Here is a 72,089-nt window from a genome sequence, read left to right on the forward strand (position 1 = left end):
CAATTAAGAATAGATCAGAATAGGCCGTGAGAATACTTTTTCGTAGATGTTAAATTTAGTCATACAAGCTTGCCAATACAGACATTACAAAAAAAACACAACCAATAAGGATAAGGGAAAAGGTTACATTTACATACTAGGCAATATATACACGAAAAGGTTAACATAGAGAACATGAAAACGAGTTGGGTTACAAAATACCAGCGACACCCCTATTATTAATAAATTATTAAAAAAACCTCCCCCTTTTTAATTGAGTCTGACCGATTAAGCGTTAATCCTTATACCTAGTTAATTAGAACCTTGCACAATTTCTGCAATGTTGCTTTGGTTGATAGAGAAAAGTTTTTAGACAATATTTGAACTTTTTTATTCGTCTTAATTTCAGGTCAATGACCTTCCCGATACCTCTTTTTATGGCCTCATCAGAAAGTCCTGTCTGGTCTTTTCGTATCTTACAGAAGGTGCTAAACACTTTTATTTCAACAGGTAATAACTGTACCCGTTTTCTCTCCTTTCCTCCAATAAACCTGCTGTTATCCATGCCTACACTAGATAGGTCTACATGAAAAATGACAACCTCTAAATTATGGTTTTTGGAGGCTGCCATGATGAATCATTGATAAATAAAGGCAACAGTAGTATACCGCTGTTCGAAATTCATAAATCGATTGAGAAAAAAACAAATCTGGGTTACAAACTAAAACCAAAACACATCAAATATAAGAGGAGAACAACGACACCACAGAAACACAACACTAAAATGCAACACACACAGATACGAACTATACTATAACGATGGCCATTTTCCTGACTTGGTACAGGACATTTCAAGAAAATATGGTGGATTGAACCTGGTTTTGTAGCTAGCCAAATCTCCGCTTTTATGGCAATGTTAAACATTACAACATTAAAAGGACAACATTACATGACAGGACTACAAGAAAAATAAATGGGAGAACATACAGGACAGAGAAACACACAAATAATAGCTATCAAAATGTACCAGGCTTATAATTTATTATGACTGACGTGCGTTTCTTCTACACTAGACTCATCGGTGACGCTCAGATAAACAAGTTCGAAAGCCAAAACAAGTACAAAGTTAAAGCGCATTGAGGAACATACCCGGATGACCTTGATGGACTAGTTTGTTTGGTTATTCTGAAGAATCCTGCCAGTCACCAGCTTACTTCAAAATTTGCTCTTCTTAAACTTTAAGCGACTGTTTTCCGTAAATTACTTCTTATATATAGTCATAATACCAAACAATTATAGAATTTTGAAAGATAGACAACTCTAAACGATAAATTCAGGTGATTTATATTTTAAAACCAACAAATCGCACACGAAAAACGACGATTTAACACCTTCATCACGGATAACGAATATAAAATCGAGTTGAAAACGGGTCACGAAAAATAACCCATCAGCCCCTCCTGTAAGGTAAAATGATTTAAATGATATTATTAGAGCTTGCTGCAAACTTTATTTTTTCTTTATTTTTTGTAAAAGAGAACAGACATAATTTATTAAAAGCTGTTGCTTTTTGTGTAAAAATCTGATGTATTTGGCTGGTTGTAGAGCCAATAGTTAACAGGTCATTTACTGGTCCTTTGAGATGTATTATAGAAAATGAAGAGGATATGTTAGATTTAAATCCGGTTTGGGAACAATTTAAAGTTTTTTGGGAGATTTAAACTTAGATACTTCTGATTTACGAAAAATATCGTATAAAAACTACAAATAAATAAACTTTTCGATTTGCTGTTGAAGACGAAGAACAACATTCTTACTACTGGAGCGCTTATAAATTATTTTATTAAACTTTCAGTTGATTATAGAGGGATAGTTGAGTGACTGTCTTCCTTGAGGAATGCTCAATAAAAAAAAACGGATTGGATAGATTTAGATTTGAGAGAACTACGCAAATCAGTTGCCACTACTAATATAATTTTGGAATGTGACAGCAAATTAAGATAGACTTCAAAGGGAAAACCCAAATGCTAATTTAATTGCACTTGAAGGTATAATTGTGTTTACCGACAACAAAACAGTTCAGTGGTTGAATAATGTAGTAAGTGAAACAAATCTAAATATTTTAAACCCCAAGGGTGACTGGGGTATAGAAGTATGGTCACCATTGGTCTTCCTCCGACCGGCAGTGAAACCCGTGCTAAAGTGGGGCGTCCGTTTGGCTGTGCGGGATGTACAAATTTGCAGCCACGTCCGGTCAGAATGGGGACGTTAAATTCGATGCCTCGTGTAAAGAGAGTGCCACGCTCTTTGCACGTTAAGAACCCTTACAACAACTCTTTGAGGGGTCCGTAGGTGACCTGTTGCAAGGCTAAATTTCTGTTCCTATCCAATATACCCTCATTTCCCGTGGCAGTCTAAATTTCTCCGACCTTAATCCCTTAATCTATTACAGATCCTACCTATTGTATTTATTGTGAACTTGTTCTCGTCCTGAATATGCATGAAATATTTGCCACTGGACGTTAAGCAACCAACAATCAATCAATCAATCTAAATATTTTATAATCGCAAGACACCGTACACCAGAGATTATTAAAGCAGTTGAAAGAATGGAAGATCGAAATAGCAAATCAATATTCGTAATTGCTTAAGTAAAAATCCCCCCAAGGGTGACTGGGGAATGGAAGTATGGTTACTTGGTCTTCTTCCGACCGGCAGTAAAACGCTTGTCAAGTGAGGCGTCTGTTTGGCTGTGCGGGATGTATTACGATTGCAGCCACGTCCGGTCAGAATAAGGACGTTAAATCCGATGTCTCGTGTAAAGAGCGTGCCACAACATAAGTTGTCTATTAGAACACATCGGTATATTGAAAGTTCTTCCTGTGGAAGATGCGCTTGCGTTCCTAAAAAATTTTTTGGGCTAAAAAACATAAAATAATTGTGAAATGCACTATTGTAACGGTTCCTGACTTGGAGCATGTATATTTTATAGTTAAAAAAAGTTAAGAACCCTTCGAACAAGTATTAGAGGGGTCCGTAGGAGGCCTTTTGCAAGGCAAATTTTTTGTCCATATCCAATTTACCCTTATTTTTCTGTTGCAGTCCAAATTTCCCCGACCATTATCTCGGATGTCCTCTACTATTACAAGGCCTACCTATGGCATTTATTGTTAACTTGTTCTCGTCCTGAACATGCATGAAATACTAGACGTTAAGCAACAAACAATCAATCAATCAATCATAGTCAAAATCATGATAATAATAAAGAAACGTATAATGTTTTTAGCAAACCTTCAGAAACATATACTCTAGAGTTTGAAAGCTGTATAATATATAGCTGTAGCATATATTAACACCTAGTATCCAAGTAAAATTTTATCTGTAAAAATTGATACCTGGCATCTTAGTCAAATTGTATCTGTGAAAAATGATTTGCTGGTTCAAGTCTAATTTTTATGTCCATATAAAAATAGGGGCAATTTGTATATATGGCCACAAAAAGATGATATAACTGTTGTTGAAAATATTTTTTTTTCTGATTAGATGGAAGGAGGAGCCCATCGAGATAAAAGCTCTGGGAACAAGGTCAAAACCGCCAATTGTTACGGATTGATGTTCGCAGAAGATACAAGTAAACTGAAAGCTATGACTTACAAGAATCCAAAACCCAGGGGCGGGTGCAGGTAAGGGCGTAATGGGCGTACGCTTCCTCCCCCCACTTTTCAAAAAAAAAACAAAAAAAAACTATCGTAATCTGTTTATATTGTATTGAATATGGCAATTTATCATATTCATTAACTAAAGACAACATACTCTGATTTCTTTTTATACTGATTCCCTCATCCGATGGGTGACTTAAGACACTTTTTTATACAACCAAAACGGTAAGTAACTCTTATACATGAAATGGTTGTTTTATGTGAGACTTCCCCAATGGCCATTCTACATCTACCCGGGGGATACTCACTATATACTAGTATATGATACCGAGTATGTTTCGACAAACGGGGTTGCATTTTCAGCCAAGTGTCTGAAATGGGGTTATGTTCTTTTCGCCTTGCATTGGAAGGGGTCAGATATTATAAATACAATGTTACACTATTGTTTCAGATAAGGGTGAATGTTTGGTCGCATTAAAACGTTTAAACCCGCTGCAATTGCTTGCACATGTCCTAAGTCAGGAATCTGATGTTCGGTAGTTGTCGTTTGTTGGTGTGGTTCATAAGTGTTTCTCGTTTACATAGATTGATTGATTGATTGTTGGTTGCTTAACGTCCAGTGGCAAATATTTCATGCATATTCAGGACGAGAACAAGTTCACAATAAATACAATAGGTAGGTTCTGTAATAGATTAAGGGATTAAGGTCGGAGAAATTTAGACTGCCACGGGAAATGAGGGTACACTGGATAGGGACAGAAATTAAGCCTTGCAACAGGTCACCTACGGACCCCTTAAAGAGTTGTTGCAAGGGTTCTTAACGTGCAAAGAGCGTGGCACTCTCTTTACACGAGGCATCGGATTTAACGTCCCCATTCTGACCGGACGTGGCTACAAATTTGTACATCCCGCACAGCCAAACGGACGCCCCACTTTAGCAAGGGTTTTACTGCCGGTCGGAGGAAGACCAATGGTGACCATACTTCTATTCCCCAGTCACCCTTGGGGGTTCGTTTACATAGATTAGACACCCCCAAGGGTGACTGGGGAATAGAAGTATGGTCACCATTGGTCTTCCTCTGACCGGCAGTAAAACCCTTGCTAAAGTGGGGCGTCCGTTTGGCTGTGCGGGATGTACAAATTTGCAGCAATGGGGACGTTAAATCCGATGCCTCGCGTAAAGAGAGTGCCACGCTCTTTGCACGTTAAGAACCCTTGCAACAACTCTTTGAGGGGTCCGTAGGTGACCTGTTGCAAGACTAAATTTCTGTCCCTATCCAAAATACCCTCATTTCCCGTGGCATTCTAAATTTCTCCGACCTTAATCCCGGACGCCCCTCTTACAGTACCTACCTATTGTATTTATTGTTAATTTGTTCTCGTCCTGAATATGCATGCAATATTTGCCACCGGACGTTAAGCAACCAACAATCAATCAATAAATCAGTCAATCATAGATTAGAACGTTAGTTTTCACGTTTGAATGGTATTTAGTAATTTTTGGGGATCTTTATAGCTTGCTGTTCGGTGTGAGCCAAGGCTCCGTGTTGAAGACCGTACTTTGACCTATAATGGTTTACTTTTATAAATTGTGACTTGGATGGAGAGTTGTCTCATTGGCACTCATACCATATCTTTTTATATCTTCTAAATTGAAAACAACTTTCATACCTTTGATTGTGTTGGATAAAAACTTTTTTTATACGTGTGCATGCAAAACGAATTTCTTGGTAAAGGGGTCTAAATACAGTCTGTATTTTGTCTAGTCAATCTTTTGCTAAATTCCACATCTTGTTTATCACCGGGTATCTTATTATTACACAATAGGTTTGAATCGCTAGTGAAAGTATTCATAAGTTGTCTATTAGAACACATCGGTATATTGAAAGTTCTTCCTGTGGAAGATGCGCATGCGTTCCTAAAAAATTTTTTGGGCTAAAAAACATAAAATAATTGTGAAATGCACTATTGTAACGGTTCCTGACTTGGAGCATGTATATTTTAAAGTTAAAGTGTCAGGGTTTGATATTTTTATGCCAAATTCTCTTCATTAATTTTCTATGGTATATTAAAATGATTGGATGGATCTTAACAGCAGTAGACCAATAACGAGAAATTCCAAATTCTAGGGTATAAGGCGTTACTTTACATTTCAATAGTCCTAGGCCATGATTTTATGAATGGGAGGCGTAATTCCGGTTGCCCTAGTATAGGGTCCATGGGGAAGGTCAGAAGCTCCTGGATTTCTGAATGTAACTTATATGTTTAAAATACAAAATACGGATTTTTTTATAATGGAGTCCACCGTTTATTCATGAACGATGGAACAGGGCCCCTTGTGTAGACTTCCCTAGGTTACACACGGTAAATTATATTCATGTGATTTTCAATAAATGTATTTCAGGTCTTACAAAAAAACCTATGAAATTATATTTCAGGATAGTTGATTAAAACCAAAATGTTGGGTTTTCCAATTGGTTAGAAAAATCCTTTTCAAATAGAAGAGTCAAGGCCCGTTAAACACTTCAACCCAATGACAATTTTTGCTCTAACTGCTTTATTTTTTTTTAAGATATAACGACAAAAACCTTGATTCGACCCCCATGTTCTTTTTTAGCATTTCAAGAACATCAGAAATTACATCATTTATCAAAATGAACGTTATACCTAAATATAATATTTGCTAATATTTATGTTCACTTATACTTGTATAATATTCATTTTGGTCTTTACTCCTTATAAGTATTCATATACTCTTGTACGTTGTAGTTTCAATCCCCTTTGTCGGATTACGGGAGTAACTACATGCTTTTGATTGTTTCAATGATTGCACGAATGGTAGACTACTCATTTGCATTCTTCTATCCAATTAAAAATCAATGTAAAGATGTAAAAAACCAATACCATTAACGTTATAAGACATAATACGATTATATGATGGTGCCATTTTGGTGTTATATTTAACATTGCCATTAAAGCGGGAGGTTTGGGTAGCCACAAAACCAGGTTCAACACACCATTTTTTCTTAAAGTTTCTTGTACCAAATCAGGAACCTGGCTATTATCTTAAAGTTCGTTTCTGCGTGTGTTGCAATGTAGTGTTTCTGTTGTGTCGTTGTTCTCCTGTTATATATGATGTGTTTCTCTCAGTTATAGTTTGTTTCCCGGATTTGTTTTTTCTCAATCGATTTTTTTAATTTCGAACAGCAGTATACTACTGTTGCCTTACTTTAAGTACAAAAAATGAACGAAAACAAATAAGTAACGCATCAACAAACGTCAACCACTGAATTACAGGGTCCTGACTTGGGACAGCAATATACATTTACAGAATGTGCCGGGGTTAAACATATTAGCGGGATCCCAACCCTTGCCTTAACCTGGGACAGCGGTGTAACAGTACAGCATAAGAACGAACTAACAAAACTAGTTGAAAAAGGCTTCACTCATCAGATAAATGCAAATAGAAAAACATCTAACAAAAACAAATAGTAGACGTGGCCGGGTACTTGTATATCCAAACAAGAAAAAGATAACAAATACTGATCTGAGAGTACTTGCAGTTACTGACAGCTTATTCAAAGCCACTAACAAATAATAAAAATATTATGCATCTAAGACTAAATTATCAATCAGTACACATTTAACATCAAATGGATTTTGTGTAAAGACGTCATATATAGTCAAAGAAAAAATGACCTTGTGCAATGCCAAGATACAGGTATCGACAGATTGTATATCCATGAACGTGTATACGGATACTGTGTCGCTCACCTGTATTTACTGATGCTTTGGAAATCATGTTAAATAAGGTTAATCATAATTAATAGTATAAGATATAAGTTATTATAATAATATCTAAGATAATAATAACAAACTGCAAAATTTCCTTAAAATTACTAACTAAGGGACAGCAACCCAACAACGGATTGTCGGATTCGTCTGAAAATTTTAGGGTAGATACATCTAAATCTGATGAACATTTTTGCCAACTGTCAGATTTGTTCTAAATGCTTTAGTTTTAGAGATATAAGCCAAAACCTGCACAACTCCTATGTTCTATTTTTAACCATGTCGGCCATAATGGTCGGAAGGCGGGGTCATCGGACACATTTTTTAAACTAGATACCTTAATAATCATTGTCGCCACGTTGGGTTAAATTTGGCCAAGTGGTTTCAGAGAAGATTTTTGTAAAAGCTAACGACGACGGACGCCAAGTGATGAGAAAAGCCAGGTGAGCTAAAAAAACATTATTCGATGATGTAATTAGTGTTCATTGGTTACCTTTTGGAATAAGTTTATTTTAAGGGATCGATTAGTTTCCAAGATCGTTTTTTAATTTCCGAGCACGGTAAACAACATTACCGTAAAAAAGAGGATTTGCTATACCGTTTGAAATAAGTTTTTTACAGGTACAACCAAACTTCAAAAACCAAATCCTTATATCTATGGAAGAAGTTTATCTTCATTGGACTATATTAGTTTCATATAAACATGATAAATACAAAATAAATCTTCAGTTATGAAGGCGTTCAATTTATATCGGTTCATCACCTGTGATAATGTACCTAACTTATAGAATGTCTGTGAAATACAGTAATTGCTACATAAGTATTTTAATTTAAATCGTATCCGTGTGTCCGTCAGACTGTTCATGCAGAATCAGGTTACAGTTTAAGTAAAGTTGAATTAAGTCACATCAACTTGAAACTTAGTACACATGTGCCTTTTCATGTTATCCTTCTAAATTGTATGCCAAATTACGACTTTTGACCCACATTTTATGGTCCACTGATAATAGACGATGATAGTGTGAGCAGGGCAGCAGAATACTGTGGACACATTTCTTATTAAGGTTATTTTTTGCTTCTAACAAAAGACTTATGAATCTGAAGCTCATTTAAGAAAATGTTTGATCACATAATAAGTACATTTTATTAGAATGTTTTATTAGAAAATAATCTGGGAAAGTATTGTCATTTGATTTAAGGAGTAAAACATGTAAGACCTGTAAGTACCACCAATCCAGAAAAGAGACTGTTCCAGTACATGACTGTCAATTGAATTTACATGAATCAAGTAAAGCCATGGAGGCTGATATGGCTGTTGCAATGACTCACAGGTTGAAAGATGATGAATGTAAAATCAAAGGTTAATGATAACGCGTTATGTTATATTATGATGTCAAAAGGCGACACTAAGGTATTGCCTTTCTGGTGTTGATAAAAAAATCAAGAACTGGCAAGAAAGAACATTGCAGATAAATTGGAAACAAATGCAGAATTATAACATCTGATTGGGCGATGAATTTTTTGCCAAAAAGATATAGTGAAGATCAATTGGACTGGTTTGCTAAATGAGGGATCAATTGGCATGTTTCAGTCTCCCTCGTAAAATTAAAAAAACAAACTGCTAACCTTAACGCATCTTCAGTACCAAAACATCCGAAGATGATCACACAACAGCTGTACTGACTGATGCCATACAGGACCTGAAGACCAAAGTACCTGATTTGCAAAATGTTCACATGTTTAGTGACATAGCTTGTTGTTATAAGAGTTCTATGATTATCAACTCTTCAAAATGATGCTGGACCACAACTTGCCACTTACAACTTTAGTGAGTCTAAAAATGGGAAAGATAATTTTAATTCTAAAAGTATCATAACTACACAAGTGAAGTTTGGGGAAATATTCATTTCTTAACCAGTTATAATTGGGATATAAACTAGTTATTATAAAAAATAATAAACAACTTTGTCTAAAAACAGAGGGTAGTAGCTTAAACATAATAGCCTCAAAATCATCATATTGAGTTTTTTAGTTTCAGAACGACATATAACATCATGTAAAGACATAAATTCAATATAATCAAGATTTTTCAATTAAGAGACAAGACCACTCACAGTAAGGGATACCATTTTGATATTTCTAAACTGCAAGACATTTTAATTTTCAAACTCTTGAATCACTGAATTATCAACACTGACATCAGACACAGACTCATGGTTTGCACATTTCCCTCCCTCGCACTCCTATCAGCTCCATAAGCCCCAACTTTTAACAATCAACGTCCGCAATAGTTTGAAAAGATCGTCCGGGGATGTATGGGCATTTTCACGTCCTCATTTTTTCGTACCAGTTGAAAATGCTAAAAACGCAACGGCGTCCAATCTTCGCCAACATATACGTCTTTAAAAGTGCGGTTTTCAAATTTTACGATCACATGCCTGTTTTTCCCTGGGGTTTTCGTACCAGTTCGGTGGGCGCCACCGATCTGTCCAGTCAAAACAAACTTTATAGTGATAGCTAAAGTCTGTAAAGTATCCTATGTCTTCATCGCCTTCCACTTCCGGTCATCATACATGCAACCGGTTGATTTCGTGTCGTGAATCAACAAGGTTTCATCCGGACGGCCAGAGAGAGCATCCGAAACGGGCATCATAGGTGTCATTACATTCAACGCGGGTTTTTCCGTATCCTTATGTTGATTACTTTCCGTAATTAATCGTTCATTGAGAGCCTCCATTGTTTCATTAACTGTCATATTACCGTCCTTCATATCGTTACACTTGTTCATGATGAACGTACACATGTCCGAAAACCAATTTTCCGCCATTGCCATGTTACGTTGGACTCCTAGTTTACATACTGTTGAAATACACAATATTCACATTGGCTTGTCCAAAACATATCCTGTCATATAGGTATTCGTCCTTCCAGCTTTAAAACAAACCACATTGATTAAGTTCAATCACAATAGTATCCCATTAATTGAGATGGATTTCGTTCTTTATTTTTTTTTTGTGATCTTTGAAGGTAATCTCCTTTTCAATACAGAAAATTAATAAGTAATGAATTTTTCTAGTTTTACGGGACTTGAATCTTGTAATTTTATGCACATTTTAATTTCTTAAAGTATACCATCTGGCATGATTTTACGTTACTGTGCAACTTGTATTATATGTAGAATTAATGTATCTTACTCACCAGGTATTCAGTCTGACATGGATGAAGATGAGAATTTTTTTTATAGTTGGGCATTCACTTTTGGCAAAACCTACTTTCTGCAGAAAAGTTACAAATATTCTTGAGCAATATAAATCATAAATATTTAAATGTTGGGATTCTTTTGCCGATTTGAAGGGTCCGTAGGTGTTCTGTTGCGACGCGAAATTTCTGTCCCTAAACCAATATACCCCATTTTCCAGTTGCAGTCCTAATTTCTCCGACCATCATCCCGGATGGCCTCTATTATTACAAGACCTGTTGCAGTAGTCCTGAACATGCATGAAACATTTGCAACTGGACGTTAAGCAACTAACAATCAATCCATTCTAATATATTAGCAACGATGTGTGACCAAAACAGTCGTAAACCAGGTATATATGTCAAAAAAGGGGTACAACAGTCAATATTGTATAATAGTTACCAGTTCATACAATTTAACTCTCTTTCGTCTTGCAATAGTATTAAAACATTTGACTTTTCTACACTTTACACAAGTATTCCACATTCCAAACTTAAAGACAAATTGAAAGAGTTGGTATTGCTTTGTTTCATAAAAAAGAATGGCCAACGTAGATACAAGTATCTTGTCTTAGGGAGAGATAAATCCTACTTTGTAAAGGAACACTCTGATTCAAACAAAAAATTCTCTGAAACTGACATTATCAAGATGCTTGATTTCTTTATTGACAACATATTTGTTACGTTCGGAGGACGTGTTTTTCAACAGACTCGGCATTCCAATTGAAACCAATTGTGCCCCTCTTCTTGCCGACTTGTTTCTTTATTATTATGAGGCTAACTTCATACAGGAACTTCTTAGGAAGAAAGATAAGAAGTTAGCAATATCCTTTTACTTTACTTTCCTCTATATAGATGATGTTTTCCACTAAATAATTCAAAATTGGTGACTTATGTTGAACGCATCTATCCCATAGAACTAGAGATAAAGGATACAACAGATACAGTTAAGTCGGCCTCATATCTTGACTTACATCTAGAAATTGACAATGAGGGTCGGTTGAAAACAAAACTTTACGACAAAAGAGATGATTTCAGCTTTCTAATTGTAAACTTTCCATTTCTTAGTAGCAACATTCCAGCAGCACCTGCATACGGGGTATATATCTCCCAATTGATACGATATTCCCGTGCTTGTATTTCCTATCATGATTTTGTTGATAGAGGGTTGCTGCTCACAAGGAAGCTATTAAACCAAGAGTTCCAAATGGTGATTTTGAAATCATCCCTTCGTAAATTTTACGGATGCCATCACGAGTTGGTTGATCGTTATGGAATAACCGTTTCACAGATGATATCGGATATGTTCCTTACGTCGTACAATCCCTTTCCCTTTCATGAATGTGACCTACCGAATTAGACTATTTACCGGATTTGTTATAACATGAACAACACGATGGGTGCCACATGTGGAGCAGGATCTGCTTACCCTTCCAGAGCACCTGAGATCACCCCTAGTTTTTGGTGGGGTTCGTGTTGCTTATTCTTAAGTTTTCTATGTTGTGTCATGTGTACTATTGTTTGTCTTTTTCGTTTTTGGCCATGGCGTTGTCAGTTTATTTTCGATTTATGAGTTTGACTGTCCCTCTGGTATCTTTCGTTCCTCTTTTATTACGCCAGACGCGCGTTTTGTCTACACAAGATCTGACTCATCAGTGACTCTCATATCAAAATTATAAAGTTGAAGAGCATTGATCACCCAAAATTCCAAAAAGTTATGCCAAATACGACTAAGGTAATCTATGCCTGGGATAAAAAAAGTATTTCAAATAATTCAAACTTTTGCAAACAGTAAATTTATATAAATGACCATAGAATTGATATACATCTGTACATCACTAAAAAACATGTCAACATAGACTAAGCACATAAGCAAAAAACAAAGACAAGAATACAAACTTTTACCATAGCACAACACTATGACGGGATGTACCGAGCCATGCAAAATGGATACTTCAAAAAATAGGCTAAACAGTAAAAATTATAATTCTAAAATGACGTGCTTGTTTCGCTTTGTAAACAACACCGTGATAAAATCTCGATATACACGTATCTATACTAAGCACAGACTGAAAGATATACATAGTTATGGATGCTACAATATAACTCCCACGTAGATAGGAACCTATTTGCCAATGCTATGCAGATTTTATTGTTTTTAAAATTGCAATAGAAAACAAAGACTACATGTTTTAAATTTTTATTTGGATGCAGTACAACAAGAATTAATGGATTTATAAGATCTTGGAGAAATCTAAAATATCAAAATGAAATAAAATTCCGAGAAAGGCCATAAATGCTTTTGGCACATTTCAGTCATTTCAAAATATGACGTCATACAAATGAAAACGCTAAAGCTGAAAATTTGTCCGTTACGTGAACAATCGGAATTCGTATAATATTGTATTAAAATTACAGTTTCAGGTAGTGGGATATTTGTTTTCTATGTTGTATCGTATGTACTATAATTTGTTTGTTTGTCTTTTTCTTTTTAAGCCTTGGTGTTGTCAGTTTATTTTCGATCTATGAGTTTGGATTTTTCTCTGGTAATTTTTAGAGAATCATGTATTATGTCTAAAATGATGAAATATTGACGTCAGTGCGTATTTGTCGATCTTCAAGAATTACCAAATAGCACACACGTATAAATGTGTATTAGAATTGTCAAAACTGTATGCTAAATAGCAACTGTTGTATCAAAAGATTTTTTTGCAGTTTATTGGATATTAATTGAATGGTGTTTTTTTTATTAATAACATTTGTCTTTATTAATCATAATAAATTGATAACACTTATCTTTTGAAAAACAATTAACAGAGGAGTTTTTGTCATTTTGAGTACCAGTTTGGTGACTTACTTTGCTACACATATTATTAACTGTTTTAAGTTGGTCTCTATTCAGCACAAGTTAGTGTCTATTTGCTATTTGGGTTTTTTTTCAAACCAAAATCGAAACCATGACAAAGTATCTCTAGCTAATCAACTCATTTAATTCATATTGAATCATTCGAAGTTACTTTGCTGAACATTATTGTTATTCAAAGTTTGCATCTTACATCCCTCACAATTTAAGAGAATTCTAAATAAATAAGTGAAAGTCATCTTGTTATTATATCAATATTTTAACAATTTTGACAGTTTGTCTTTGCAGAAAAATAATTTCTTTTATATCTAGCTATGTTTAGGATCAGTCATTTAAAGTTCAGTTGAAATTGGATCTAGCTATGTTTAGGATCAGACATTTAAAGTTCAGTTGAAATTGGTTCAAAAGTTTCAGAGACTTCAGACAAAAGGATGCCAGATCATGTCATACCCTTGTAAGCCAAGAGAACATACATTTTCAAGTTAAGAAATTAACAGCGAAAAACATAGAAACACTTAAGGATCTTAACTGTCCTCCTCGCAATCACTTTCTTCAATGTTAGTATCAGTATCTTTTTCGTCCATTGGTAGTTCCTCAACTGAGGCAAGGTATTTCAACATTTGCTACATTTTTGGAAAGTCATGTGTGAGAACATTTTTTGTTAATTTCATTCATGTGAATACATCACTAATATACTCCTTCAATAAAGTGTTGAATTTACAAGTTCCAAGTGCATCCCCTTTCGTTATAACAATGTTGTTGCTCCAGGTGTTGCTGACGTATTAATTTGCAACTTAATTTTGAAATATTGAATTTATTCCAATTTATGACAGATAGCATTTCTTTCTTCTGTACATTTCATTTCTTCAGCACATATATCTCAAAAGACATTTGACTTAATGAACTCCTGTTTTGTTGTTGAAGAGAACTTGTTCGTGACCAGATTAAATAAAATCTGTACACTTCAGACCGCTAGGATTTCTGTTTACAGGTTTGTCAACACTAGCATGACTAGACATGCGAGTTGGTATAATCCTGTCAACGACACATACTTCTTGAAACAATTGCAATGATACTGTCTTCTGTTGTGATGTTCTATATGATGGCAAAATGTTTCGATCCAAATTATCGCCAATAATTTGCAATTTTTACTCATCCTCTCCTTGTTTCCAAGCTTCTCTCAGGTTTTTTTTACATCCATAAAGGCACGCCTCCCACGATGCTAGTTTTAAGACATTGACTTGGTTGTCATAGAAAGACAGATCTTTGCTAATCTGCTTATGTCCTAAATGAAGAAATTGCATCTATTAGTTGAAATGGTATGGTGGTGTTGGAAGTTTGCGTTCATATAAACTGGGGGTCTAACCTAGACTGTAGGGAAGGCTCTTGTCTAGAATAAGTTGACTCCTGTTAGTCGAGTTAGGATGTATGTCTGGTTGAGCCACTGCCCTAACTGGAGTCTGGTAATGGTCAGTGACTGGTAGAGCCATATCCCTTACTGGAGCCTGAGTCTGGTTATAGTGAGTGGCTGGTAGAGCCGCTGTCCTTACTGGACCCTGAATGCTGGCTGTACTACAGGTTGTGCCAGAGTATTCACTGGAGTGGCCAGAGGTCTTGCTCGGACTTTAGATGCCCAATGCCTCTGGGAATCCATAGCCAGTAAGACCTCATAGTCAGGAAAGCCTGGTGATACTACAAACAAACATGAAGTTGTGAGCTGGTAAACAAGTATTCGGAGTCTCCCGTAAATCTGTTCTCTGCGATGCATGCATTTCTTTGGTTCACATGTGGCATGAACGTGTCCACATGTCTGTGCAGGGTTTTTAAAGACTCGCATCTCTACATGCTGACAGGGTACAAAAATATGGAGCCACCTCTAAGGCCAGATGTCACATTAATGTGGGCCTCCATGCGACTTTTCTCTGCCACGTGGGCTTCCTCAGTAGGGGGACATCTTAAACATATGCAAGTCAAGCCTCTTTAAGTCATACGAATTTGGGAAGACATCGGAAAAACAAGGACAAATAAAGGTCTCCGGTCAAACACAGGGACTCGCCTGTAGTAAAAACTCCTATTTATCATATGGTCCCCCTCCCCCCCCCACCCCCCCCCCCCCCCCCCCCCCCAAACAAAAAGAAGATTACTACCATCCTAGTAAACGACCCAATTATAACCTGGTTATTTTATTTTAATAACACATGACCTTTGTAGCAAATGAGTTAACTTCTGTAAACCTTATCTATACGAAAGATCACAATCTCAGGGTGAGCGAAATAAGAATGCTGGCAAACTCGATATCAAATCATAACTAATATCATCAAATGAAATTGCCGAGGTCTTAAAATAAATCTTCTCGAGTTAACGCTTCTAGTTAAGTCTTTTTTACCTATTGCATTTTGTCTTCAAGAAACTCATCTAAAAGAAAGTGACAATACATCTTTAAAAGGATACAACATGTATAGCACATTTTCTAAGGTAGATGAACGTGCTGCAGGCGGATCATCTATTTTTGTGAAGGACAACGTCATTCATAGCACAGTCCAACTCACCACGGATCTACAAGCAGTTGCACTTCGTTTATCATTAGATAAAACAATTACATTATGTTCTATATATATTCCACCCAATTCAATTATAGATAAAGCAAAACTCAAAAACCTCGCTGATCAATTACCCTCACCATTTATACTTATGGGCGACTTCAATGCCCACAATCACTTGTGGGGAAGCAAGTCTCATAATGCCAAAGGTAAGATCATTGAGGATTTTGTCTCTCAAGAAGGATTATGCATTTTTAATGATGGATCTAATACTTATCTTCATCCTGGAAACGGGTCTTATTCTGCTATTGATATCACTATTTGCGATCCCTCTCTTCTTCTGGATTATTCATGGCGTGTTCACGATGATCTATGTGGAAGTGATCACTTTCCAATAGAACTTGAACATCTTTTTACTTCTGCTCAACAGAGAGTACCACGTTGGAAACTTGACAGGCGGATTGGCCCTTGTTTGAGAATCTCTGTAAAGCGGAACTTCAGTCAAAGATGTTTGAGACTGTACAAGATCCAATTTTAACTTTTACACAGTTTTAACGTCAATTGCTGACAGAACTATTCCTAAGACCTCGGCAAATCCAAAACATCCCAGCAAACCATGATTTGATGACGCTTGTGAATCTGAAAGGTTTAATCAACAACCAACGACGGAAAAATTGAGTAATTTCCGTATTTTTCGCGCTAAGGCACGTAAGATCAAAGGTAAAAATTCTAAAGCCACAGTAAAACATTTAAAAAATGGCAATGATTTATTAACATCTGAAAAGGATATTGCCAACAAGCTTGGTGAAACTTTTGCGAAATCTTCTTCTTCTAACAACTACAGGGAAGATTTTAAAAAAGTTAAAAAACAAAAAGAAAAAATAAAGTTGAACTTTAAATCAAAAAATGGTGACGATCGCCTTGTTTGGTTCCTGGAATCAAATGGGCTTTTAGCCATATCCAGTGTGGATTCCGACAAGGTCGCAGTACTCTTGATCATCTTGTTCGATTCGAATCATTTGTCCGTAATGGTGTGCGAAAAATGAACATGTGGTGTCGGTCTTTTTCGATCTTGAAAAGACCTATGATACTGCATGGAAGTATGGTATTTTAAAAGATCTGTTTGATATGGGGTTGAAAGGCAATATGCCAAATTTTATTTCGAATTTTCTGTCTAACAGACAATTTAATGTTAGAGTAAATTCAACCATGTCTGATCTGTATGATCAAGAGATGGGTGTCCCTCAGGGGAGTATTTTATCAGTTTATTTAGTCTTAAAATCAACAGCCTAGTTGAAGTTTTAAAAAGTAATATTGAAGGCTCATTGTACGTTGATGATTTTCTAATACATTACATAGGCAAAAATATGAATAACATAGAAAGACAATTACAATTATGTCTTGGAAGAATTGAAAAAAGGGCCTCGGAAAATGGTTTTAAATTTTCTACTTCAAAAACGGTCGGGATGCATTTTTGTAACAAAAGGAAATTGCATCTTGATCCAGAACTCACTTTATATGGAAACCCAATTAAAATGGTTGATGAAACCAAATTTCTAGGGTTGGTTTTTGATAAAAAATTAACCTTTCTCCCCCATATCAAAATGTTAAAATCAAGATGTTTAAAAGCATTAGATATTTTTAAAGTTGTCGGCAGCACCGACGGGGGTGCTGATCGCAACATTTTACTTAATTTATATAGATCTCTAGTTAGATCCAAACTAGATTATGGCTCTATAGTGTATGGCTCTGCACGGAAGTCCTACATACAGATTCACCAGGGTTTGCGTCTTTGTCTTGGCGCCTTTAAAACCTCACCAGTTGAGAGTCTGTATGTAGAGGCTGATGAGCATTCACTTTTTGACAGACGTTTGAAGCTGGGACTTCAATATGCTGTCAAACTAAAAGCCTATTCAGATAATCCTGCCTACAGCTGTGATTTTAATCCAATTTATGAAAATATTTTTGCAAAACATGAAAACAAAATTCCTCCGTTATGTATACGTTTAAAACCACATTTAGCTACTTTTGATTTAAAATCTGTTGCTCAAGTTCAAACTAACTTGCAAATGTCCTCCATGGGAACTTCCCAAACCAAAAATGATATTTGATCTCCGTAAACACAATGAAAATGAAATAAATCCTCTTTTAATTCAGCAACACTATGCTGAAATTAAGATTTTTCACCTGTCTATACTGATGGATCAAAAGATGGTGACAGAGATGCATCTGCTGCTGTCTTCAGGGACAGAGCTGCAACTCTCCGTTTGCCATCTGCTGCATCCATCTTTACTGCTGAAGCAGAAGCAATAATTTTGGCTTTGAAATTTATTGCTTCTTCAGATAAATCCAAATTTATTATATGTTCTGATTCGCTTTCATGCTTACAAGCTATACAAAATACTAAAATTAAAAACCCAACAATTCTCAAAATTTTATATGTAATGAGGAATTTAAAAATTCTTCTTAAAGAAATAATATATCTATGGGTGCCGAGTCATGTTGGAATCCATGGAAACGCAGCTGTAGACCTTGAGGCAAAGAATGCCCTGGGTGACACTTTATCTAACTGTGATATACCATATACCGATTTTAAATCTAATATTAGAGAATATGTTTTTAATATTTTGAAAAATGATTGGAGTAAGAGAGATGGTAACAAATTACATGAAATTAAACCTAATTTAGGTATACCTTTTAATAATTTAATGTGCAGAAAAGATCAGTGTGTTATTTCTAGATGCCGAATTGGTCATACTAGAGTGACACACGAGTATCTTTTAAAAAATGAAGATGAACCACAATGTGTACCTTGCAACTGCAAGTATACTATTAAACATGTTTTAATTAATTGTATTGACTTTGCTGATATTCGGAAGAAGCATTTCAATGTCAATAATATGTATGATTTATTTAATAATGTTCCATTTACAAATATTGTTTCATTCTTAAAAGAAATTGTAATATATTATAAAATATAAAAAATGTTGTTTTATTTAAAACGATTTTAATTTTTATCACGTTATCTTAGTGTTGATTTTTCTTTGTAAATAATCAATTTGCTTTAGTCTAGAATTTTAGTTTATTGAAAGACCTTTTGTGATTTTAAAAATATACCTTAAATTGTTATAACATTCGAATTAGCTCTCGCCGCGATATAGCCTTTCTGTGCTAATGCGGCGTAAAGCAAACAACAATCAATCAATCAACCTTATCTATATTTTTGCTTATTAAGGGTTAGCTATAGAAAAACTGACATAAAAAGAAATATAAAACAATGACCAAATGACAAAAGTACAAATGACTTTGCAAGGTTTAAAATTAATAAACTTTAAAAGTACATGTGACCTCTCTATGTCAAATATTTATCGATAATAAACACAAAATACTTTCTTGTTAAGGGCAATAGTTACATATGTAGAACATAGCATTTCAACAAACACATTTTTTTAATTTGTGTTATGTGAACACACAATTTAAATGGCTAAACTAAACAATGTTTTGACTTGTCAAAAAAAAGAAGTTAAGACTTTTAATTCATTTGGGGTGGGATTGACCATAGGGTTTCAGTTTGTCGTGATTTACAACTTTCCTTTTGCTGTGGCCATCCATTTGAATTTCTTATCTCATTACGGTACCACACCTGGTCTGAAACTTTATATTCATATTATTTTGTTGTAATTTCTCTTCACCTTTTAGCCCCCAAGGGTGACTGGGGAATAGAAGTATGGTCACCATTGGTCTTCCTCCGACCGGCAGTAAAACCCTTGCTAAAGTGGGGCGTCCGTTTGGCTGTGCGGGATGTACAAATTTGCAGCCACGTCCGGTCAGAATGGTGACGTTAAATCCGATGCCTCGTGTAAAGAGAGTGCCACGCTCTTTGCACGTTAAGAACCCTTGCAACAACTCTTTGAGGGGTCCGTAGGTGACCAGTTGCAAGGCTAAATTTCTGTCCCTATCCAATATACCCTCATTTCCCGTGGCAGTCTAAATTTCTCCGACCTTAATCCCGGATGCCCCTTTTAAATAACCTACCTATTGTATTTATTGTTAATGTATTTATTGTTAATTTGTTCTCGTCCTGAATATGCATGAAAAATTTGCCACTGGACGTTAAGCAACCAACAATCAATCAATCAATCTTCACCTTTTACAGTTCACTTCCAAATGTTTTCGTGAAACAGTGTACACGTGGCCCAAATTCTTTCTTTTATTTATAATGCATGATTGCCTTATTCACTTTCATTCGTGTCAATTGTGTTCCCTTTAATTTATGAATTGTACGAAAGTCTAACTTCCCTTTCCCAGCATAATTGTATTTAGGGTGAAGCATGTAGACACATTCGGACTCTGTATGCACCAGCTAACAACCTAAGTTCATGTCCCAGTTGGTCTGTTCTCCCCTAAGGAAGGGTTAGTAATTTTTGGGTAAAGAGTAAAAACCCTTTGGTACTGACTTGATATCTAAATCGTCAAAGGTGTATCACTACTGTTGAGATACACAACATATAGTGCATTGATCATAACATTATATATATCATATCCATAAACATTTCAAGAAATTTATCAATGAAATATATGCTCAGATATTCAAAAGTTACAAAGTGATGTAAAACTTGTCAAGAAAATTACATAACTTTTGCAAGGTGCAGGAATCCAACATCTGTTCTAAAAATATCAATGACGTCATTGTTCAAGTCATCTTTAAAGTTGGAGTTATCTTCCTTTGTCCAGAACTGTTGTTAAATCAATTATGCTTTAAATAATAATAAATTTTAAATTACTTAATCAAGGTCTTCCTCATTTAGCCAGGGAAAACTCATAAACTTTACTTTCAAATATGCAACAAATTGCTTCTGAAAAAATAAATGCATGCAATTGCCTTTATACAATGATTTGTATTTCCTATATGCATTAAATCAATTAAAAGTCAAGAGGACATATAGAATAACCATATATTGTCTGGAAATATAAATTTTATTAGTGGCTTAGAAACAGGTACTCAAACTTTGCAATTCATCACTGTACATCATGCAGCCAATGAAATTAAATGTATTTATGCCCTTTAGTATTGGAGGAATAAATGCACATTTTTTTTCTATTTATCATACTGTGCTAGTAGATCTTGCCTTGTTGATTATTTTTGTGGTTTAAAGTGTATATTTATCTATTATAAATTATAAAAGACAAACAGACACTGTTCTCGCTGAATTGAAGACCCATTGGTGGCCTTCGGCTGTTGTCTGCTCTGTGGTCGGGTTGTTGTCTCTTTGACACATTCCCCATTTCCATTCTCAATTTTAAATAATAGTACATATGACAAAACATAGAAAAACTAAAGACTAAGGATTACGAACCCCACCAAAAAATGGGGGATGATCTCAGGTGCTCCGAAAGGGTAAGCAGAACCTACTCCACATGTGGCACCCGTCGTGTTGCACATGTTATTACAAACCCGGTAAATAGTCCAATTCGGTAGGTCACATTCATAAAAAGTGAAGGGGAATATATCCGATATCATCTGTGAAACGGTTATTCCATAACTGTCAACCAACTCGTGATGGCGTCCTTAAAATTTACGAAGAGATGATTTCAACTTCACCATTGGTTTTATAGCTTCGTAAAGTTTTGTTTTCAACCGACCCTGCCCAACGTTAAATCATTTATACTTATGGGCGACTTCAATGCACACAACCCCTTGTGGGGAAGCAAGTCTCATAATATCAAAGGTAAGATCATTGAGGACTTTGGATTATTCATGGCGTGTTCATGATGATCTATGTGGAAGTGATCACTTTCCAATAGTACTTGAACATCTCTTTACTTCTGCCCAACAGAGAGTACCACGTTGGAAACTTGACAAGGCGGACTGGTCCTTGTTTGAGAATCTCTGTCAAGCGGAACTTCAGTCAAAGATGTTTGAGACTGTACAAGATCCAATTTTAACTTTTAATACAGTTTTAACGTCAATTGCTGACACGGATCCTATTAATTATCGGCCAATTGCTCTTACCAGTTGTGTCTGTAAAACACTAGAACGGATGGTCAATGATCGCCTTGTTTGGTTCCTGGAATCCAATGGGCTTTTAGCCAATATCCAGTGTGGATTCCGCCAAGGTCGCAGTACTCTTGACCATCTTGTTCGATTCGAATCATTTGTCCGTAATGGTTTTGCGAAAAATGAACATGTAGTGTCGGTCTTTTTCGATCTAGAAAAAGCCTATGATACTACATGGAAGTATGGTATTTTAAAAGATCTGTTTGATATGGGGTTGAAAGGCAATATGCCAAATTTTATTTCGAATTTTTTATCTAACAGACAATTTAATGTTAGAGTAAATTTAACCATGTCTGATCTGTATGATCAAGAGATGGGTGTCCCTCAGGGCAGTATTTTATCTGTTACATTATTTAGTCTTAAAATCAACAGCCTTGTTGAAGTTTTAAAAAGTAATATTGAAGGTTCATTGTATGTTGATGACTTTTTAATATGTTATAGAGGCAAAAATATGAATAACATAGAAAGACAATTACAGTTATGTCTTGGAAGAATTGAAAAATGGGCCTCGGAAAATGGGTTTAAATTTTCCATTTCAAAAACGGTCGGGATGCATTTTTGTAACAAAAGGAAATTGCATCTTGATCCAGAACTCACTTTGTACGGCAACCCAATTAAAATGGTTGATGAAACCAAATTTCTTGGGTTAATTTTCGATAAAAAGTTAACCTTTCTACCCCATATCAAAATGTTAAAATCGAAATGTTTAAAAGCATTAGATATTTTAAAAGTTGTCGGCAGCACCGACTGGGGTGCTGATCGCAACATTTTACTTAATTTATATAGATCTCTAGTTAGATCTAAACTAGATTATGGCTCTATAGTGTATGGCTCTGCAAGGAAGTCCTACATACAGATTCTCGATGCTGTGCATCATCAGGGTTTGCGTCTCTGTCTTGGCGCATTTAAAACCTCACCAGTTGAGAGTCTGTATGTAGAGGCTGATGAGCACTCACTCTCTAACAGACGTTTGAAGCTTGGACTTCAATATGCTGTCAAACTAAAAGCCTACTCAGATAATCCTGCCTACAGCTGTGTTTTTAATCCAATTTATGAAGATATTTTTGCAAAACATGAAAATAAAATTCCTCCGTTAGGTATACGTTTAAAACCACATTTAGCTTCTTTTGATTTAAAATCTGTTGCTCAAGTTGAAACTTGCAAATGTCCTCCATGGGAACTTCCCAAACCAAAAATGATATTTGATCTCCGTGAACACAATAAAAATAAAACAAATCCTCTTTTAATTCAGCAACACTATGCTGAAATCAAAGCCAATTATTCAGATTTTTCAACTGTCTATACTGATGGATCAAAAGATGGTGACAGAGTTGCATCTGCTGATGTCTTCAGGGACAGAGCTGCAACTCTCCGTTTGCCATCTGATGCATCGATCTTTACTGCTGAAGCAGAAGCAATAATTTTGGCTTTGAAATTTATTGCTTCTTCAGATAAATCCAAATTTATTATATGTTCTGATTCACTTTCATGCTTACAAGCTATACAAAATACTAAAATTAAAAACCCAACAATTCTCAAAATTTTATATGTAATGAGGAATTTAAAAATTCTTCTTAAAGAAATATTATTTCTATGGGTGCCGAGTCATGTTGGAATCCTTGGAAACACAGCTGTAGACCTTGAGGCAAAGAATGCCCTGGGTGACCCTTTATCTAACTGTGATATACCATATACCGATTTTAAATCTAATATTAGAGAATATGTTTTTAATATATTGAAAAATGAATGGAGTAAAAAAGATGGTAATAAATTACATGAAATTAAACCTAATTTATGTAAACCTTTCAATAATTTTATGTGCAGAAAAGATCAGTGTGTTATTTCTAGATGTCGTATTGGTCATACTAGAATAAAACACGAATATCTTTTAAAAAATGAAGTAGAACCACAATGTATACCTTGTAACTGCAAGTATACTATTAAACATGTTTTAATCAATTGTATTGACTTTGCTGATATTCGAAAGAAGCATTTCAATGTCAATAATATGTATGATTTATTTAATAATATTCCATTTACAAATATTGTTTCATTCTTAAAAGAAATTGGAATATATTATAAAATATAAAAATGTTGTTATATTTAAAACGATTTTAATTTTTATCACGTTATCTTAGTGTTGATTTTTATTTGTAAATAATCAATTTGCTTTAGTCTAGAATTTTTGTTTATTGAAAGACCTTTTGTCTGATTTTAAAAATATACCTTAAATTGTTATAATATTCGAATTAGCTCTCGCCGCGATATAGCCTTTCTGTGCTAATGCGGCGTAAAGCAAACAACAATCAATCAATCAGTTTTAGTTCGTAACCCGGATTTGTTTTTTTCTCAATCGCTTTATGAATTTCGAACATCGGTATACTACTGTTGCCTTTATTTAACAATATCTGTTTTATTCGTTATCTCTTGTTCGATGGGATAGATGCGTTTAACATAGTCACCAAATGTTGTATTATTTAGTGAGAGAATATCGTCTATATAGCGGAAAGTAAAGTTAAAGGACACTGCTAACTTCTTATCGTTCTTCCTTAGAAGTTCTGTGTGACGTAAGCCTCGTAATTATAAAGTAACAAGTCGCACGACGGAGATGCCCAGTAAGCCAGATACGCTTTAACACATAGAAAGAATTGGTGGACCACGTTTTGACATGTGTGAAGCAAAGGTCTGCCGAGGATGAGTTCCTATGTGACATTTTTCCATATGCGACTAGCTGAATTAAAGAACCTTTGTGAACATACTCAAATTCCCCACTTCCCCACATTGTCTCGCCAGATCTTAAATTCAAAAAAAATCATAACTCCTACAGATATCAAATTTTCTTATGGATATGCACATCAACTAACTATGTCCTTATCATCTTCAAATTTTGGACGGAGGGACTGTAGGATATTGAGGCAAATCAGTTTAAATTGGGAAAAACTAGAAAAAAATGTAATTCAATTTTCCTGTCCATATGCACATATGCATAGTATGTCCTTATTATCCTCCCCCCAAGGGTGACTGGGGAATAGAAGTATGGTCACCATTGGTCTTCCTCCGACCGGCAGTAAAACCCGTGCTAAAGTGGGGCGTCCGTTTGGCTGTGCGGGATGTACAAATTTGCAGCCACGTCCGGTCAGAATGGGGACGTTAAATCCGATGCCTCGTGTAAAGAGAGTGCCACGCTCTTTGCACGTTAAGAACCCTTGCAACAACTCTTTGAGGGGTCCGTAGGTGACCTGTTGCAAGGCTAAATTTCTGTCCCTATCCAGTTAACCCTCATTTCCCGTGGCAGTCTAAATTTCTACGACCTTAATCCCTTAATCTATTACAGAACCTACCTATTGTATTTATTGTGAACTTGTTCTCGTCCTGAATATGCATGAAATATTTGCCACTGGACGTTAAGCAACCAACAATCAATCAATCAATCCTTATTATCCTCATGAAATTCTGTTGTTTGGTGTAAGAGAAGTTGCGATGTCAAAAAATGCACAACCCTGTTGTGTCGTTAAAAGTAATTTCTTCTAGTATCGTTGACCCCATATACCGGACACTTATGCGGGGTTTTGCTCATTGTTGAAGGCCGTACGATGACCTTTAGTTGTTAATTTGTGTCGTTTAGACTCTTATGGAGAGTTGTCACATTGGCAATCATTCCACATTTTCTTTGTTATATTAACAATGATAATTTAACTTAACTGCTCGAACTTACTTGTACCAACTGCATATCTATCACTTTTGATGATTTTTCATTTGAATCATAATAAATTAAAACCGACGTGACGCGACACTTCTCACCTATATATAGGTTGTTTTCTTACTTTGGATTTTATGATGTCTTCCATTACTGGATTTTATGATGTCTTCCATTACATCTATTTTCTCTTTTTTTACCAACTGTATCCTTTTCTTGTGTTTTCTTCTTCATTTGAAACAGGCCAAACTGTTTTAATTGTTCATGATTCTTACGGGCATTATCCTTAATAATCTCAAGATAACTCTCCTTTAATGAGTGAAAAGTAGAAATACCAAACTGTTATTATATAACCCTTGATTGAAAAACAAAACATAAAACATGTAATTACTGGTTTTGTCATATTAAGCACAAAGATAGTTTTTTTATTCATATTTCTTTGATTCTTGAATTCAATGAACTGTTAACTGTTTCATATTACAAAATATTATCAGCATACACATAGAAAATTTGTACTTTATATTATGCATTTTCAAAATACATTTAAAGATTAGAGATCATAAGCATTGGGAGACTTGTTTTTATATTTCTAACAATTAACAATAAATTTACCTATAATATCAAATACATTACCAAAAAATAAGTAAAACTGGTTGACCATGTGTCCATAATTAAGGATATACTTTAAATAGGTGAAATAAAAAAAAATCTTGAATTCAAAATTGTACTATAAGTGGGAAACACTTTAGTTAAGGAACAAATAAGCTAAACATATTGATGGGTTATGGGGCTTTTTTTCAAGATGTTTGAATTCTTCAAAATTGGCGGGAAAATCTTGACTCTGACTTTTACCTTATAAATGCCTTCGTATTATTTGGACCTAAAATCGAAAGAAAAGAAATCTAGAATCTGCTAATACTTTTATGAACTGCTGAAGTCTTATATGAAAAGAAAAGTGGGTGTTATGAGGCAAAATATTTTACCTTGTATCAAAGAAAAAAAAACCAAGGAGTCTGAACATCGACACAAATGCCTTAACCCCAACTAAGTTCATCATTAATGTTGTATTCTAATATCTTCAATAACAAAACGTTACCTTTGTGTTGGTTTTTTTTTGTTGTTTCTTCACATTTGTCTCCATCCTCCTGAGAACTTTTACTATTAATAAAAATAAAAATGTAGCGAGGAAAATACTGGAATAGGACTCAATAGTATGCATTATCCAATTGAACAGCTGCGCCATCAGCGCATGATACGCCTGTCGAATAAAGTTCAACTCCTCAATGTCATATCAGAAACACATGCCCTACTAAATGGAGGTTATCTTAATAGATGTAAACTGAGTCAAAAAAGTTTCATGATATTTTTTTCTTCACAAATGACAGTCAAGGTCAAATGAACTCTGCAAAAAAGGCACATTCAATACTTGCAATCCGTATACACATTGCAATTATAATGTACACAAAATAAAGTTGACCTATTGCTGAGAAACCGATACCATTGCACGTTTTAATAGCTTTACATTGGTCATTTCGGGGCCTTTTAATAGCCGACTATGCGGTTGGGGTTTTGCTCATTGTTGATGGCCGTACGATGACCTTTAGTTGTTAATTTGTGTCGTTTAGACTCTTATGGAGAGTTGTCACATTGGCAATCATTCCACATTTTCTTTGTTATATTAACAATGATAATTTAACTTAACTGCTCGAACTTACCTGTACCAACTACATATCTATCACTTTTGATGATGTCAAATCCATAACACTGTAAACACCATATTTGGCTGTGTGGCCGAGTGAACAGCAACGTGCATCACCTCCAAGCTTTAATGATCTTCCTGAATCTTTAACCTCATCAAGTAGTTCTTGCTGGTTTTTTCCAGACTGAGTTAACTGCAGGAACTAAGTAGGCAGTTTGGATATTCACCTTATAATAATGCATTGTTATGTTCAATTGGGATTAAAACAATAATCCTCAAGGTGTATAAATTGTGATTGATTGAACCCGCCACTATCTGGCTTCTATAAAAATATATTGCCTGGATGTATCACTTCCTTGCTTATCTGCTGAGAACCACTTGCAGAATCATTAACCCTTCCATGTAAATGTCCATATCCTGTTATTAGTATTGTAGATTCAGAGGTATTGTCATCATTGATACCTACAAATTAAAAGGAATTTGAATTTATATTTATAACTATGAACTTGACAACAGTTTTGAACTACAATGTATTATATTTTTTAAGTGTTACAGTACCCTTGACCGTCCTTTCAAAATTGTCTTTTCCGCACTTTTAACTTACGTTTTGCTCATCCTAATTTTTATGAAACTCGTACACAATTTTTTAGAACCAAAACATACAGATAGAGTACATATATCAAATTGTAAAGGCAGTGAGTAATTAACTGTTCTAGAATTATACCACTTCAAAACTCGGAAAATTGTAACTTTTTTCGTTTCTGCATTCTAACTTAAGTTTGCCTCGTCCAAAGTTTATGAAACTCATACATTATGCTGAGATCGTATGCTTTGAGCTGACGACACATTCTTACATATTTTTTTGATAAGATTTAAAAACTACTTGTCTGAAAAAATGTCCAATCAAACTATCTTTGGTCAATTTAATCTTTACATTATTTTCTTTTAAGACTTCACTTGTTATCTTTTGTGATTAATGGCAATTTAAGTTTTCTAAAGCCAAAAAAAAAAAACAAAACTAGTATGCGAATAGGGCCTCTTGAACTTTTTTTTGTAAACCAGATACATGTTTTCTTTACACCAGACTCATTAATGACGCTCGAAATGAAGTAAAAAATGAAATGTATGCTTACTGTGTAATTCATAGACTATTTGGTTTTCCTTTCTCGTTGGTTTTTGTCGAGCCTGCGACTTTTGTTGCAGAAAGCTCGACATAGGGATAGTGATCCGGCGGCGGCGTTAGCTTACTTCTTAAAAGCTTTATATTTTAGAAGGTGGAAGACCTGGATGCTACATACTTTGTATATAGATGCTTCATGTTACATGTCCATTGTCCTTGACCTCATGTTCATGTTCATGGTTCAGTGACTACTTGAAAAAAAAAAGTTAATATTTTTTGTATATTCATTTCCATATTATGAGTAATAGGATAATTATATTTGGTATGTGCGTAGCTTGCAAGGTCCACATGCCCGTCAGACAGTTTTCCATTGACCTCGACCTCATTTCATGGATTAGTGAAAAAAGGTCAAGTTTTAGTGGTTAAGTCCATATCTCGAATACTATAAATAAACTCATCATAGATACCAGGGTTCAAATTTAATATTTACGCCAGACGCGCGTTTCGTCTACATAAGACTCATCAGTGACGCTCGAATAAAAAAATGTAAAAAATGCCAAAAAAAATACGAAGTTGAAGAGCATTGAGGACCAAAAATTCCTAAAAGTTTTGCCAAAACCAGCTAAGGTAATCTATTCCTGAGGTAGAAAAGTCTTAGTATTTCAAAAATTCAAAGTTAAGCAATAGGTCTAGTATATTCGGTGTATGGAACGACTGTTAAGTGTACATGTTCAACTAGCAGGTGCTATCTGACCTTGACCTCATTTCATGGTCAGTGGTCAAAGTTAAGTTTTTTAGTTTTGTTTTTTTTTTCTAATACTATATGCAATAGTTCGAATATTTTGGTGTCTGGGAATATTTTATGATGTACATATCAGTCACGCAGGTTCCATGTGACCTTGACCTCATTTTCACGGTTTATTACTCAGTATTAAGTTTTTGTGTTTTGTTCTGGTTCCTTAAGTAATAGGTCAACTATATTTGTTGTATGGAAGAATTGTAAGCTGTACATGTCTGCCTAGCTTGGTTCATCTGACATTGACCTAATTTTCATGGTTCATTGGTCAATGTTTAGTTTTCTTGATTTTGTCTGTTTCTTAGAAACTATAAGCAATTGGTCAACTATATTTAGTGTATTGATTGGTTGTAAGGTGTTCATGTATTTCTTGTTTGGTTTATATGATCTTGACCTCATTTTCTTGGATCATGTTAAGTTTATGCGATAGTTGTAGTTGAGCTTTATATTTATGACTATCAACAAGGTATGGGGTAATGCAAATGTGTAATTGTAATGCATGGTAATGCATTACATTTTTCCAAGTAATTGCATGTTATGTGTAATGCAGCAAATTTTGCATTACATGTAATGGTAATTTTATGCATTACTTGAGAAAAAAAGTTACATTACATTGCATTACATGGCACTACTTTTCTACATATTATACATGTTATATATCTTTAACAGATTGTGAGAGGTTTAGCTAAGGCAGAATTTAACATTTCTGGACTAACTTTAAAAGAACATAATCATTTGGATATTGATTTTTGTTATTTGAAAAGCATTACTGTAAATGTGTTTTATTGTTGTCAAAACATCAATTAATACCTTGTCATGATTAAATAACAGAAAATTGACCATTGTCATAAAACACTAATTAGTTTGTATTACACTTGGTCATAAATTAAGATCTTTGTTTATTATTTAACAAGGATTGAAATTCTCAGTAAATATTTTTTTTTGAAATTTATAAAACAAATGTATATTTTAAAAAGTGAAGTTATCATTAGTTAAAATAACTATTAAATTTCACCTCTGTAATTTCATTTAAGAGAAACCACAGAGATGTGCAACTTAAAATCTTATGATGTAAAAATGTAATAGTTGAATTTAAGATACTTTTTACTTGATACTTGAATTTAATATGTATATGGAACAGTAATTGCATCTGCTAGAATCTTTTGTGACTTTATGTTGTTTTTCAAAATGTTTGATTTTTTTTTCACCTATTAATAGCATTTACAAATGTAATGTGTAAATCAATGCATTACTTTGCATTTAATTTAATGCATGGTTTTGTCGAAGTAATTATTATATAATGCATTACATTGCAATGTAATTCGCCCCATGCCTGCTATCAACATGGTATCAATGATTAGTAAAGATGGCGAGACATTTCAGCGTGTGCAGTCTTGTTACTCTAGACATTGGCAGTTTTAATACAATACATGTATTTTCAAATTTATCCACACATCTTATCCATGTTTCATCAACTGTTTCTATTGCAGATATCAAAGGAGAGCTGCAAAAATGATGGAGAAAAGGGCCCTGGTTCCTTGACTCCGGCTGAGTAATACTGTCATGGAAGATAACATCAGTACCCTCCAAGTGCCAACAAACGTTTTCACCGTGTTCCACAAAATCAGCAATTCTTTCAATGTGTGATTGAAACAGCATATATATAATGCATAACATTGTAATGTAATTCGCCCCATGCCTGCTATCAACATGATATCAATGATTAGTAAAGATGGCGAGACATTTCAGCGTGTGCAGTCTTGTTACTCTGGTCATTTGCAGTTTTAATACTATATTTTCAAATTTATCCACACATCTTATCCATGTTTCATCAACTGTTTCTATTGCAGATATCAAAGGAGAGCTTCGAAAATGATGAAGAAAAGGGCCCTGGTTCCTTGACTCCGGCTGAGTAATAAGTCATGGAAGACAACATCAGTACCCTCCAAGTGCCAACAAACGTTTTCACCGTGTTCCACAAAATCAGCAATTCTTTCAATGTGTGATTGAAACAGCATAGGACTGTATTTAAAGAAAGAATTGTGTCGGGCTGCTTTGGCAGATGACCTGCTTGTCTTTTAATAGTAAAATCCTGTAGACAAATGAATTAACCCTTTTGTTTTGCTGTGCCATGAATCTAATAACAGCATTAGTAACTATCCAGCCTGGTTTTCTATTAGATGTGCCTGCTGAAATCCTTCTAAGATCACCAAAAAGATCGTTCTTTCTTCTCTGTCAGTACTGATTTTGTATTTATAATTCGGCCAAATGTGTTGTAATTGAGTGAAAGTGAGCTGCATAAAATTTTCTGGTTGTAATTTTAACATCATTTCCAATAACCTTTTTGCATAAAATTCCGAATAAAAACGTTTGGTTGTTGAGCCTCAGCAGCTGTCTTGGGAGACCTCTGTAAATAGCCACTGTAGGCAATATTTATAATATCAACTAAAGATGTGATAAGTTATACAAACTCTTCAGGCAATTGTCCTTCAATTTTTTATTCAGAGTAAATTGGGCTAGTTTTACTGCAAACAACCTTGCGTCAGACTCTTTTATTTGGTTTCGATCTCCAATTGTATCTTTAGAAAAGCTTTCATATTCAGATTTGATTCTTTTTATTTTCAATGTGAGATGGTAGTTCCTCAATTAGATTTTTTACCATACCAGATATGTCACAACCAAATACTTAATATTTTTCTAAATTTTTTTTTTCAAGACTGGTAAGAGGATTTTCAATTGACAGCGCAGGTGGTCTAGCGATTCCTGACAATGCCTCTTGCAGCATGTCTTTCCTTTGCATTCTGTTCAGATCTGTTGTGTCAATTTGACGTATTTCCCTTTCATATTCAATATTTTGTTTCAACATGTTTTTAAAGGGTTTAAATTCCATTTTTCCAACTCCTTCCAGGCTTCCCCCTGAATAACTATTTTTCTCCTGTCCTCCAGAGATCTAATTCTTTTTTTTAAACAAGGCATTGGATTTATTTGATCTTTTGATTCAATGCCACAAATGCATGCATAATTTCCCCTCGCTGCTGGCACGACCTAATAATATCTCAATTACAAATTCTTTTGAGCGTCAAACTGGTATTTTGAAAGAAACAGCAAATTTCTATATTTACATGAACGTCTAGGACCTTCATAATGAAACCATATTTAAATCCATACAATAGTTCAACAGCACTTTAATTATCAGGATATAATTCAAGAATTTGGGAGAGTTCACCTACATTAAAAGAGGGGCGAAAGATACCAGAGGGACAGTCAAACTTAAAGATAGAAAATAAACTGACAACGCCATGGCTAAAAAATAAAAAAGACAAACAGACAAATAATAGTACAGAAGACAACTCAGAAAACTAAAGACTAAGCAACACTAACCCAACCAAAAACTGGGGATAATCTCAGGTGCTCCGGAAGGGTAAGCAGATCCTGCTCCACATGTGGCACCCGTCGTGTTTCTCATGTAATTACAAATCCGGTAAATAGTCTTAATTCGGTAGGTCACATTCGTGAAAAGGGAAGGGTATTGGAGTTACGACATAAGGAACATATCCGATATCATCTGTTAAACGGTTATTCCATAACGGTCAACCAACTCGTGATGGCGTCCGTAAAATTACGAAGGGATGACTTCAACTTCACTATTTGGAACTCTTGGTTTAATAGCTTCCTTGTGAGCAGCAATCCTCTATCAAGGAAATCATGATAGGAAATACAAACCCAGGAATATCAAATCAAATCAAACTTTTATTGCCATATAAACCAACTTATACGATTTGTGACAAAAATAACATTAACATAATGACAAGAAAAAAGCATATATAATCTTATTAAACAAACTAATGAAAATAGTTCAAAATTCAATTATGAGTCCCCTATCCTCAGTGCCAATGACTTTTTATAAAGGAACCTATGCTTTCTACCTGTTTTTGTGTTGATGGGCAAAGAATATTTATCATTTTTTCATTTTTATTGAGGCTATTAAAATTTTCTATACTTTGAGTCTTTGTTTATTTTGCAATAAAAACTGGTCTAATGGAAGCGTTTTTCCTGCAATACAAAAGAAAATGTTTTTCATCCTCAATTGTATTGCAGAACTGACACAACCGGTTTTCCTAGGGATTTTTAGGTGTCTCCCTTTTTCTATTAATAAAATGATCACTTAATCTTAATTTAGTGATATTACGTCTATTTTCAAATAAATTAGAATTCAGATATGTTTCTATTGTATTACTTTGTTTTAATGTTTTATATAATAGAAGTTTACTGTTATTGTCTATTTTCTCAAATTTATGTACACAACGTTGATCAGCTGTTTTTCTGACAACCGTTCAAATGAATAAAGAAATGATCGAACGTCCCAAGAATCATAAACGATTGATTGACAGATGATTGCTTCATGTCCAGTAATTCATATTTCATGCATTTAATCGGCACAGATGACTGCAGAAATTGACGGCATTATTCAGACCTGTTTAAATTATTTAAGCTAATAGCGTAGTTTATACAATTAGAAAGTGTAGTTTTCAATATTTAGGTGTAGTTTTAGAAAGTCCTAAAAAATACTATCACCGATGAGCGACGCGGCGCGAACTTGCTAGGGGGTTCTGGGGGCATGAACCTCCCCCCCCCCCCCCCCGTCTTTTTTCCCATAATTTTTGTAAAAAACTAGATGCAAAATCCTGCATTCTGGCAGTTTTTAGAGTCATGTTTTAAAGATACAAAATATATAAATGCAATATACAGGATTAGTTACATGGTACACAATATTAATATATTTTTTTCCCTAAATTTATTAAGTCAATCTCGTGGTAATTCAAAGATACCACCATGGTCTGTCCTTGGTCCAAACATCAAGAAATTTACGTTCTCTGATCTCTTGATCGTATTTGCGTTTATGAGTATGTCTGGCATCACAATGTGTAACTAATTGTTTTTGAAAAAACTTTTATTATAACATCAAGTCAGTTATACAACAATGACTATATTTTCACACAATATGAATAATAAATAATTAATAGTAAATACAGAGAAAAGAAACATAATATTTTAATGTTTTAAATTTAAACACAAGACTACATTCTTTCTAATAATTGGCACCATGCTCTGACTAGAAAAGACTGCTGCTTTATTAAGTTTGTTGGACATAAATAACAATCAAGATTACTTTTTACAGGACTCAAGCTGAATTAAGAGATATATAATTAGCCCCTTTAATATGTTCCAGATCAGCATTGGACATATTTCTAGAGACATTTAAACCTTCAGCTGCAGATTTTAAAACCAATAAAGATTCTAATGTATCATTTCATAGAAATGACCTCTGTTCTGTCCTGTTTTCCTAACACACTTGTCAGCCATGTTTCATCGCTTCTGTCTCTTTCTTGACTTGCTATTTTGGATATGATCATATCTACCCTAAACCAATCACTGGAAATTGTTTTCTCCAGTGTTGTATACTTAACCTTATATTTATGGAGATCTTTATTTGTTGCAATTACTATTCCTTCTTATAATCGTGGCGCTGCAATCGATCCCTATCCTCTATACACTCTTTTGCCTTTGCTTATACATGTTACATATACTTCTTCGCCAATACAATATTCAAATGGTGGAAATTTTGCCAAACCATGGTTCTTCATATTTGCACTGGCTTGTTTGGAAATGTTAAATGTTTGACTTCTTACTTTATTATTTGCCTTATTCTTTCTGCCGTCTTCACTCGGTGTGAATGTCATATTCGACTCGTTTGCAAAATCAATTGATTTGTAGAACTTCTATGATTCCGAAATATGAATTAACAAGATCAAAACGAATTTTGTCTTTCCAGGTCCCATGCGATCTGTCTATTTCCCCCCGTGTTTAATTTGTTGATGGTAACTTGAACTGAATATCATTTTGATGTTCATATCTTTGCAGATGCATGTAACAACACCTGTGAACTCTGAACCTTGGTTGTTGGTCATTTATTGATTGATAATAGAGAAGGGTAGATATAAAAGAACTCAAAGAGAAAATAGAATTTGTAAAAATTGTAATATTAATGAGGTTGAACATGAAACCCACTTTTTCTTTAAATGTAAAATTAATAAGTCTTTTCGTAATCAGCGTGAAAAATATATAAATAATATATGTCCAGAATACTTTAAATTGTCTGAAACAGATAGATTACAATTACTTCTATCTTCATTTGATATTATGCAGCTTACTGTTCCGTTCATTAAAAAGTCATTAGCACTGAGGGGAGTGGACACAACACCTGCGTAAATATAACTGTTTTACCACTTTACATAATATGATATTTAATATGTTATAATTTTTGCATTGTATATGTATTTGTATTGTATTGTTTATATATGCATTCAACTCCTAAGGATATAAATGTGCATTTCATTAATAAAAAATAATAAAGATAATAAATTGTGAGAGTTGGCTGGTTTGGCTCTTCAACTTCTGATGACTGAACAGTGTCATCTGGAGTTGCCTCTTGTAGAAAAGCAAAAACGAAATCTACTGAAGGTTCTTGATTCCTTTCTTATAAACTGATTATCTTGTCCAATTTATGTTGCGTAGTCTGGAACGTTTTATCATGTGTAGCAGTGGTGATGTCTTGGTTGTTGTTGTTGTCTATGTTGTAATGTCCGTAGGTGACCTGTTGCAAGGCTAAATTTCTGTCCCTATCCAATATACCCTCATTTCCCGTGGCAATCTAAATTTCTCCGACCTTAATCCCGGAAGCCCCTATTACAGAACCTACCTATTGTATTTATTGTTAATTTGTTTTCGTCCTGAATATGCATGAAATATTTGCCACTGGACGTTAAGCAACCAACAGTCAACAATCAATCAATCAAAATTCAACATTAGTTTTCAACATTCGAAATTCTTACATATTTTTTCAACATTCGAGTTCAACATTCAACATTCGTTTTCAACATTCAACATACCTTTTTCAAAATTATTTTTTTTCAGCATTCGATTTTAATATTCAACATTCGAGTTTAATATTCAACATTTTATTTCAACATTCAACATTCGTTTTTAACATTTAACATTTTTTTTTCAGCATTCTATTTCAACTTTCCATATTCGTTTTATAACATTCGACATTCGATTTAAACATTCAGCATTCGTTTTCAACATTCCTTTTTAATATTGGATTTTTATCTTCATCATTTGTTTTCAATATTTTTTTTTTTTCAACATTCGAATTCAACATTCTATGTCAACTTTCAACATTCGTTTTTAACATTCAACATATGTTTTCAACATTAAAAATTCGTATTTAGCATTCATTTCCAACATTCAATATTCATTTTCATCATTCCTCATTTGTTTTTCAACATTGAACATTCGATTTTAACTTTTCATAAAAACAATTTCAACCTCAACATTTGGCATTCGATTAAAACATTAATAACTCGTTTTAAACATTCAACATGAGGTTTTAACATTCAATATTCGACTTCAACATTCAACATTCAATTATTTTTCATCAAAATTCGACTTCAACATTCAACATTCAAAACTCGATTTCAACATTCAACATTCAACATTCAAACCTCGACTTCAACATTCAACATTCAAAATTCGACTTATACATTCGATTTCAACATTCAACATTTGTTTTCAACATTGGATTTCAACATTTCGATTTCCACATTCAACATTAAAAGTTTGTTTTGAACACTTACAAATAATTCATACATATTATAGACATTGTAATGCTTTTACGATAATCAGCAAACTCAATGCAATTAATTAAAACATGTTTAATACTATACTCGCAGTTCCAAGGTATACATTGTGGTTCTTCTTCATTTTTCAGAATATATTCACGTGTTATTCTACTATGACCAATACGACATCTAGAAATACCACACTGATCTTTTCTGCACATAAAGGTATTAAAAGGTTTACCTACTTTAGGTTTAATTTCATGTAATTTATTAACAACTTTTTTACTCCATTTATTTTCCAATATATTAAAAACATATTCTCTAATATTAGATCTAAAATCGGTATATGGTATATTCTAAAACTTAAGTCTAAAGCAAAATTCCATATTTAAAAAAAAAGTATAACCACTAAGATAACGTTATCAAAATTAAAATCATTTTCAATTCACACAACATTTTTATGATTTATAATATAATCCAACTTTTTTTAAGAATGAAATAATATTTGTAATTGGAACACTATCAAATAATTCATGCATATTATTGACACTGAAATGCTTTCTACGAATATCAGCAAAGTCAATACAATTAATTAAAACATGTTTAATAGTATACTCACAGTTGCAAGGTAAACATTGTGGTTCTTCTTCATTTTTCAGAAGATATTCACGTGTTATTCTAGTATGACTAATATACGGCATCTAGAAATAACACACTGATATTTTCTGCACATAAAGGTATTAAAAGGTTTACCTAATTTAGGTATAATTTCATGTAATTTATTATCAACTTTTTTACTCCATTTATTTTCCAATATATTAAAAACATATTCTCTAATATTAGATCTAAAATCGGTATATGGTATATTCTAAAACTAAAGTCTAAAGCAAAATTCCATATTTAAAAAAAAAGTATAACCACTAAGATAACGTTATCAAAATTAAAATCATTTTCAATTCACACAACATTTTTATGATTTATAATATAATCCAACTTTTTTTAAGAATGAAATAATATTTGTAATTGGAACACTATCAAATAATTCATACATATTATTGACACTGAAATGCTTTCTACGAATATCAGCAAAGTCAATACAATTAATTAAAACATGTTTAATAGTATACTTACAGTTGCAAGGTATACATTGTGGTTCTTCTTCATTTTTCAGAAGATATTCACGTGTTATTCTAGTATGACTAATATACGGCATCTAGAAATAACACACTGATATTTTCTGCACATAAAGGTATTAAAAGGTTTACCTAATTTAGGTATAATTTCATGTAATTTATTATCAACTTTTTTACTCCATTTATTTTCCAATATATTAAAAACATATTCTCTAATATTAGATCTAAAATCGGTATATGGTATATACTAAAACTAAAGTCTAAAGCAAAATTCCATATTTAAAAAAAAAGTATAACCACTAAGATAACGTTATCAAAATTAAAATCATTTTCAATTCACACAACATTTTTATGATTTATAATATAATCCAACTTTTTTTAAGAATGAAATAATATTTGTAATTGGAACACTATCAAATAATTCATACATATTATTGACACTGAAATGCTTTCTACGAATATTAGCAAAGTCAATACAATTAATTAAAACATGTTTAATAGTATACTTACAGTTGCAAGGTATACATTGTGGTTCTTCTTCATTTTTCAGAAGATATTCACGTGTTATTCTAGTATGACTAATATACGGCATCTAGAAATAACACACTGATATTTTCTGCACATAAAGGTATTAAAAGGTTTACCTAATTTAGGTATAATTTCATGTAATTTATTATCAACTTTTTTACTCCATTTATTTTCCAATATATTAAAAACATATTCTCTAATATTAGATCTAAAATCGGTATATGGTATATACTAAAACTAAAGTCTAAAGCAAAATTCCATATTTAAAAAAAAAGTATAACCACTAAGATAACGTTATCAAAATTAAAATCATTTTCAATTCACACAACATTTTTATGATTTATAATATAATCCAACTTTTTTTAAGAATGAAATAATATTTGTAATTGGAACACTATCAAATAATTCATACATATTATTGACACTGAAATGCTTTCTACGAATATCAGCAAAGTCAATACAATTAATTAAAACATGTTTAATAGTATACTTGCAGTTGCAAGGTATACATTGTGGTTTATCTTCATTTTTCAGAAGATATTCATGTGTTATTCTAGTATGACCAATACGGCATCTAGAAATACCACACTGATCTTTTCTGCACATAAAGATATTAAAAGGTTTACCTACTTTAGGTTTAATTTCATGTAATTTATTATCAACTTTTTTACTCCATTTATTTTCCAATATATTAAAAACATATTCTCTAATATTAGATCTAAAATCGGTATATGGTATATTCTAAAACTAAAGTCTAAAGCAAAATTCCATATTTAAAAAAAAAGTATAACCACTAAGATAACGTTATCAAAATTAAAATCATTTTCAATTCACACAACATTTTTATGATTTATAATATAATCCAACTTTTTTTAAGAATGAAATAATATTTGTAATTGGAACACTATCAAATAATTCATACATATTATTGACACTGAAATGCTTTCTACGAATATCAGCAAAGTCAATACAATTAATTAAAACATGTTTAATAGTATACTTACAGTTGCAAGGTATATATTGTGGTTCTTCTTCATTTTTCAGAAGATATTCACGTGTTATTCTAGTATGACTAATATACGGCATCTAGAAATAACACACTGATATTTTCTGCACATAAAGGTATTAAAAGGTTTACCTAATTTAGGTATAATTTCATGTAATTTATTATCAACTTTTTTACTCCATTTATTTTCCAATATATTAAAAACATATTCTCTAATATTAGATCTAAAATCGGTATATGGTATATACTAAAACTAAAGTCTAAAGCAAAATTCCATATTTAAAAAAAAAGTATAACCACTAAGATAACGTTATCAAAATTAAAATCATTTTCAATTCACACAACATTTTTATGATTTATAATATAATCCAACTTTTTTTAAGAATGAAATAATATTTGTAATTGGAACACTATCAAATAATTCATACATATTATTGACACTGAAATGCTTTCTACGAATATCAGCAAAGTCAATACAATTAATAAAAACAGGTTTAATAGTATACATGCAGTTGCAAGGTATACATTGTGGTTTATCTTCATTTTTCAGAAGATATTCATGTGTTATTCTAGTATGACCAATACGGCATCTAGAAATACCACACTGATCTTTTCTGCACATAAAGATATTAAAAGGTTTACCTACTTTAGGTTTAATTTCATGTAATTTATTATCAACTTTTTTACTCCATTTATTTTCCAATATATTAAAAACATATTCTCTAATATTAGATCTAAAATCGGTATATGGTATATTCTAAAACTAAAGTCTAAAGCAAAATTCCATATTTAAAAAAAAAGTATAACCACTAAGATAACGTTATCAAAATTAAAATCATTTTCAATTCACACAACATTTTTATGATTTATAATATAATCCAACTTTTTTTAAGAATGAAATAATATTTGTAATTGGAACACTATCAAATAATTCATACATATTATTGACACTGAAATGCTTTCTACGAATATCAGCAAAGTCAATACAATTAATTAAAACATGTTTAATAGTATACTTACAGTTGCAAGGTATACATTGTGGTTCTTCTTCATTTTTCAGAAGATATTCACGTGTTATTCTAGTATGACTAATATACGGCATCTAGAAATAACACACTGATATTTTCTGCACATAAAGGTATTAAAAGGTTTACCTAATTTAGGTATAATTTCATGTAATTTATTATCAACTTTTTTACTCCATTTATTTTCCAATATATTAAAAACATATTCTCTAATATTAGATCTAAAATCGGTATATGGTATATACTAAAACTAAAGTCTAAAGCAAAATTCCATATTTAAAAAAAAAGTATAACCACTAAGATAACGTTATCAAAATTAAAATCATTTTCAATTCACACAACATTTTTATGATTTATAATATAATCCAACTTTTTTTAAGAATGAAATAATATTTGTAATTGGAACACTATCAAATAATTCATACATATTATTGACACTGAAATGCTTTCTACGAATATCAGCAAAGTCAATACAATTAATTAAAACATGTTTAATACTATACTTGCAGTTGCAAGGTATACATTGTGGTTTATCTTCATTTTTCAGAAGATATTCATGTGTTATTCTAGTATGACCAATACGGCATCTAGAAATACCACACTGATCTTTTCTGCACATAAAGATATTAAAAGGTTTACCTACTTTAGGTTTAATTTCATGTAATTTATTATCAACTTTTTTACTCCATTTATTTTCCAATATATTAAAAACATATTCTCTAATATTAGATCTAAAATCGGTATATGGTATATTCTAAAACTAAAGTCTAAAGCAAAATTCCATATTTAAAAAAAAAGTATAACCACTAAGATAACGTTATCAAAATTAAAATCATTTTCAATTCACACATTTTTATGATTTATAATATAATCCAACTTTTTTTAAGAATGAAATAATATTTGTAATTGGAACACTATCAAATAATTCATACATATTATTGACACTGAAATGCTTTCTACGAATATCAGCAAAGTCAATACAATTAATTAAAACATGTTTAATAGTATACTTACAGTTGCAAGGTATACATTGTGGTTCTTCTTCATTTTTCAGAAGATATTCACGTGTTATTCTAGTATGACTAATACGGCATCTAGAAATAACACACTGATCTTTTCTGCACATAAAGGTATTAAGAGGTTTACCTAATTTAGGTCTAATTTCATGTAATTTATTATCATTTTTTTTTACTCTATTTATTTTCCAATAAATTAAAAACATATTCTCTAATATTAGATCTAAAATCGGTATATGGTATATTCTTAAATTAAAGTCTAAAGCAAAATTCCATATTCACAAATAATTGATTGATTGATTGTTGTTTGCTTTACGCCGCATTAGCACAGAAAGGCTATATCGCGGCGAGAGCTAATTCGAATATTATAACAATTTAAGGTATATTTTTAAAATCAGACAAAAGGTCTTTCAATAAACTAAAATTCTAGACTAAAGCAAATTGATTATTTACAAATAAAAATCAACACTAAGATAACGTGATAAAAATTAAAATCGTTTTAAATATAACAACATTTTTATATTTTATAATATATTCCAATTTCTTTTAAGAATGAAACAATATTTGTAAATGGAATATTATTAAATAAATCATACATATTATTGACATTGAAATGCTTCTTCCGAATATCAGCAAAGTCAATACAATTGATTAAAACATGTTTAATAGTATACTTGCAGTTACAAGGTATACATTGTGGTTCTACTTCATTTTTTAAAAGATATTCGTGTGTTATTCTAGTATGACCAATACGACATCTAGAAATAACACACTGATCTTTTCTGCACATAAAATTATTGAAAGGTTTACATAAATTAGGTTTAATTTCATGTAATTTATTGCCATCTTTTTTACTCCATTCATTTTTCAATATATTAAAAACATATTCTCTAATATTAGATTTAAAATCGGTATATGGTATATCACAGTTGGATAAAGGGTCACCCAGGGCATTCTTTGCCTCAAGGTCTACAGCTGTGTTTCCAAGGATTCCAACATGACTCGGCACCCATAGAAATAATATTTCTTTAAGAAGAATTTTTAAATTCCTCATTACATATAAGATTTTGAGAATTGTTGGGTTTTTAATTTTAGTATTTTGTATAGCTTGTAAGCATGAAAGTGAATCAGAACATATAATAAATTTGGATTTATCTGAAGAAGCAATAAATTTCAAAGCCAAAATTATTGCTTCTGCTTCAGCAGTAAAGATCGATGCATCAGATGGCAAACGGAGAGTTGCAGCTCTGTCCATGAAGACAGCAGCAGATGCAACTCTGTCACCATCTTTTGATCCATCAGTATAGACAGTTGAAAAATCTGAATAATTGGCTTTGATTTCAGCATAGTGTTGCTGAATTAAAAGAGGATTTGTTTTATTTTTATTGTGTTCACGGAGATCAAATATCATTTTTGGTTTGGGAAGTTCCCATGGAGGACATTTGCAAGTTTCAACTTGAGCAACAGATTTTAAATCAAAAGAAGCTAAATGTGATTTTAAACGTATACCTAACGGAGGAATTTTATTTTCATGTTTTGCAAAAATATCTTCATAAATTGGATTAAAAACACAGCTGTAGGCAGGGTTATCTGAGTAGGCTTTTAGTTTGACAGCATATTGAAGTCCAAGCTTCAAACGTCTGTTAGAGAGTGAGTGCTCATCAGCCTCTACATACAGACTCTCAACTGGTGAGGTTTTAAATGCGCCAAGACAGAGACGCAAACCCTGATGATGCACAGCATCGAGAATCTGTATGTAGGACTTCCTTGCAGAGCCATACACTATAGAGCCATAATCTAGTTTAGATCTAACTAGAGATCTATATAAATTAAGTAAAATGTTGCGATCAGCACCCCAGTCGGTGCTGCCGACAACTTTTAAAATATCTAATGCTTTTAAACATTTCGATTTTAACATTTTGATATGGGGTAGAAAGGTTAACTTTTTATCGAAAATTAACCCAAGAAATTTGGTTTCATCAACCATTTTAATTGGGTTGCCGTACAAAGTGAGTTCTGGATCAAGATGCAATTTCCTTTTGTTACAAAAATGCATCCCGACCGTTTTTGAAGTGGAAAATTTAAACCCATTTTCCGAGGCCCATTTTTCAATTCTTCCAAGACATAACTGTAGTTGTCTTTCTATGTTATTCATATTTTTGCCTCTATAACATATTAAAAAGTCATCAACATACAATGAACCTTCAATATTACTTTTTAAAACTTCATCAAGGCTGTTGATTTTAAGACTAAATAATGTAACAGATAAAATACTGCCCTGAGGGACACCCATCTCTTGATCATACAGATCAGACATGGTTGAATTTACTCTAACATTAAATTGTCTGTTAGATAGAAAATTCGAAATAAAATTTGGCATATTGCCTTTCAACCCCATATCAAAGAGATCTTTTAAAATACCATACTTCCATGCAGTATCATAGGCTTTTTCTAGATCGAAAAAGACCGACACTACATGTTCATTTTTCGCAAAACCATTACGGACAAATGATTCGAATCGAACAAGATGGTCAAGAGTACTGCGACCTTGGCGGAATCCACACTGGATATTGGCTAAAAGCCCATTGGATTCCAGGAACCAAACAAGGCGATCATTGACCATCCGTTCTAGTGTTTTACAGACACAACTGGTAAGAGCAATTGGCCGATAATTAATAGGATCCGTGTGATCTTTACTTGGTTTTGGAATAGGCACGACGGTTGCAAGCTTCCAGACTGATGGTAAATCACCAGATTCCCAGATGTTATTCATAAGCTGCAAAAGAGCTTCCAGCGAGGAATCTGGCAAGTGTTTTAACAGTTGGTAGTGAATATTATCAGGCCCACAAGCTGTATCATGGGCTTTTGACAGAGATGTTTTAAGTTCTTCAAGAGAAAAGAGTTTATTATAATTTTCACCATTTTTTGACTTGAAGTTTAATTTAATTTTTTCTTTTTGTTTTTTAATTTTTTTAAAATTTTCCCTGTAGTTGTTAGAAGAAGAAGATTTCGCAAAAGTTTCACCAAGCTTGTTGGCAATATCCTTTTCAGATGTTAATAAATCATTGCCATTTTTTAAATGTTTAACTGTGGCTTTAGAATTTTTACCTTTTATCTTTTGTATCATGTTCCATACTTTTGTCATCGGAGTGCGAGATGTTATCTCCGAGACAAATTTCTTCCAAGACGTTCGTCGTGCTTGCCTGCAAGTCCGCCGTGCCTTAGCGCGAAAAACACGGAAATTACTCAAGTTTTCCGTCGTTGGTTGTTGATTGAACCGTCTTTCAGATTTTTTACGGTCACCTATTGCTTGATCACAAGCATCATCAAACCATGGTTTGCTGGGATGTTTCGGATTTGCCGAGGTCTTAGGAATAGTTCTGTCAGCAATTGACGTCAAAACTGTATTAAAAGTTAAAATTGGATCTTGTACAGTCTCAAACATCTTTGACTGAAGTTCCGCTTGACAGAGATTCTCAAACAAGGACCAGTCCGCCTTGTCAAGTTTCCAACGTGGTACTCTCTGTTGGGCAGAAGTAAAAAGATGTTCAAGTACTATTGGAAAGTGATCACTTCCACATAGATCATCATGAACACGCCATGAATAATCCAGAAGAAGAGAGGGATCGCAAATACTGATATCAATAGCAGAATAAGACCCGTTTCCAGGATGAAGATAAGTATTAGATCCATCATTAAAAATGCATAATCCTTCTTGAGAGACAAAGTCCTCAATGATCTTACCTTTGATATTATGAGACTTGCTTCCCCACAAAGGGTTGTGGGCATTGAAGTCGCCCATAAGTATAAATGGTGAGGGTAATTGATCAGTGAGGTTTTTGAGTTTAGCTTTATCTATAATTGAATTGGGTTGAATATATATAGAACATAATGTAATTGTCTTATCTAATGATAAACGAATTGCAACTGCCTGCAGATCCGTGGTGAGTTGGACTGTGCTATGAATGACGTTGTCCTTCACAAAAATGGATGATCCGCCTGCAGCACGTTCATCTACCCTAGAAAATGTGCTATACATGTTGTATCCTTTTAAAGATACATTGTCACTTTCTTTTAAATGAGTTTCTTGAAGACAAAATGCAGAAGGTAAAAATGACTGAACTAGAAGCGTTAACTCGAGAAGATTTATTTTAAGACCTCGGCAATTCCATTGGATGATATTAGTCATGATTTGAAAATAGAAACGCGAATGCTGTCGAGTTTGCCAGCATTCTTATTTCGCTCACCCTGAGATTGTGATCTTTCGGGTGGCGGAACACTTTCGATTTCCATTTCAGTTTCGTCGATAAGTGTTGAAAATCTGTTGTGTGAGGAGAGTCGTCGATCTCCAGGACCACACGCGGCTGCTTTTACTCCGCCTCGACCCCTACCCCGCGACCTCGAATCAGAAGACTTCTGAGAGGATGTATTTACTGGCTTCTTTGGGACATCCTTCTTTTCTGGAGAACGAAGAGGAGACGGGGCTCTAGTAGACTTTGTACTGGGTGTAGAAGATAACTTTTTAGATGCAGATGAAGGAAGACTTTTTGAGATGGAAGAATCATCTATGTCACTGGGAAGATCCCAGACAGATTCACCGCCCCAACTGTCTGATTTAACTGCATCTTTTTTATCTGATTTCTTTTTTTCATTTTTTTTAGATAATGACATTGAGCTCTGTAAGGAAGATTGAGTTGACTGAGTACTGGTTTTAGATGGCTTTGATTTTCTTGGAATAATTAATTTATCGGAAGTTTCTAATTGAACAGGCAACATTGTAAAAGTTTCAGCATCAATTGGCCACGTCATGCGAGTTTGTGTATTCTCATGACTGAATGAGCGGCCAACTTTGCTGGCGTACGATGGTTTGTTCGAAACTAGAGGATCACTCGAAACAGAAGCTATCTGTTTAGCTTCTGGGTAACTGATGTTTCTTTCTGTTTTTATTTTAATAATATTTTTTTCTTTCAGGTAAACAGGGCAGTCCCTAGATGATGAAAAATGGGATTCACCACAGTTTACGCATTTTGAAGAATCAGAGCTACAGGTTGTTCCCTCGTGTCCTTCGCCAGAACACTTGAAACATCTCTGCGTACCACGACATTGTTTGGTTCCATGACCAAACTTTTGACAGGTGAAGCATCGAATTGGGTTAGGGATAAATCTGTCAACTCTGATTCCGAAGCAACCTAATGTAATAGATGAGGGAGGAGTTGGAGTTTTAAAGGTCAAAAGATATGTATTTAATTTGGTTATATTTCCATTCTTTTTTATTTGAAATCTAACAACATCAGATACACCTTGGTTTGTTAATTCATCACTAATTTCTTCCACGGTAAGATCACCCAGATATTGACTTCTGTCTCGAATGATTCCTTTGCAACTGTTCAAACTATTGTGAGGAGAGACAGAAACAGAAAAGTCTGTAATTTTTGTCATGGTCAGCAAATTTGTTGATTGACTTTTGTTGGAACATTCAACCAACAAATTCCCTGATCTCATTTTTGAAACTTTTTTAACTGTACCAGCAATGCTTTGAATTTGTTTATGAATTACAAAAGGAGATATTTTTGAAACTGGTTTTTCATCTGTTCCTTTTATTACAATAAATCGGGGCCAACTATCATCTTCCTGACAGGGCGCAGAGTCATCACATTTTCTTTTTTTTGTTGAAGCTAATTGAGAAGTTTGGTTTTTGTTTGCCATATGAAAGGAGAAAGATTCACTATCCTTGTCATCCACCCACCTCGGAGTGCCTACAAGGGCGATGCTGTGTTTCCGTGGCGAGCCGGGGTCAAGCGCTAATGCTGAAAGCAAGCTGCAAGTATAATGCAGCCTGTCCCCAAAATTAGCACCCAAGATCCACTGCGGAAAGCACCAGATGTTCCAAGAATAGTATACTCAAGCAGAGCGTATCCATCAAGCGAAATAGAAAGCGTACCACTTGATTGACCCATGAGCCATCGCCTTCTTCAGTTAGCCGAAATATAAATAGCTTAATTTAAATACATGTGTATATAATGAAAATTGTTACAAGAAAGCTTATTGTTGAGGATAAACTGAAGGGCTCGACATGACCAGCCAATTGATCGGACCGGGTCCATCCGACCTCCCATTTAGATGATATCAGAGCCAAAGCAGCTTATTGAACTATAGTCTCGTCCGTCCGGGTATTTTCTGACCGTAAGGTGTATGACTACAGCCCTCATCCGCAAGGATCTCGTCAACCACCGACACGTGTAGCAACCCACGGCCAACGGGTTGGAGAGCCTATTTTATTCAAAACATCGGGCAACTCGTACGATGTTCGGATCACTTTAGTCTGGTCTCTACCCTTCGACCTGTCCAGCATGGGTAACCCTACCAGGAGACGAAGCTCCAGCTGGCATAGCTTTTGGGGTCACTGAGACACGCAAGCCCCCCGACCACGGCAAGGATAGCGATCCACCGGGGGGTATTCACAAATAAAATATAACCACTAAGATAACGTTATAAAAATAAAAATCATTTTCAATTCACACAACATTTTTATAATTTATAATATAATCCAACTTCTTTTAAGAATGAAATAATATTTGTACTTGGAACACTATCAAATAATTCATACACATTATTGACATTGAAATGCTTTCTACGAATATCAGCAAAGTCACTACAATTAATTAAAACATGTTTAATAGTATACTTACAGTTGCAAGATATACATTGTGGTTCTTCTTCATTTTTCAGAAGATATTCACGTGTTATTCTAGTATGACCAATACGGCATCTAGAAATAACACACTGATCTTTTCTGCACATAAAGGTATTAAAAAGTTTACCTACATTAGGTTTAATTTCATGTAATTTATTATCAACTTTGTTACTCCATTTATTTTCCAATGTATTAAAAACATATTCTCTAATATTAGATCTAAAACGGTATATGGTATATTCTCAAACTGAAGTCTAAAGCAAAATACAAATAGAATGTCAACACTAAGATAAGGTTATAAAAAATAAAATCATTTTTTGATTCACATAACATTTTAATAATTTATAATATAATTCATCTTCTTCAAAGAAAATGGTATTTGTAATAGGAACACTATCAAATAATTTATACAAATTATTGACATTGAAATGATTTCTATGAATATCAGCAAAGTCAATACAATTAATTAAAACACGTTTAATAGTATACTTGCAGTTGCAAGGTATACATTGTGGTTCTTCTTCATTTTTCAGAAGATATTCACGTGTTATTCTAGTATGACCAATACGGCATCTAGAAATAACACACTGATCTTTTCAGCACATAAAGGTATTAAAAGGTTTACCTACTTTAGGTTTAATTTCATGTAATTTATTATCAATTTTTTTCCTCCATTTATTTTCCATTATATTAAAAACATATTCTCTAATGTGAGATCCAAAAATCGGTATATGTTATATTCTAAAACTAAAGGATAAAGCAAAATTCCATATTTACAAATAAAATATCAACACTAAGATAAGGTTATAAAAATTAAAATCATTTTCAATACACACAACATTTTTATATTTTATAATATAATCCAACTTCTTTTTAGGTAGATAGAGTGTCTTCCTCCATCTTGGATTTTGAAATACCAGAAAACAATCGGTCTAGATCTTTAATAAAAGGTGCAAATTTTGAGAGTAGTTGGTAATTCATGTGTAAGAATTTTCATTTTAATATAGAAAATGACATATTTTTATCATATTTATGGTTTTATTTTACAAAGAAAAACAGAATAAATTTGTTTGATTCTATTTTTTCCAACTTTGCCAGATAAGGGGAGGCAACTCAATTGTAAGGGCAGATAATTCCGATAAAGTTACTTTACAATAGAATGTGTTAGGAATTTACCTATTTTATTATGTAGCAAGAAAACGGGTCCCGTGACCCCATTTTTTCTTTTGCTTATCTGAAAGCATACTATTAGAGCTATCTTCTCATATTTTATCTCAAAATTCTATGGTGTAGTTTTCGTTTTATGGCAGAAAATTGGGTTTTCCATGCATAATCTATACAAAATCTGTCAATTTTGCACAACCTGTAGCGTGAAAGTAAGGCCCGTGACCCATTCTCTTTATTATTTTTTTTTAAAAACCATGATGTAAACTACATTTTGGCAAATTATTAAAAAATTCTATGAATTATAATTTAGACACCCCATCCACCTTAAGAATGAAATAATATTTGTAACCATATCAAATAATTCATACATATTATTGACATTGAAATGCTTTCTACGAATATCAGCAAAGTCAATACACTAAATTAAAACATGTTTAATGGTATACTTGCAGTTGCAAGGTATACATTGTGGTTCTTCTTCATTTTTCAGAAGATATTCATGTGTTATTCTAGTATGACCATTACGGCATCTAGAAATAAAACGCTGATCTTTTCTGCACATAAAGGTTTTTAAAAGGTTTACCTAATTTAGGTTTAATTTCATGTAATTTATAATCATCTTTTTACTCTATTTATTTTCCAATAAGTTAAAAACATATTCTCTAATATTAGATCTAAAATCGGTATATGGTATATTCTAAAACTAAAGTTTAAAGCAAAATACAAATAGAATATCAACATTAAGATAAGGTTATAAAAATTAAAATCATTTTTAATTCAAATAACATTTTAATAATTTATAATATAATTCATCTTCTTTTAAGAATGAAATTGTATTTGTAATTGGAACAGTATCAAATAATTCATACATATTATTGACATTGAAATGCTTTCAATGAATATCAGCAAAGTCAATACAATTAATTAAAACATGTTTAATAGTATACTTGCAGTTGCAAGGTATACATTGTGGTTCTTCATTTTTCAGAAGATATTCACGTGTTATTCTAGTATGACCAATACGGCATCTAGAAATACCACACTGACCTTTTCTGCACATAAAGGTATTAAAAGGTTTACCTACTTTAGGTTTAATTTCATGTAATTTATTATCATTTTTTTTACTCCATTTATTTTCCAATAAATTAAAGACATATTCTCAAATATAAGATCTCAAATCGGTATATGGTATATTCTAAAACTAAAGTCTAAAGCAAAATTCCATATTTAAAAATAAAGTATAACCACTATGATAACGTTGTCAAAATTAAAATCATTTTCAATTCACACAACATTTTTATAATTTATAATATAATCCAACTTTTTTTAAGAATGAAATAATATTTGTAATTGGAACACTATCAAATAATTCATGCATATTATTGACATTGAAATGCTTTCTACGAATATTAGCAAAGTCAATACACTTAATTAAAACATGTTTAATAGTATACTTGCAGTTGCAAGGTATACATTGTGGTTCTTCTTCATTTTTCAGAAAATATTCATGTGTTCTTCTTGTATGACAATTGCGGGATCTAGAAATAACACACTGATCTTATCTGCACCTAAAGGTATTAAAAGGTTTACCTACTTTAGGTTTAATTTCATGTAATTTATTATCAATTTTTTTACTCCATTTATTTTCCAATATATTAAAAACATATTCTCAAATATTAGATCTAAAAGCGATATATGGTATATTCTAAAACTAAAGTCTAAAGCAAAATTCCATATTTAAAAATAAAGTATAACCACTAAGATAACGTTGTCAAAATTAAAATCATTTTCAATTCACACAACAATTTTTATAATTTATAATATAATTCAACTTCTTTTAACAATGAAATAATATTTGTAATTGGAACACTATCAAATAATTCATATATATTATTGACATTGAAATGCTTTCCGCGAATATCAGCAAAGTCAATACAATTAATAAAAAAACATGTTTAATAGTATACTTGCTCTTGCAAGCTATACATTGTGGTTTATTTTCATTTTTTAGAAGATATTCACGTGTTATTCCAGTATGACCAATACAGCATCTAGAAATAACACACTGATCTTTATGCACATAAAGGTATTTAAAGGTTTACCGCATTTAGGTTTAATTTCATGTAATTTATTATCAACTTTTTTACTCCATTTATTTTCCATATATATTAAAAACATATTCTCTAATATTAGATCTAAAATCGGTATATGGTATATTCTAAAACTAAAGTCTGAAGCAAAATTGCATATTTACAAATAAAATATCAACACTAAGATAAGGTTATAAAAATTAAAATCATGTTCAATTCACATAACATTTTTATAATTTATAATATAATCCAACTTCTTTTAAGAATGAAATAATATTTGTAATTGGAACACTATCAAATAATGCATTTATATTACTGACATTGAAATGCTTTCTACGAATATCAGCAAAGTCACTACAATTAATTTAAACATGTTTAATACCATACTCGCAGTTGCAAGGTATACATTGTGGTTCCTCTTCATTTTTCAGAAGATATTCATGTGTTATTCTAGTATGACCAATACGGCATCTAGAAATAACACACTGATCTTTTCTGCAGATAAAGGTATAAAAAGGTTTACCCACTTAAGGTTTAATTTTATGTAATCTTTTATCAACTTTTTTACTCCATTTATTTTCCAATATATTAAAAACATATTCTCTAATATTAGATCTAAAAACTGTATATGGTATATTCTAAAACTAATGTCTAAAGCAAAATTGCATATTTACAAATAAAATATCAACACTAAGATTAGGTTATAAAAATTAAATCATTTTCAATTCACACAACATTTTTATAATTTATAATATAATCCAACTTTTTTTAAGAATGAAATAATATTTGTAATTAGAACACTATCAAACAATTCATACACATTATTGACATTGAAATGCTTTCTACGAATATCAGCAAAGTCAATACAATTAATTAAAATAGGTGTAAAAGTATATTTGCAGTTGCAAGGTATACATTGTGGTTCTTCTTCATTTTTCAGAAGATATTCATGTGTTATTCTAGTATGACCATTACGGCATCTAGAAATAACACACTGATCGTTTCTGCACATAAAGGTATTAAAAGGTTTACCTAATTTAGGTTTAATTTCATGTAATGTATTATCATTTTTTTTACTCAATTTTTTTTCCAATAAAATAAAAACATATTCTCTAATATTAGATCTAAAATCGGTATATGGTATATTCTAAAACTAAAGTCTGAAGCAAAATTGCCTATTTACTAATAAAATATCAACACTAAGATAAGGTTATAAAAATTAAAATCATTTTCAATTCACACAACATTTTTATAATTTATAATATAATCAAACTTCTTTTAAGAATGAAATAATATTTGTAATTGGAACACTATCAAATAATTCATACATATTATTATGCCCCACGCAACGAGTTGCGGAGGGTATAATGTTTTTGACCCGTCCGTCCGTCCGTCTGTCCGTCAGTCCGTCAGTCCTGTTTCTTGTCATCGCAACTCCTCTCAAACCACACAACAGAATTTCATGACACCTTTTTAGATAATAAGGACATACTATGTAGATGTGCATATCGACAGGAAATTACGGTTCAATTTTTTTCTAGGAGTTACGACCCTTTGAACTTATTTACTTTAATGTACTACTGCAACAGTTTGTCATCGCAACTCCTCTTATACCACACAACAGAATTTCATGAAACCTTTTTAGATAATAAGGACATACTATGTAGATGTGCATATCGACAGGAAATTACGGTTCAATTTTTTTTCCAGGAGTTACGCCCCTTTGAGCTTATTTGCTTTAATGTACTACTGCAACAGTTTGTCATCGCAACTCCTCTGATACCACACAACAGAATTTCATGAAACCTTTTTAGATAATAAGGACATACTATGTAAATGTGCATATCGACAGGAAATTACGGTTCAATTTTTTTTCTAGGAGTTACGCCCCTTTGAGCTTATTTGCTTCAATGTACTACTGCAACAGTTTGTCATCGCAACTCCTCTGATACCACACAACAGAATTTCATGACACCTTTTTAGATAATAAGGACATACTATGTAGATGTGCATATCGACAGGAAATTACGGTTCAATTTTTTTTCTAGGAGTTACGCCCCTTAGAGCTTATTTGATTCAATGTACTATGCAACAGTTTGTCATCGCAACTCCTCTTATACCACACAACAGAATTTCATGAAACCTTTTTAGATAATAAGGACATACTATGTAGATGTGCATATCGACAGGAAATTACGGTTCAATTTTTTTTTCTAGGAGTTACGCCCCTTTGAACTTATTTGCTTCAATGTACTATGCAACAGTTTGTCATCGCAACTCCTCTTATACCACACAACAGAATTTCATGAAACCTTTTTAGATAATAACATACTATGTAGATGTGCATATCGACAGGAAATTACGGTTCAATTTTTTTTCTAGGAGTTACGCTTCTTTGAACTTATTTGCTTCAATGTACTACTGCAACAGTTTGTCATCGCAACTCCTCTGATATCACACAACAGAATTTCGTGAAACCTTTTTAGATAATAAGGACATACTATGTAGATGTGCATATTGACAGGAAATTATGATTCAATTTTTTTTTCTTATACAATTTTTTCTTACACATATGTTATTCCTCCAATGACACTGTGGGGACGTGGGGTATGTGAGCGCGCTTACTAAGGTTCTTTAATTGACATTGAAATGCTTTCTACGAATATCAGCAAAGTCAATACACTTTATTAAAACATGTTTAATAGTATACTTGCAGTTGCAAGGTATACATTGTGGTTTATCTTCATTATTCCGAAGGATATCCACGTGTTATTCTAGTATGACCAATACTGCATCTAGAAATAACACACTGATCTTTTCAGCACATAAAGGTATTAAAAGGTTTACCTAATTTAGGTTTAGTTTCATGTTATTTATTATCAACTTTTTTACTCCATTTATTTTCCATATACTAAAAGTATATTAAAAACATATTCTCTAATATTAGATCTAAAATCGGTATATGGTATATTCTAAAACTAATGTCTAAAGCAAAATTGCATATTTACAAATAAAATATCAACACTAAGATAAGGTTTTAAAAATTAAAATCATTTTCAATTCACACAACATTTTTATAATTTATAATATAATCAAACTTCTTTAAAGAATGAAGAAATATTTGAAATTGGGACACTATCAAATAATTCATACATATAATTGACATTGAAATGCTTTCTACGAATATCAGAAAAGTCAATACACTTAATTAAACCATGTTTAATAGTATACTTGCAGTTACAAGGTAAACATTGTGGTTTATCTTCATTTTTCCGAAGATATTCATGTGTTATTCTAGTATGACCAATACGGCATCTAGAAATAACACACTGATCTTTTCTGCACATAAAGGTATTAAAAGGTTTACCTAATTTAGATTAAATTTCATGTAATTTATTATCAACTTTTTTACTCCAATTATTTTCCATATATATTAAAAACATATTCTCTAATATTAGATTTAAAATCGGTATATGGTATATTCTAAAACTAATGTCTAAAGCAAAATTGCATATTTACAAATAAAATATCAACACTAAGATTTGGTTATAAAAATTAAATCATTTTCAGTTCACACAACATTTTTATAATTTATAAAATAATCAAACTTCTTTTAAGAATGAAATAATATTTGTAATTGGAACACTATCAAATAATTCATACATATTATTGCCATTGAAATGCTTTCTACGAATATCAGCAAAGTAACTACAATTAATTAAATAAATGTAAGAAGATGTGGTATGAGTGCCAATGAGACAACTCTCCATCCAAGTCAAAATTTATAAAAGTAAACCATTATAGGTCACAGTACGGTCGTCAACACGGAGCCTTGGCTCACACCGAACAGTAAGCTATAAAGGGCCCCAAATAATTACTAGTGTAAAACCATTCAAACGGGAAAACCAACGGTCTAATCTATATAAAAAACAAGAAACGAGAAACACCTATGAACCACATCAACAAACGACAACTACTGAACATCAGATTCCTGACTTAGGACAGGTGCAAACAAATGCAGCGGGTTTAAACGTTTTAATGGTACCAAACCTTCACCCTTTTTCTGAAACAATAGTATAACATCACAACATAGAAAGACATGCTTTCTACGAATATCAGCAAAGTCAATACACTTTATTAAAAAAGGCAACAGTAGTATACCGCTGTTCGAAACTCATAAATCGATAGAGATAAAAACAAATCCGGGTTACAAACTAAAACTGAGGGAAACGCATCAAATATAAGAGGAGAACAACGACACAACAAAAAGACATTAAAATGTAACACACACAGAAACGAACTATAATATAACAATGGCCATTTTCCTGACTTGGTACAGGACAATGTTTAGAAAAAAAGGTGGGTTGAACCTGGTTTTGTGGCATGCCAAACCTCCCGCTTTTATGGCAACGTTAAACACAACACCAAAACGACAACATCACATGACAGGACCACAATACAAATAAATGGGAAAACATATAGGACAAAGAAACACATGAATAATAGCTAGCAGAAGGTACTAGACTTAAAATTCAATACGCCAGACGTGCGTCTCGTCCACACAAGACTAACCAGTGACGCTCAGATAAAAAAAGGTTTGAAAGCCAAAACAAGTACACAGCTGAAGAGCACCGAGGACCAAAACCTCTAAAAAGTTGCGCCTAACACGGCCAAGATTTTCTGCCTGGGACAAGAACATCCTTATTATTTAGAATAATTTATAATTTTGCAAACAGTAAATATTATAAAATAACTATAAAATAGATATACATGATAAAACCAAAGTGGGGACTAACTACAGAATAAAAACGGATACATTACATAAAACAAGTTAATCCAACATATAAAAATACACAGCCGAGTTAGCTAAAGCCTCAACGCACAAAGTGACGTCACATTTGAAATTCTAAAAAAACACACAAAGTGACGTCACATATGAATTTGTAAAAATATTTCCCAAAAATAAGATAGGATTAGGATTGATTCAAGATAGATTTGTAATACTGCCATTACATTTATTAATAACAATGAAAATTACAATACTATACAATTACTGTCTTTTGATGAGGTAAATATGCAGTTTTATTGACTTTTGAAAAACTGATATTCACTGAGGCCGACGGCCGAAGTGGATATCAGTTTTTCAAAAGTCAATTAAACCCCATATTTACCGAAACAAAAGACAGTAATTGTTGTATTCCGTATTCCGAGAGAAAACAATGTAATTAATGACAAATATTTACCAAAACCAATTGTACATCAAACAGTTTACCAAAACGTTACATGTAAAAGCGCGTGACGTTTAGCGCGGTGAATATCACTTTCCTCCAGGTGAATATGCTTTTTTTATTCAAAATTCAATTCATATAGAGAAACCTACTTAAATAATACCAATATGGAATAATTATTAATATCAAATTGTGGTAGTAATTAGATAAAACATGTTTAATAGTATACTTGCAGTTGCAAGGTATACATTGTGGTTTATCTTCATTTTTTCCGAAGATATTCACGTGTTATTCTAGTATGACCAATACGGCATCTAGAAATAAGACACTGATCTTTTCTGCACATACAGGTATTAAAAGGTGTACATACTTTAGGTTAAATTTCATGTAATTTATTATCAACCTTTTTACTCCATTTATTTTTCAATATATTAAAAACATGTTCTTTAATATTAGATCTAAAATCGATATATGGTATATTCTAAAACTAAAGTCTACAGCAAAATTGCATATTTACAAATAAAATATCAACACTAAGATAACGTTATCAAAATTAAAATCATTTTCAATTCACACAACATTTATTTAAATTTAAAATTTAATCCAACTTCTTTTAAGAATGAAATAATTTTTGTAATTGGAACACTATCAAATAATTCATACATATTATTGCCATTGAAATGCTTTCTACGAATATCAGCAAAGTAACTACAATAATTAAAACATGTTTTATACTATACTCGCAGTTGCAAGGTATACATTGTGGTTCTTCTTCATTTTTCAGAAGATATTCATGTATTATTCTAGTATGACCAATACTACATCTAGAAGTAACACACTGATCTTTTCTGCACATAAAGGTATTAAAAGGTGTACCTACTTTATGTTTAATTTCATGTTATCTATTATTAATTTTTTTACTCCGTTTATTTTCCAATATATTACAAACATATTCTCTTATATTAGATCTAAAATCGGTATATGGTATATTCTAAAACTAAAGTCTAAATAAGAATGCCTATTTACAAATAAAATATCAACACTAAGATAAGGTTATAAGAATTAAATCATTTTCAATTCATACAACATTTTTATAATTTATAAAATAATCAAACTTCTTTAAAGAATGAAATAATATTTGTAATTGGAACACTATCAAGTAATTCATACATATTATTGACATTGAAATGCTTTCTACGAATATCAGCAAAGTCAATACAATTAATTAAAACATGTTTAATACTATACTCGCAGTTACAAGGTATACATTGTGGTTCTTCTTCATTTTTCAGAATATATTCACGTGTTATTCTAGTATGATTAATGCGCCATCTAGAAATAACACACTGATCTTTTCTGCATGTAAAGGTATTAAAAGGTTTACCTACTTTAGGTTTAATTTCATGTAATTTATTTTCAACTTTTTAACTCCATTTATTTTCCAATATATTAAAAACATATTCTCTAATATTAGATCTAAAATCGGTATATGGTATATTCTAAAACTAAAGTCTTAAGCAAAATTGCCTATTTACCAATAAAATATAAACACTAAGATAAGGTTATCAAAAATTAAAATCATTTTCAATTCACACAACATTTTTATAATTTATAATATAATTCAACTTCTTTCAACAATGAAGTAATATTTGTAATTGGAACACTATCAAATAATTAATACATATTATTGACATTGAAATGCTTTCCACGAATATCAGCAAAGTCAATACAATTAATTAAAACATGTTTAATAGTATACTTGCAGTTGCAAGGTATACATTGTGGTTTATCTTCATTTTTCAGAAGATATTCATGTGTTATTCTAGTATGACCAGTACGGCATCTAGAAATAACACACTGATCTTTTTTACACATAAAGGTATTAAAAGGTTTACCTAATTTAGGTTTAATTTCATGTAATTTATTTTCATTTTTTTACTCTATTTATTTTCCAATAAATAAAAACATATTCTGTAATATTAGATCTAAAATCGGTATATGGTATATTCTAAAACTAAAGTCTGAAGCAAAATTGCCTATTTACTAATAAAATATCAACACTAAGATAACGTTATCAAAATTAAAATCATTTTCAATTCACACAACATTTATATAATTTAAAATATAATCCAACTTCTTTTAAGAATGAAATAATTTTTGTAATTGGAACACTATCAAATAATTCATACATATTATTGACATTGAAATGCTTTCTACGAATATCAGCAAACTCAATGCAATTAATTAAATCATGTTTAATAGTATACTTGCAGTTGCAAGGTATTCTTTGTGGTTCTTCTTCATTTTTCAGAATATATTCACGTGTTATTCTAGTATGACCTTAGGTCATCTAGAAATAAGACACTGATCTTTTCTGCACATAAAGGTATTAAAAGGTTTACCTACTTTAGGTTTAATTTCATGTAATTTATTATCAACCTTTTTACTCCATTTATTTTCCAATATATTAAAAACATATTCTTTAATATTCGATCTAAAATCGGTATATGGTATATTCTAAAACTAAAGTCTACAGGAAAATTGCATATTTACAAATAAAATATCAACACTAAGATAAGGTTATAAAAATTAAAATCATTTTCAATTCACACAACATTTTTATAATTTATAAAATAATCCAACTTCTTTTAAGAATGAAATAATATTTGTAATTGGAACACTATCAAATAATTCATACATATTATTGCCATTGAAATGCTTTCTACGAATATCAGCAAAGTCACTACAATAATTAAAACATGTTTAATACTATACTCGCAGTTGCAAGGTATACATTGTGGTTCTTCTTCATTTTTCAGAAGATATTCATGTGTTATTCTAGTATGACCAATACTGCATCTAGAAGTAACACACTGATCTTCTCTGCACATAAAGGTATTAAAAGGTTTACCTAATTTAGGTTTAATTTCATGTAATTTATTATCAACTTTTTTACTCCATTTATTTTCCAATATATTAAAAACATATTCTCTAATATTAGATCTAAAATCGGTATATGGTATATTCTAAAACTAAAGTCTAAAGCAAGAATGCCTATTTACAAATTAAAAATCAACACTAAGATAAGGTTATCAAAAATTAAAATCATTTTCAATTCACACAACATTTTTATAATTTAAAATATAATCCAACTTTTTTTAAGAATGAAATAATTTTTGTAATTGGAACACTATCAAATAATTCATACATATTATTGACATTGAAATACTTTCTACGAATATCAGCAAACTCAATGCAATTAATTAAATCATGTTTAATAGTATACTTGCAGTTGCAAGGTATTCTTTGTGGTTCTTCTCCATTTTTCAGAATATATTCACGTGTTATTCTAGTATGACCTTAGGTCATCTAGAAATAAGACACTGATCTTTTCTGCACATAAAGGTATTAAAAGGTTTACCTACTTTAGGTTTAATTTCATGTAATTTATTATCAACCTTTTTACTCCATTTATTTTCCAATATATTAAAAACATATTCTTTAATATTCGATCTAAAATCGGTATATGGTATATTCTAAAACTAAAGTCTACAGCAAAATTGCATATTTACAAATAAAATATCAACACTAAGATAAGGTTATAAAAATTTAAATCATTTTCAATTCACACAACATTTTTATAATTTATAAAATAATCCAACTTCTTTTAAGAATGAAATAATATTTGTAATTGGAACACTATCAAATAATTCATACATATTATTGCCATTGAAATGCTTTTTACGAAGATCAGCAAAGTCACTACAATAATTAAAACATGTTTAATACTATACTCGCAGTTGCAAGGTATACATTGTGGTTCTTCTTCATTTTTCAGAAGATATTCATGTGTTATTCTAGTATGACCAATACTGCATCTAGAAGTAACACACTGATCTTTTCTGCACATAAAGGTATTAAAAGGTTTACCTAATTTAGGTTTAATTTCATGTAATTTATTATCAACTTTTTTACTCCATTTATTTTCCAATATATTAAACACATATTCTCTAATATTAGATCTAAAATCGGTATATGGTATTTACTAAAACTAAAGTCTAAAGCAAGAATGCCTATTTACCAATTAAAAATCAACACTAAGATAAGGTTATAAAAATTAAAATCATTTTCAATTCACACAACATTTTATAATTTATAATATAATCCAACTTTTTTTAAGAATGAAATAATATTTGTAATTGGAACACTATCAAATAATTCATGCATATTATTGACATTGAAATGCTTTCTACGAATATCAGCAAAGTCAATACAATTAATTAAAACATGTTTAATAGTATACTTACAGTTGCAAGGTATACATTGTGGTTCTTCTTCAGTTTTCAGAAGATATTCATGTGTTATTCTAGAATGACCATTACGGCATCTAGAAATAACACACTGATCGTTTCTGCACATAAAGGTATTAAAAAGTTTACCTACTTTAGGTTTAATTTTATGTAATCTATTATCAACTTTTTTACTCCATTTATTTTCCAATATATTAAAAACGTATTCCATTATATTAGATCTAAAATCGGTATATGGTATATTCTAAAGTTAAAGTCTACAGAAAATTCCATATTTACAAATAAAATATCAACACTAAGATAAGGTTATAAAAATTAAAATCATTTTCAATTCACACAACATTTTTATAATTTATAATATAATCAAACTTCTTTTAAGAATGAAATAATATATGTAATTAGAACACTATCAAATAATTCATACATATTATTGACATTGAAATGCTTTCTACGAATATCAGCAAAGTCAATTCACTTAATTAAAACATGTTTAATAGTATACTTGCAGTTGCAAGTTATACATTGTGGTTTATCTTCATTTTTCCGAAGATATTCACGTGTTATTCTAGTATGACCAATACGGCATCTAGAAATAACACACTGATCTTTTCTGCACATACATGTATTAAAAGGTTTACCTAATTTAGGTTTAATTTCATGTAATTTATTATCAACCTTTTTACTCCATTTATTTTCCAATATTTTAAAAACATATTCTTTAATATTCGATCTAAAATCGGTATATGGTATATTCTAAAACTAAAGTCTACAGCAAAATTGCATATTTACAAATAAAATATCAACACTAAGATAAGGTTATAAAAATTTAAATCATTTTCAATTCACACAACATTTTTATAATTTATAAAATAATCCAACTTCTTTTAAGAATGAAATAATATTTGTAATTGGAACACTATCAAATAATTCATACATATGATGGACATTGAAAGGCTTTCTACGAATATCAGCAAACTCAATGCAATTAATTAAAACATTTTTAATAGTATACTTGCAGTTGCAAGGTATACATTGTGGTTCTTCTTCATTTTCCAGAATATATTCACGTGTTATTCTAGTATGACCATTAAGGCATCTAGAAATAACACACTGATCTTTTCTGCACATAAAGGTATTAAAAGGTTTACCTAACTTAGGTTTAATTTCATGTAATTTATTATCATTTTTTTACTCTATTTATTTTCCAATAAATTAAAAACATATTCTCTAATATTAGATCTAAAATCGGTATATGTTATATTCTAAAACTAAAGTCTGAAGCAAAATTGCCTATTAACTAATAAAATATCAATACTAAGATAAGGTTATAAAAATTAAAATCATTTTCAATTCACACAACATTTTTATAATTTAAAATATAATCATTCTTTTAAGAATGAAATAATATTTGTAATTGGAACACTATCAAATATTTCATACATATTATAGATATTGAAATGCTTGCTGCGAATATCAGCAAACTCAATGCAATTAATCAAAACATTTTTAATAGTATACTTGCAGTTGCAAGGTATACATTGTGGTTCTTTTTCATTTTTCAGAACATATTCACGTGTTATTGTAGTATGACCAATACGGCATCTAGAAATAACACACTGATCTTTTCTGCACATAAAGGTATTAAAAGGTTTACCTACTTTAGGTTCAATTTCATGTAATTTATTATAAACTTTTTTACTCCATTTATTTTTTTCAATATATTAAAATGATTGTTGATTGATTGTTGTTTGCTTAACGTCCAATGGCAAATATTTCATGCATATTCAGGACGAGAACAAATTAACAATAAATACAATAGGTAGGTTCTGCAATAGAGGCGTCCGGGATTAAGGTCGAAGAAATTTAGACTGCCACGGGAAATGAGGGTATATTGGATAGGGATAGAAATTTAGCCTTGCAACAGGTCACCTACGGACCCCTCAAAGAGTTGTTGCAAGGGTTCTTAACGTGCAAAGAGCGTGGCACTTTCTTAACACGAGGCATCGGATTTAACGTCCCCTTTCTGACCGGACGTGGCGGCAAATTTGTACATCCCGCACAGCCAAAACGGACGCCCCACTTTAGCAAGGGTTTTACTGCCGGTCGGAGGAAGACCAATGGTGACCATACTTCTATTCCCCAGTCACCCTTGGGGGGAAATATTATTGAAGAGGCGATTATTGATGAAGAGGAGATTATTGATGAAGAGGTGATTATTGATGAAGAGGAGAATATTGATGAAGAGGAGATCATCGATGAAGAGGAGATTATTGATGAAGAGGAGATTTTTGATGAAGAGGTGAATATTGATGAAGAGGAGATTATTGATGAAGAGGTGAATATTGATGAAGAGGTGATTATTAATAAACAGACGATTATTGATGAAGAGGAGATTATTATTGGATATGGACATGATAGCAACACAAAAGGTAGTAAATTGTCATATTTCAATCAGAATAAAACAACCAGTGATATCCATGCTGAACTTTGTGAGGAAGGTGCACATTCAACCAGTATTGATCTCGAGAAAAATGAGACTTAAGAGAATAGTGAAAAGTGTGAAAAGTGCTGTATTTTTTTTATGATCTACCATCTACAATATCTGATGAAAATAAAAAAAAAAAAGATATAGACTTCGTGAGAACACCAAAAAGGTACTTAGAAAATATGTTATAACTTTGTAATATAATTTTGTGTATGTGTGTGGATTTTCCTTCTACAAACAGTGGAAGTATAAATGTTAAGAATGTTAAGTAAATTTTTTTCTTGTACAATCAAACAAAAATGCTTTAGATAAACTGATGGTCACAAGATGCAGTGAAATTAACTTGATCTTCATGAAATTGCTTCAAGGCAGTTGTTATAAAGAATTAAATGTTTTAATGTTAATTGGCTTGTAAAAAAACAACTTGATTTCAGATAACACAATACACAAAAATGTATTCAACCCTTTTCCACAAGGTTTTTATTTTGCACAATTATTGATACTGTTGTGGAATAATGTCTTCTGATATCACTTCTGTTATAAAAAAATTTGAACAACTGCAAACATACATTAAATTTATTTGATAGACATTACAAATAACTTCTGTCTGATTCACTATTTTAGAGAAGATCAGTATCATATGCATTTCCTTCCTTCCTTGAAAAGTTGAAAGAAGACGCGTTGTATATGCTTGAAAAAACATGATGGCAGGTATGACATTGTTATCATTTATATACTTCCTTTATTTAATCTTTTTTTATATTTTGTCCCATAGAGTCAGAATTACCCATATTTCTCCTAACAAGTGAAATATCTGTTCTCGCCAAATGATTGGTGAAATTTAAATATGAAGTCAAGTTTTCCTGTTTTTTCTGAAATTTTGTGATGTCATGAAAAAAGGCAAATCTGTGATAAGCAAGGATCAGTATCATTAAGGAAACAGATTCCACCACTATAACTAGTGTATCTTCATCTCTCTAACTTCTGCCAATAAAGGCACACCTCCACTTATTGGGAATAATAGTTTTCCTCCACCAAGAATATATATACATCTAATTTAAAAAAAAATGTTCTAAAGTCCTCCACCAATTAAAAGAAAAATTTATATACAACACACTGTATCCACAAGATTAATGTCTCTTTAGTAGGATATAATTATTTACACCTAACTTTAAGCAGGGGTAAAACTTATAAAATTACTAGGTATACTATAAGATCTAAAAGTATAAAAACATGGGATTCTGGGCAATACCAATACAATGCGAACATTCTACTTTGCAAGCTTTCTAATAGTCCTAGATTTGGTTTGAATATCTAAAAGCTGATATCTTTTAGCATGAGGCTTGTAGCATAAGCACCTACAAAGAGGTTACAGCAATTGATCAATGTCTGATATAAGATTCTCAGAATTCCATTGTGAGCAATATTAATATGGGTTGATGAGAATTGTAAGCAGATCACAGTTAAAGTTAGTATTAAGCTCATATTTTGCAAAAAGCACACTGCACACTTCTATAATTTCACGAGTTAGTGTCATTCGTATATTGTCAAACTCGGTACACACGAGAGGAAAATGACTTATAGTTGCATCACTTTTCTACATAACATGCAGGTCGAATCAGGATTAGTGTTGTTGAATACGGCTCTTTTGGTTTGCAGTATATAGCTTCCAGTTAAGATCTTTAAACGGATTGGGATTCTTGAAATGTCTCGAATATTCGCAGTGCAAGTAGTAACGGTTGGGTGACATTTTCCAATGCGATACATTCCACCGAGTATTGTAGAGAGCTGAACATCAAAGTGTCTTGTTGTCTTTGTTCGGTCCAATAAGTGTTGACCTTTTGGTTAATCATGTGTTTCCATTTCATTTTTGTTATAGTTTTGTCAAATAAAGATGTATAAGGGTCTTCAATTCCATATTTAAAAAATATTGTTTTGAGAGCAATAAACCAGCTGTTACTTTTTAATGTTTTAATCCCAAGTTGTCTTTCTGCAATTCTTCATTCCGTTGCAGTCCAGTCTGATGGTTGGCATATTGATATCAAACACAATGACATTAATAGGAAAGTTTCGGCAATGGAGTTTTATTCTCACCGCTTAATGCAAAGATCAGATTTTAATATTATATTGAAAAATGGAAGGCTAATTCATCAATACATAATTGATCCTTTGATCAGTGTTACAATAAAAACGTGTGGTTTACATCTATCTATCTTGAAACAACTTAGAGCGCAAGAATAACTTATTTACTGTTGTGTAAATTGTATCTGTCATGTCTGTTTAGAGTATATGTGGAATTACATAATTGTCACTGAGATCATTGGTGATAATTTGTTAACATGATACCACTTTTACCACTATGTTCAGACTAATGGGGATTTCCTATTTTAAATTCTTACAGCTGATTCAACAGTTCACGCAGGTTCAAAAAAATGTGTAAAATATCAACAAAAGAAACGATGGCCTGCACGGCTATCTGCTGGAAGTTTATTCCGTTGTATATCAGTATTCTTATGGTCAAATCACAGAATATTTGCAACAAATGCAATTGTACTATCAGGTAAGTAAATATTACCTACCTATGTGTGTCTCTTGGTAAGACAGGTTTGGATTAAATCAACAATTGTGAATGTGTCAGAGAAGGCTACCGTTGTCCATCAGAAGAAGACTACAAAGAAAGAATCAAGAACCAACCAGGACGAAAGATTCTTATTCAAACTAAAACTGGCAGCTAAGCTAGGCAGTCACTGTGGAGATCATAGTGATGAAACTGCAGCTGCCAGAGCACTAGCTATCATTCACCAAAATGGATATTGCAATTTCATCGTCACTGTTTTATAGGTTATTAAGAGAATTTGAATGAGTGTAAGCAGTTGCCAAGAGGATGTGTTGCGTTACAGGGAATGCTGTACTGCGGAACGACACTAGGTCGATACCATTGTCGCTGGTTCCCCAGCACGTAAACTGGTACTGGAATCTGACGTGTTTTTTCCCTGGCTCCGTTCCCTGGTAGAATAATAACTCACCCATGGAATTTGTGTGGGATTGTCGAGTACCGGTATATTGTAAAACTCAGAAAAACTCCACAAACTTTTTTGATAGACAGTACTAAACATTTTTTGATAATTTTTAACAATTGAAGTTAGATTAAATAGTGACAAAAGAAAATAAATAACGGTTAAATAATATCAAAACTTCTTTTTTAATAAGGTTAAAGAAAAGATGTTACATTATTTTATTATTAACAATTATTGTTAGAATAAATAGTGACATAAGAAAAAATTAACGATTAAATTATGTCTTAACTTTTATTGATATGGTTGAAGAAAAAAGGTTACATAATGTGTTATCCTTTCAGAAACGATAATATGAACAAGACGAAATTGCAATAACATAACAATCAACAGAAAACAGGTATTTCAAACAAAATAGACTTTACAAACGAAATGACAAAAGTGAAATGCAAACATCTATCAATCAAAACCATTTTGACTACACCACAATTTCAGTAACCAACAACAAGACAGGTATCTGAGTATACTACACCTGTACATAGCAATACTTTAACACTGAGGAATAATAATGTATTAGAAGTACGTATGTTGTTCTTCTTTGCCTTTTTTTCTATCTGATGAGTTGAGCATTATTCAACTGATTGCTATATTTAGTTCCTATGTTACACCTGTCACAGCTTAAGGGAGGGTTGTAACTGGATGTTTCTGTAACATTGTCAATCAAAATTATAAACCTACAAAGACGGAAGTTTAAAATGCCAAACAAATATGTACTTATATGGTTAATCGTAAATGTCACCAGTTCGCTGAGATCTTAAGGACTTGCAATTGCGTATGTCGCTAGACAGTCTGGTAGTAGTGCGTAGGTCACATACAGATCATTTTATAAAACTTGTTAAGTGTAAGTCACTATCCTGTCAAGTACACGTGTTTATCATGTTAGGGTTTGAGTTCTGGTTATGGGAACTTCAGCATATGGCTTTGCTGAAGACTAAAAATTTAAAGTTTGGTAACCTAGATTTTTGGGAATTAAATTGCGCAGAGAGGTGCTAATAGGTTTAAGAATAAAAATATCTGAAATAAACATAAAAAGTGTTGTGTTATTATATTCTTTAATGATACTTTTTTTTAACTGATATATTATAACATATTTAACGTGGATGTTCCAGGATTGCGATCATGTTCCTTCACTTTATACTCAATTATAATTGATAAACAAAGTTTTAATGAACTCTCGCTGATGCCATGATGTCGTTCATCACGTATAATTATTTCATTGCTTTTAAAGTAACATCTGAAATCCAAAGCTTCCATCAATGTTTAGTGGCAGGAATGACAGCAGAGTGCAATTGTTCCTAGTGTGGTAGTTTGAAAATTCTAGAAAATTAAAGGAAGCGATGATGAAGCTGTCTCTGCAAAAACTCAGTACAATGGAATGGTCTGCTGTGATGATGATCGTTGATGATTGATGATTGTTGGTTGCTTAACGTCCAGTGGCAAATATTTCATGCATATTCAGGACGAGAACAAGTTCACAATAAATACAATAGGTAGGTTCTGTAATAGGGGCTTCCGGGATTAAAGTCGGAGAAATTTAGACTGCCACGGAAAATGAGAGTATTGGATAGGGACAGAAATTTAGCCTTGCAACAGGTCACCTACGGACCCCTCAAAGAGTTGTTGCAAGGGTTCTTACCGTGCAAAGAGCGTAGCACTCTCTTTACACGAGGCATCGGATTTAACGACCCCATTCTGACCGGACGTGGCTGCAAATTTATACATCCCGCATAGCCAAACGGACGCCCCACTTTAGCAAGGGTTTTACTGCCGGTCGGAGGAAGACCAATGGTGACCATACTTCTATTCCCCAGTCACCCTTGGGGGAGATGATTATATAAGACACGTGTCAAGATCACGAATATATTAAAGAACCTTAGTGAGCACGCTCACATACCCCACGTCCCCACATTGTCATTGGAGAAATTAAATAAGTGTAACAAAAAAAAATTGTATAAGAACAAATATTGAATAATAATTTCCTGTCAATATGCACATCTACAAAGTATGTCCTTCTTATCTACAAAATTTCATGAAATTCTGTTGTGTGTTTTCAGAAGAGGAGATGACAAACTGTTGCAGAAGTACATTGAAGCAAATAAATTCAAAGGGGCGTAACTCCTTGAAAAAAAATGAATCGTAATTTCCTGTCGATAAGCACATCTACGTAGTATGTTCCTATTATCTACAAAGTTTCATGAAATTCTGTTGTGTGGTTTCAGAGGAGTTGAAATGACAAACTGTTGAAGTAGTACTTTAAAGCAAATAAGTTCAAAGGGGTGTAGCTCGTTGCGTGGGGTATAATTATGTACAAATTACATTGTACTTTTTGCATTTTTAAGGATATAATAGCTGCATTTGGCATAACAAATTCTGTACCAGGACTAATATGTCAAAATTTATATCACTTATACAAACATGTTCAATAGCTTTAATGTTAAATCTTTACTTTTTGTTAAATGAAAACTGGCAACTGCGGTCACAATTGATAAAGTAGATTATAAGGTACTATTTGTTTAATATTTGAGTATTTTTACTTATTATTTTGCTTTCTGTTTTCATAAATTTTGTCGCTAACTATATTACATATGTTGCTGATGCTCTGGCATTTTATTATATGCTGATTGTAATAAACTAAATACAATTAAGTAGATATTATGATTATTCTAATACTTGAATTTGTTTGAATGGCGAGTATCGCGTTTAATTTTGGTATTCCCCCTTCCAGACGCGTGTAAGTCATTCAAACTACCGAGTTCTGAAATTGTAAAGTAGTGTAATATTCCGATGACGTTTCGTGCTTGTCATAAAAACATAAAATTCAACCTTTCCTTGAACAACACTTTCTCGAAATATAATTTGAAAAACAGTAGCTTTAATTGACTGTTGGGGACAGTGAAGACTTATAATTGTACACTATAAACGTCAAAGTTTTTTTTATACCTGTCCAGTATAATTACAGAGACAATACTGAATTTTGATACTAAATACTGTAAATAGTAAAATACAAACAATACCGATCTCCAAGTATTCGTATTTGTTATGAAAGTCCTACTCTTAATAGGGATAACGGTGTAAACGATATTGCAATTGAAAATACTTCACTTTATTAAAATACCTCTCACACACACGTGTCTCAAATTGGGTTACATTTCAGCGTAAAAGATTTCGCATCTTTAAAATTTATTTTTCATTTTCCTGTGTGATGCATCCAGGTAAACTAATTAGTCATACGATACGATTCGTTTGATATTTAAGTTTTAACTTTAAGGTTAAATCAAATCTTACACTATTTAGCTTTGATACTGAATACTGCAAATGTCAAAGTTTTTTTACCTGTCCAAGGTATATATTTGAGGTAGTGACCGTATTGAAATACCCGATGAGAACCGACCCGGCAACGCCTGTTCAGCCAATCAAGGTAGTGAAAAAGAAAGATCGTCACCCAAAGAGTTGTTATAATAAATATAATTTAGATACAGGGTCTTATGGGCAACAGAACATGTATCCGGTAATTAATATCATTACTAAGAATGTCAAATTTATCACATGTAAATGATCGTTAAATTAATACTCTGAACGTCAAAATTGTTTTACCTGTGTGACGTCTAACCCAAATAATTTATCTTGATGTATAAACCATTCAGGAGAAATTGATCGTGTAATATCTTCATGGGTAGTCAATGTGTGTTTAAACCACCCCTTTTGTTATGCCCCCGCCGTAGCGGAGGGGGCATTAAGTTATACTTGTCCGTCTGTACGTACGTCCGTCCGTACGTCCATAAATTGGTTTCCGTTCTCTAACTTGAGTTTGCCTAAACCAAATGTTAAGAAACTTATACACAATGCTTATTAACACAAACCACAGATCGATTTTGAATTTTGGTTGCGTCACTTTAACCGTTCTAGAGTTATGTCCCTTTATAAATGGAAAAAATAGAAAAATTGCAAATTTTTTAGTTTCCGTTCTCTTACTTAAGTTTGCCTCAACCAAATGTTATGAAACTTATACACAATGCTTATTACTTCAAAACACAGGTCAAGTTTGAATTTTGGTGGCGTCACTTTAACCGTTCTAGAGTTATGCCCCGTTATAAATTGAAAAATTGCAAAACCTTTAGTTTCCGTTCTCTAACTTAAGTTTGCCTCAACCAAATGTTATAAAACTTATACACAATATTTATTACCACAAAACACAGATCAAGTTGAATTTTGGTGGCGTCGCTTTAACCGTTCTAGAGTTATGCCCCTTTATAAATTGAAAAATTGCAAAATTTTTATTTTGTTCTAAATATCAAGTTATTTTTAAAATTAGAGTTATCTTCCTTTGTCCATGATTATAGTTGAATCATCTACAATCAATTCTTTATACAATGCAATGTTTAATTTTGACTTCCACTGATACAACACAGATCAAGTTGAATTTGGGTAGTGTCACTTTAACCATTATTGAGTTATGCCCCTTTATAAATCGAAAGATTGCAAAATTTTTAGTTTCCATTCTGTAACTTAAGTTTGCCCCAACCAAACATTATGAAACGTATACACAATATTCATTACCACACTAAGATCAAGTACAATTTTTTTGTTTCCGTTTTTTAACTTTAGTTTGCCTCAACCAAATGTTATGAAACTTATACACAATGCTTATTACTACATAGTACAGATTAAGTACGAAATTTGGTGGCGACACTTTTACCATCCTTGAGTTATGTCCCTTTATAAACATAAGAATTGCTGAATTTTTTAGTTTGTCTCAACCAAATGTTATAAAACGTATACACAACTGTTCTAGAGTTATGCGTATAATAGAAAAATTGCTGAATTTTTAGTTTCTGTTCTCTACTTAAGTTAGCCTCAACCAAATGTTATGAGATTTACACACAATGCTTATTACCACAAAATTCAGATCAAGTTCAAATTTGGGTAGCGTCACTTTTACCGTTCTTCAGTTATGTTCCTTTATAACTATATGATATGCAAGCGGGGATGGACACATGTGGACACTATCCACATTTACTTGTTTTGACTTCTTGACAGCGATATAGCTTATGATCCAATGTAAATTTAATGTTGTTCACAGTTTATTATTTCCTGTACAACGTCTTTATAAAAATTGGACTTCGAACTGCTTACAGATGAAAAAAAAAACACTTTGACGTTTACAGTATTCTTTTTCTAAACGTTGATATCAGAGAAAGTAAATTTCTTATA

Source organism: Mytilus californianus, unplaced genomic scaffold, assembly GCF_021869535.1.
Source record: "Mytilus californianus isolate M0D057914Y unplaced genomic scaffold, xbMytCali1.0.p SCAF_12, whole genome shotgun sequence".
Lineage (NCBI taxonomy): Eukaryota > Metazoa > Mollusca > Bivalvia > Mytilida > Mytilidae > Mytilus > Mytilus californianus.